The sequence below is a fragment of the Lynx rufus genome, unplaced genomic scaffold (assembly GCF_022079265.1).
Source record: "Lynx rufus isolate CCGP_SWC_20201006 ecotype Redwood Valley unplaced genomic scaffold, mLynRuf1.p SCAF_8, whole genome shotgun sequence".
NCBI classification, from domain to species: Eukaryota; Metazoa; Chordata; class Mammalia; order Carnivora; family Felidae; genus Lynx; species Lynx rufus.
Genome location: NW_025814896.1, coordinates 71,311,816 through 71,383,904, shown reverse-complemented (window position 1 = coordinate 71,383,904; position 72,089 = coordinate 71,311,816).

Sequence of the window (72,089 nt, the reverse complement as noted above, 5' to 3'; positions counted from 1 at the left end):
AAAGATTTGGGAGTGTTACTTTAAGAGATCCTTTACTTCTCTGGTTATGTTCACTTTGGCATCAAGATCTTGAATCCAAAAGGCAGGTATCTAAGATGATAATAAACAAACTTGTAAGAAACTGAATTTTTTACATATATGTTTTATTCTATGCAAATATGTGTATAATTAATTTTATAGGGAAACAATGTTTTCTGAAATTGGATTTCATTTCCTTTTCATTAAGAAATTGATAAAACTTAACCAATGGGAATGACCAGGTCCCCTCTGCTCCTCTTCTATGAGTGGAATTGTGTTCTTACTCCTTAATATCTTTATCTTGCAGTAAAATTATTACTGGTTCTTTGTTTTTTGGTTAATTTTGATCAGGGAATCTTCAAACCTCACAATTATTGAATGATGCGGGGGTTGATGATCCTGGTTCATATGCTTTGTCAGTGACTATAACGTGAGCTGCCTCTGCAGCTTTTTCTTTTCAGGTCGGAGCTCCAATGGAACATGTTCTAAGTGCTCTCAGGCACTTGTCTCGCAGCATTCTCTGACAACTGCAGCAAATAAAGGGAGTTCTATATGAGAGGACATGTGGTGCATCAGAGTGTTTATTTCCTTTTGTTTGGGAGATTTCTTGAGGAAATGAAGACAAAATGAAGACAAACTTCTTATTCATGGATGAGGATTTTTTATGCATGGGTGAAGTATGGATGGATGCCATTGTGCTTCCTGTGTACTCATTAGTTATATCATATCTAATGAAAAAATAACTACAAGTGTCACTGCTGAATCACTTCATAGTGATGACCATGTGGTTTATATGTGCAAAGCTATGGATTCAGTATAACAGTTTTAAAAGTATGTTTATATTGAAAAATAAAAAGTATGGCAAGCTGCAATTAAAATTTTATAGAAATACTATTGCATATTCTAAAAGTAAACTATCTCCCCACTGAAAGACAGACAGACAGACAGACAGAAAGAAAGAAAAAAGAAAGAAAGAAAGAAAGAAAGAAAGAAAGAAAGAAAGAAAGAAGAAAGGGAGAAAGAAAGAGAGGGAGCAAGGGAGGAAGGAAGAGAGAAAGAAACCAATGAGAGAAAGAAAACTAATGAAAGAAAGAAACTAATGAAAGAAATAAAATGAAAATAAGATTTTTGCTCTTACTTTTCTTGTGAGGAGGCCAGTTCTGGTCAACCTGTGGGTGTTTTGGTGGCAGAAAGAATTAGTCTAGGTCTTTATTTTGCCTCAGATGGAGTGATCTATACCTAATGGAAATGTGACTATTTAAAGACAACCTATCATGTATTCTTTAACAGGCTTTTTGTCTTTTGTCACATACTTTCCCCCCTCTTTGTCCCAAATGTCAAATCAATCTAGGAAGCTTATCTCAATAGTACTCAAGAATTATAAACTTGCTAGTCAAAAATAATACTGGAAAACAGATTTTAGTGAAACAATGCTGACATCCAGTGACTACTTAAGCTAATGCAAAATTTGTAGTAACAGGACTTGAGAGTGCTTGTTTATTTAAAGGTCTAGTCAATGTTATCAGCCTGACTGATCAATGTATCTAGGTCACAATCCAGGAAACACCTTGCGTAGTCAATCTCTGGAATATCAAAGACTACTATTCAATATGTCTATAAAATAATTGAAATTAAAGTTATTATGCCTACCACATATGATATATTCAAACTTCCACAATGTAGAAGTGGATATAAAAAGATATATAAATTGTTTTCATTTTAAGAAAATGGACACTATCCCCTCTTTGAGAGAAAAAGAGACAAACATTTCTATCACTACACTTATAAAATATGTATATATCAATTAATATATTTTATTAGTAAAATCATGGATAACTTACTAAAATAGATGCTTTATGTATTGAATATAGATTTATCCCTGCTAAGTTAAATGCAAAAGCTATTAGCAAAAATACTAACAAGAATATTAAATAAATAATAAATTTTAAAAACACTCATTTCTGGTGTATCCACTTCTCATAAATAATCTAAAGTTAACATAATTATTTTAAATACCTTTATAATAGTAAATTAATGGTACTGATGTTCAAATGCATATTTTAGCTGTTTTCTTTAATCATTAATTTTATGGGTACAAAAACAACTTTGTATAGAGATTCTCATTTGTTGGTTAAATGTAGAAAATGCTTATTAATTGCAACACTTGCATTCCTAGTTGATTAATGTTTGTTCTACACCTGTTAGATGCCAGGAGATGTACAGACTACCAACAAAGAAACTTGGCATTAATACTAGAAGTTAGTTCTATGATTTCTTATATTTCCCATGCAATTAAAAAAATGATTCTTTTTCATCCATGTTGATGGTTAGAAATCATTAAAGCAAGTCCTGGTACTGTTTTTAGGATATCAATTCCTATTGGACAGAGATGGGATTTTTCCAATATTTCACCCATAGTTATATCATGATTTCTGATTTTAAAGATTTATGCTTTTACATTCAACAATTACTATAAATACTTTTATCATTCAACTATCAATACTGATATACATTTTTGGGTGTGATTATATATATCATGTGATAAATATTATATGTACACATGCATATATGTATATGTATGTGTATATATAAATATATACATTGAGAAAATATCCATGTATTCCTTTTTTAGTAACAGCCTTTTAAAAATAAAAATGAATAATTTTATCTCACTTTTGATGCATAATAAAAATGGTGATATAGAATTTATTTCTTGGCATTGTTATGATTAATCTTACTATTAATAGATTTTCTACTATTGAATCATACTTCCATACATAGGTTAGTTTGCTTAGCTAGTTTGCTACTTAAAAAGCCCCCCAAAATGCAAAAAAAAAAACGTGAATAGCTAAAGATAAGGCCAAGATAGTGTGGCAATTTCTTAGAAAGCAGAACAAGATGGATTTGTAATAGGTGGTATCCTGGCTCAATCTACAGGAAATTATCTGGTATGCTCTGTGCAATGTCAGATTTTGTTTCTTGCTTAGCACCTGTTTAAAGTCAAGGAATTTTAAGAAATTCTCTGTTTTAGTAAAATACTGTTTATTTTAACCCATGGGCTGTAGGGAAAATGACTAGAAAAGTGATCAAAACAAACATTGGAAATGTCTTCATTAGTCTTACAATGGATTGTTTTTGTCTTCAATTCAATTTTTATAGTCTTAAAATACAAAATATGAAGGCTTTTATATTATTAACCTTAAATTTTGGAATGTCCTGTAAATATTTACCTTGTTTATTACATTTGCATGGATATCAATATCTCTTTCCCAGATTCTATAAAACTTACACACCATTCATTAAAAACAGTATCTAATCCATACATAGTCCACAAATCCTGTACCTTCTCAACCCTGACTTTAAAGTCATTGTTTCAAAAAAGTCATTATTTCTTTCTCGTTGTCTTGTTTTCCCTCATGCTATATGAGAAAAAGAAAAAAAAAAGTGACTTTGCAGTGAGTGCTATAATTCTCAATTAACTGAAAAACAGTAGTGAACAGTTATCAGAACCTTACTCATCAAAAAATATAATACTATTTCAAAGTTTAAAGTTCTGAGATAACTATGTAAATATGCAACTTTCAGTAGTATTTCCTTTTTTGACTACCTTTTATTCTTTCTTTCTTTCTTTCTTTCTTTCTTTCTTTCTTTCTTTCTTTCTTTCTTTCTTTCTAGTTCAGAGAGAGAGAGAGTGCCTGAGTAGGAAAGAGGGGCAGAGAGAGAGAGAATCTCAAGCAGGCTCCACTTTCTGCATGGATGTGACAGTGACCCGTGACCCTGGGATCTTGATCTGAGCCGAAAGAGAAAGAGTTGGGTACTCAACAAACTGAACCACTCAGGCACCCCTTTCCTTTTTTTTTTTTTTTGACTGGCTTTTAGAATGAAAAAAAAAGAAAGAACTCTTGTGAGTTCTTTAACTAATTAAGGTAGCATTGCAAAGGAATTGGTAAGAGTTTATAAATGAAAAAGAGAATTTTTTAGCAGTTATTTTAATTGTTTTGTCCTTATACAGTAATATATTTAAAACTAAATCATCAATAATTGCATTTTTAAGTTTTCAGATAGATACACTATTTGCATAGCACATTCTAAAGAAAAGAAAAACTTTTTAGAGGTGAAGTGAAAATAACTTCTTAGTCAATAAAACCAAACACAGTCTTTCTTCTTTATTACTTATAAAGAAATAAGAAAGACATAAAGATTCATTCTATGCCATCATTACTCACCTCTTCAGTAGAGCTGAAAAGAGTTCATGAAAATTCATGTTCACAAAAGTTAAGTCTTAATAATTAGAATAAGGAAGAATAGAAGTCTAAGACACCAACATAATTGCCTTATCTTCAGTCTATTATTACTTGCAAGATTTGACTGTCATGTTGACTGGTTATCAGCAGCTTACACTACACATGGGGATAACAGACCTAAGGGTCAGGAGGTCCCACCTTGATTATGATGGATTTGTCCAAGTGCCCGGCAGAATGCCTAAAACTAGCAACGATTCAATAAATCTGAATGAATAGATCATGTCCTGTAGAACGATATTTTTAAAAAAGAGTTTACCATGTTCTTGATTTGAGAGTTTTTTTGTGTTTGGATTTTTTTCTTAGTTGTCTTCCTAGATACATGCCCTGATTTCTCCAACTGGAAATTTGGCTTTCTAAAACTAGGCACAATGTTTTCCACCAACTTTTCACAGCAAAAGAGCACATAGAATCTGTTTGACAATGATTAGTTGGATGACCAATAATTTTTCTGACAAGAAAGAAGTTACTTTGTATGTTCCTAATGATATTTTGAATAATATCAGATAAATGATATTGTGAGTAAAAATTCATAATAGAATATTTATTTACAATTTATTATACAGCTCATATACGTGGGCAATGTAGGAAATATCCATTTTACATAACAAGTTAGATGGATTGTTTTTTTTTTTTAATTTTTTTTTTCAACGTTTATTTATTTTTGGGACAGAGAGAGACAGAGCATGAATGGGGGAGGGGCAGAGAGAGAGGGAGACACAGAATCAGAAACAGGCTCTGAGCCATCAGCCCAGAGCCTGACGCGGGGCTCGAACTCACGGAGCGCGAGATCGTGACCTGGCTGAAGTCCGACGCTTAACCGACTGCGCCACCCAGGCGCCCCTAGATGGATTGTTTTTATGCTTACTATATTCTAATTTCCAATTAACTTTTCATTATACATTTAATTATATCACAGATCATTTTAATTACTTAGGAGTAGTAATGGATTATCTATTTTTCAGGGTACTTCCCAGGGAATTTCCAAATAAAGGGTTATTCTCCTTTTGTATCCTGATAGAATTTGTCTCTAGTTATATATAATGAATATTTTCTTAACCTAAAGTAATCTTCACTTTTAAATATTTTAGAAAACATCTCTTGTCTTGACAATGGAAAATACCTAAGATGCTGAGGGTCATTAATGAAGTAATTGTGAAGACTAATCTTGCTTTGGATTAATATTAAGTTTCCAGAATCTTCAAGAGTATGTAACTATATAATTTAATTTATAATATAAGTTTAGAGCCAAAAGAAACCACTGAATTTAGAGTCTGACAAGGTGTTTTACTAAGAGAAGTTCTTATCTGAATGGCAAACAGGTGAAGCTTTGACTCTCTTAAGATTAACTTCCATACTATCCAATATTTTCATGCTGAGAAAGTATGGGCATCATCCTGATTTAGAAGGATTTAGGAATTTCCATACACAAACCCATGAAACACACAAATACCCATTTTTCCTTCAAAATGGAACTTTAGACATAGGTTTGACTTGTACTCATGCTATTTGTAAATAATAAAAGAGCTAGTTGGTTAAATACTGCCAAATCACTGAAAAATAAAATTATTCCTTAAATACTTATTTAAAATAATATACTTTAAATTTTTAGGGGATGTAAACATTTGAATTTAATTAGATGACAGTAGGAAAGAATCAGGATGAAAATCCCATAGGGATTTAAAAACTGTAGATCTTTAATGAACATTTGTTACTTGTGCAAAACATTTACATAACTTAACCGTATTTCCACAGATTCAGAAAATACATCTGGTGTCAAAAAAACCTCAGAGTATCAGACAACTTGAAATGTAGAACTTAGAAGCTGATGGAGAGTAATGGAAAGAATCTATAGATATTGGATCATTAGAAGATCCAAAATGATTAACAAAAATAAAAATAACATAGCAATAGTTATTATTTGCTAAGCATTTTTATGTTTATCTTTCCAAGAGTTTCTCATTATTAATTTATTTAATGCCAAACAACTTAATGAGGTTTGTAACACATGAACAACCTGAGTTTACAGATAAAGACTCTGAAGCAAAAGAACATTAAGATACTTGCCCAGAATCATGTAAATAATAATTTCAGGACTCTGGATTCAATATCTAATAGTGCGGCTTAACTATTTCTCAATAGTAATAAGATAATGTGAGACAAGCTAATAATTAATAAGATACTATTAATAAGGGGTGCCTGGGTGGCTCAGTCGGTTAAGCATCCAACTTAGGTGCTTGAGCCCCGCATCAGGCTCTGTGCTGACAGCTTAGAGCCTGGAACCTACCTCAAATTCTGCATCTCCCTCTCTCTCTGCTCCTCCCCTACTCATGCTGTGTCTTCCTGTCTCCTTCAAAAATAAATAAAAACATTAAAAAAATTTTTAAAAAGTTACTATGAACAAGATAATACTAATAGTTAATTTCTTAATATTAATCTGATACTAATAATAATGATATTGTTTTTCAGAAATAGGACCTTTGCTTATCTCTGAAATGGTTATAACACTAATATAGACTTGATAGGTTTGTTGTCAGATTTAATAATGATAGCACTTGTTTTAACATTTTTATATTCTACAAATGTTCACTCTTATCTTAATATATACTAATGTGCATCACTCATACAATTGTCAGTGTGCTTATGTGAATGTTTGTTTCATTACTTAGATTGGATGTTGTCAAAGTTTTTCTGTACAAGGATTTATAATATATATGGGGGCTTTACGAATCACAAATTCTCTGTCTCAAATTAGTCAACTCTAGTACTAAACAGCCATAAACATATGTTTATGTTTACTCATAGGTAAACAAATGAGTGACTGTGTTCCAATAAAACTTTATTTAGAAAAATAGACAAGGCTAATTACGTTCACAGGCAATAATTTGCCAAACCCTGGCTTAGATAATATTGGTTTAGACATGATAGAGATAGGTTAAATTTAAGTCTTGTACTTACAGACTCTATAACTAATATGTAGCTGCAGATGCACATTATATTGAATCTTACCTATAATATCTCCATTATAATATCTTTAGATAGAGCTGCATGCCAGCCTGGTAGCTTCCAAGCATGGCTTGCTTATGGGATTCTTATTATATGGTAACTATTTCAACAACTCAAATGACAAACATATATTTCCAAGGCCCCAAGTGAGCTAACAGGTTGACACCTGAATTAATGATTAGATGAACAAAAGCTGCTTTCACATATATATCCCATGCAGCTATTTTAAACTGTACATAAGACAACTAGAAGATGGAAATTTTATACACAATGTCAAGAAGCACTTTGGAAAATGTGATTCTATGTAGAAGGAAATTTCTGGGGAAGTCTCTATTATATTTAACTGGCAGCTTGACTGCTGAGCAGATGATACTAATGCAGAAGGTGCTGCATAAATTTCTCATTAAAACAGAAACATGAACTTTTTATGTGAAAGCACTTTAACTCCCTACTCCTGTATCTGCAGTTTGTTTTCTAGTGAACATCAAGTTTAAAAGAGAAACCTTATATGTGTTTTTATTGATATGAATGAAAAACTAAAATGATACATTTGGAGAAACACATAGAAAACAAATATTTTATGTTTTTATATGTAGGATGATGCTTGATGAAAATGATACTTAACTTTATTTTGTCTACCTTCAAAACATAGTTATAATTTCATTTGGTGGTTCCATCCCTTGTGTGACTTCAATTTCTATTAAGTTAATGGAAATTTCATATTTTGGACTTCTTACTTCTCAAATGCCCTCACCTGCAACTTTACAAACTTTATACGTAGACTAAATCACCTTTGTGGCATTCTGACAAAAAGACCTCACCTACAAATGTACAAATAGATGCACATATTCACTGTAAAAAATGTGCATTTCCCCCAGCCTTGCTTGCTTTTTTGTGTTCCTTAAAAGAAGAGGATGTCTTCTCATCCAGAGCTAATGCCTCTCGCATCTCCTTGTTAGTCCTTTAATCATCTCATGGCTTGATGTTCTCTTACTCTCTTCCTGAATCTGTCTCTAGCTCCAGAATCCTGAGTCTCCCTTTCATTCACTCATTCTCCTCAGTCTGAAAAAATTAAATTCTACTAGATCTCCTGTCTTAGACACTGAATCTCCCCTAGTTGTCATTTTAATTTTCTTTTTTCCTTCTTTGCTAAACATCCTAGAAAAATAGTCTCTATTTTCTTACTATCTTTAAAATATAGTCTCTATTTTCTTACTATCTTTAAAATAAGGTATCATCTGATGCTGCTTATAAACCCATAATATAGCTTCTTAGTTATTTCAGGACCTTGGATCTTTTAACAATCTCATGAAAGTTATGGGTTTTCTCCTTCAATAATGCACATACTTAGAGAATTCTTTATATAAGTTTAGGGTATTCAGACCCCTTGAAGTTCCTCTATGATAACAAGTGATACATTCATCTTAAGCTAAGAATCCCTGCACTTGTACCTGGTCCTTCTCTTTCCTTGATCTTTGTAGTCTCTGTCCTGTTTAATTTTGTTGCCACTTCCAGTGGATGTCCTCTATGTGGGTCCTGAGTTTAAAAGGAGCCCTGTTTTCCTTTTGGAGCACTCAGAGCACCTTAGTACCTACTGTGGACTCTTTATCCGACTACTGCTGTGGACAACACTCTTCCTAGATTCTCTGTTGATTTCTTTCTGTAATCAACCCCCATAGATTCCAATATCACCTACATAGTCATGAAACTTAAATCCATGTATCTTTCCTCAATTTCCTCCATGACTCCCGGGTCTTGTGCTGGACATCTCTTCTTATACATTGCACAGTGAGTATGTCAAAAATTACCTATAATATTCCCTCCAAATCTACCCCTACCCTTACTTCCTATCTGGATGAAATGAAACATCATGGTCAAAAACTGGGGGAACCATCCTTGCTACTTTTAGCCTTTATATCAGATCTATGAGGAAGTCATTTTGACTATACTCCTTATTTACTCAGATTCTTTCCATATTCTTTCAATCTGTTGTACAGTTTCTGGATGTGTCATTTTCAACCATACAACCTTAGTTCTATAACCAACCATTGTCATACATCCACACCTCCATTCTAGAGTCACTCTCTACTAACATCCACTTAGGTATCCCATACACTAAACATAATACATTCAACTTAGCTCAGTTGTCAAGGTGATTTACTGCTGCCTACACTTTCAGCCAAATGTCCTGCCAGTCATTAATATGTAGCTTGACATCTAGTCATAATGAACTACTTGTGATTCCCAAAATATAATATATAATTTCTAGATAGTTGGCCCTGCACCCATGGTTGGGAATTTTCTCCCTTTCCCTGACAGAGAAACTCACTAAACCCTTAAGAATCAATTCAATGATCAAAGCCCCAGAGAAATTTTGCCCAAACTACCTTTCCAGACTTTGATGTTACCCTTTCTCCAGATTCAACAGACCTTCAGTGAGGAAGCAAGACAATTCAAAGAGAGAAAATAAAATATTTAAGCTAAAGTTTCATTAGGGGTCATATTTTTTTAGCTAGTTTTTAGTTTTTCACATAATTATGAAGGTCAGTTTTTATATTCTGGTTTTTGATATTTTTTACTACTGTTATATGGATGTCCCAAATAGCATGTGTACTTTAATTTTTTATATCTAAGTATTAATAATTATAGTAGGCAATGCCACCCCCAGAAACGTGTCCACATCCTAACCCTCAGAACTTATGACAGGATATATGGCAATGGGGAATTAAGTTTGAAGATGAAATATTCAGTTTGCTAATTAGCTGAACTTAAAAAGCTGAACTTAAAAAAGTTGTCCTTACTCATATTCTTTGTGACAACTGAGTAAGTTGCTACAGGTCAAAGAGCTAGTAGTGTCTTGCTTCATAGATAAAAAGCATCATATAGATGTTGGCTCCTATTATTGTTCTTTCTATTATTATATTTCAGGTACCATTTTAGACACTGAACTTGAAAAGATAATTACACTGGGCTCAGTGTAATTATAGAAATCCTTATAAGTTGAAGAGAAAGTAAAAGAGTAAGAAAACAATGTGCCATGGAAAATGACCAGAGAGATACCACATTGCTGGTTTTGAAGATGAGCTATGGGGCAAGGAATACAGACAAAGTTGGAAAGGGCAAAGAAACGAACCCCTCTGAGAGCCTAGAAACGAATATAGCCTTGTATTTTAGCCAAGTGAGATCCATGTTGGACATACAACTTACAAAAATTAAGGTAATAAATTTATCTTTAAGGCACTAAGTTTGTGGTAATTTGTTGAGAATAGATACAAAAATCAACATATACCTTTCCCTATTCCTGATGTTTAAATCTCTCCCACTGGAAATGCAAAATTGTGGAAAACATACCATTAGAAAAATTAGGAGAAAACAGTAAGTAAATTAATGTTTAAAAATGTAGAAAATAATAACCCAAAGTAACCAAAAATAATCACAGCCTTAGTTTTTAATAAAATTAAAGTATTTATAATGCAACTATAAAATTTTTTTTTTCTTTTTTTAAATTTTTTTTTTTCAACGTTTATTTATTTTTGGGACAGAGAGAGACAGAGCATGAATGGGGGAGGGGCAGAGAGAGAGGGAGACACAGAATGTGAAACAGGCTCCAGGCTCTGAGCCATCAGCCCAGAGCCCGACGCGGGGCTCGAACTCACGGACCGCGAGATCGTGACCTGGCTGAAGTCTGACGCTTAACCGACTGCGCCACCCAGGCGCCCCTATAATGCAACTATAAAGGCAAAATGAAACCAGTTACTAAAACTTCAGACAAATCTTCCCAAATCTTCTAACATTTAAAACTATTTCATCTCATACATTGTTATCTAAAATCTATGAACTGTTAAAAACACAATTTTTGAAAAATTGATTAGTTGAAACGCATGAATTTGTCACTTGGAAAGTGGTAATTATAAGAAATAATTTTATGAGAATTTACCAATAACTTTATATTAAGGCAATGGTATCAAAACACTGGATGGGCTTACTAGTATACTATCAGAATATTCCTGACTAGTCCTATATTGACACGACAATACAGATTTTTTCTTTTGTGCTTATGAGCAGATGAGGTAAAATGATATCATGCTCCCTATTTATTTGACTAATATCCTATCTCTAGTTGCCTACTAATTAACTTTTAACTCTTACTAAACTTTGAATTCATAAAATGAAATTAGAGCATATAGAGTTTGTGCAAGAATTATCATTTAAAATTCTCTAGAAGGGTGGAGTTTATTTTCCAAAATGGTTTAATTTAGATATTTTTCTCTGTCTGTCTTTTCCCCCCTTTTTATCCTGCTTCAGATTTTAGCAAATATCCTGAGGGGAACAGTATGCATTTAAGGAAGGCCCCCCAACTTCCTGTGTTAAGCCACGTTTCTCTGAGCCTTAAGTATGGTGTGGCTATACACCTCAGCAGGTGTAGCCTTCTTCCTTTAAATACCCTGGAGAAACCATGGCTTCAGAAGTCATTTTATTTCTCCTGTTGTATCCTTTCTCTGAAGTCTTAACACTCCAGTTCTTCAGGATCTCTTTGAAGCTTCAAAGAAATCACTTTTGGTTTTTGTTTTATTTTGTTTTGTTTTGCTTCTCTTGTTGATTGGGTGGGGGCATGTAGTCACTTGACCCAATCCAGAAGAAAAACTCCTCTGATTAAAAAAAATTAATTATATGAAGAAAAAATTTCCTGTGCTGTTCTCTAATGAGCACTTCTATGATACTTTGGCAATAGAACTTATTTAGAAACCAGTATCATGTATACACCACGTGCCATTTTCAAAATGTTATATACAGACAGACTAAATATAATGAGATAAAAAAAAGGTCTGTTTTTTAAGCAGCCATTATTTTCCCCAATTACTTATTGTTTTATTCTTCTGTCTTGGCACTTCTAGTCACTGGCCATTTTAATTGCCTATTATATTCCCTTTTAGTTAGATGGGAAATTAGTACATCTTTTGGTTGGAGGCAACAGAAATATAAGACATTAGCACATGAAGTTCTTATTAATACAGAAAAATTAAGGTGTGAAAAATAATCCATAATCTTTGTATGCAAAGTACTTGTACAAAGTCAGAAAATATGTACAGTACATAATATAGAAGTTTATTCCCCTCATCACCTCTTATCTTCCCCTGTCCCCATTCTTCTTCCCAAAGTTTACCAGTGTTACCATTTTTTGTAATTCCTTGCAAAATAATTTAAAAAGAGAAAGAAAATATACATGTCTATATTTAATTTTATGCAAAAGAGATAATTACATACATAAAATTACTTAACAAAATCATTTGGAGATTCATTTATTAAGCAAATGTTTTCTGAGTGTCTATCATGTTTCTGGAATTGAATTTTAACTTTGTCATTTCCAGCTTAAGACTCTGACCAATTTTCCTAGTCATTCTGTCTCAATTTCTTTGTATTTATAATAGAGGAAATAGTTGTCCTTACTCATATTCTTTGTGACAACTGAGTAAGTTGCTACAGGTCAAAGAGCTAGTAGTGTATTGCTTCGTAGATAAAAAGCATCATATAAATGTTGGCTCCTATTATTGTTCTTCTTTCTATTATTATATTTCAGGTACCATTTTAGACACCAAGAATTTATTAGTAACAAAGTTGACAAAGATCTTGATTTAAAAAGCCTACATTCCCATGGTGGGAGGAGCAGATGATAAACAAGTAGACTAATAAGTAGAACAATAATATAAGCTACTGACATGTACCATGAAGATAATACAAAGTTGATGCAACAGACCAGGACCAGGTAGAGATGGGGGAGGTAATCAAGCAATTCTGGCACAGTGGTTGGGGAAGGTCTCTGACATACTGATATTTGAGTTGGGATGTAAGAAATGCTAGTACCAGGAGGATGAAAGGAGATGTATTTCAGGTAGAGAAAAGAGAAAGTAAAAAAAAAAAAAATCTCTGGTTTACATGAAAATGAGTTTGATGTTTCATGTTAAAAAAAAAAAAAAGGAAAAGTGTAGCTTTCTGAAAAGCAGTGAGCCGGGCACAGTGGGTTAAGAGAGAGGTTACATAAAACCTGGGGAGAAGGTCTTTTATTGGCCATAGTAATACAGCAACCAGTACCAGACTTGCCTTCCAACTATAAGTTGGACAAGCTCTATAAAGTGCTTCCAGTTGTTGGAAAATAGGTAATGTCAAATTGTGTCTTGTGTTGAGCTAGAATATCTGATGAGGGGCACCTTCCTCAGTGCAAGGTAGTGGAGCCCAGAGAGGGGCTCTGTCGATAAGCTGAGAAGACAGACGTCATAGCTGAAGTGGCTCCAAAGTGCAAAGGTCAAGAGAAATCTATATAGGAGGGTGAGAGGTGGAGGAATGAACTCGGAATCTGTACATGGGATTCAACAACAAATTTTTGACAGAGAGCTTGTCTTCAGATATAATGCATAAGACTCCATAAGGCCCAGAAGAGTAGTCACTATGGAGCTGAGAGCAGAACAGAGATACCAGAGGTCATACATTTTGTGAAACTTTGGGGTTCCAGCTTAGTGCCTAGAGGGATATTCCTGTGCTTCTTAGGCATTCAGATAAGACAAGGAACAGAAGACCAGGATGTTGTAGAAAGAACAATAGGGACTATGCCCTAGAACAAGGTTTGGCAAACAGTGACTGGAAAGGGACAGATAGTAAATATTTTCATTACATATTTCATCTTGTTTTTTAATAAATATTTATCAGTATAAGAATTCCTTAGCTGTGGACAAAAACAAGCCACTGGATTTTGTCACCTGGCTTTAGTTTGCCAACCTCTAGTATAATATAAATCTACATTCTAAGGCTAAAATCAACACTAAAATAGGCCTATCACAATAAAGAATAAAATCAAGTCTGCATGATCAAAATGATTCCCTCAAAGTTAAAAACTGCTTATCAGAAAAAATCAACATATATTAACATTAAGTTATGGTTTATAACTGACTATAATGTATCATAAACAGGGTGGAGCATAAACTCTAAAATATTTATAAAAGCAAGAGAATGCAATCTATAATAAAAGAAAAATGAAGGAGCCAATAGAAACAGATGCCAAAATTACCCAGATGTTGGAATCAACAGACAGGAATGTAAAACATGTGTTATAAATATGTTCATGGACTTAAGAAAAAAGATAGTCATATTGAGTGAACATATGGGGAATCTCAGCAGAGAAATGAAAACTATTTTTGAAAGAACCAAATTGAAATTTAAAAACTAAATTATAAAATACAGGAAATGAAAAATTTACTTGATGAGCTTAACATCAGATTGGAGACATCAGAGTAAAGTGTCAGTGGCCTGGAAAACAGATCAATAAAAAATATATGAATAACAGAGAAATAGAACAAAAAATAAATGAACAGAGCCACAGTGACAAGTAGGACATTACCAGGAAGTCAAATTACATGTTACTGGCATCTCAGAAGAAGAGGAATATACAGTCGAGCAGAAAAAGTATCTGAGGGGGGCGCCTGGGTGGCGCAGTCGGTTAAGCGTCCGACTTCAGCCAGGTCACGATCTCACGGTCCGTGAGTTCGAGCCCCGCGTCAGGCTCTGGGCTGATGGCTCAGAGCCTGGAGCCTGTTTCCGATTCTGTGTCTCCCTCTCTCTCTGCCCCTCCCCCGTTCATGCTCTGTCTCTCTCTGTCCCAAAAATAAATAAACGTTGAGAAAAAAATTTTTAAATAAAAAAATTAAAAAAAAGAAAAAGTATCTGAGGAACTGATGGATAAAAATATTCTCAAAATTGATGAAAAATATTTGCAACTTAGAAATGCACAAACTTTAGTGAACCTCAAGTAGGATGCATACAAAGAGAGCATGCCTAGGAAAATCATAGTTTAGTTACTGAAAAGCAAAGATGAAGAGAAACACTTTGAAGTTAGCCAGAGAAGGACACGTTGTAAAGAGGCAAACTAAGAGCATTTCCTCAAAAAAGGTTTATACAGCTTTTATTCAGCCACGATGATTCATATACCACTTTATAATGCTTCTGTCCATCTAGGCACATGAAACAATAAAAAGGATAAATTATGTGTGCACACATGTACACCCACACATACAACACATGTAGCAATGCGATTGATGCTGGAGAAGTGTTTCACTCCTTTATGTTTTGTTGAATTTATCCAAAATGTTGGATTTGCTTTAGACAAAATTTGAATGAAATATTTCCTAAAGTCTGCCTTAGCATACTTCACTGATTCTAAGGTGTGTCCATGTTCTTGCTGACTTACTAAAGGGAAATAAAATTTTATAAACAAAATGGCATTTAGTTTTTTTAAAAAGTCCTTTGTCAACTTCATATATCTACAGACAAAAAAATCATTCTCTGTTCTTTTTTTTAAGTTTGTTTGTTTGTTTATTTTTTTAAGGAGCCAGGGAGGGGCAGAGAGAGAGGGAGACAGAGACTCCCAAGTAGGCTCCACGCTGTCAGCACAGAGCCCAACATGGGGTTTGAACTCACGACCTGTGAGATCATGACCTGGAACCAAAGTCAGGTGCTTAACCAACTGAGCTACCCAGGAGTTCCCCAAATCACCCTCTATTCTAATTCTCCTAATGGAAACTTTTTAGGTAAGCTAAAGTCAAATTAAAATGATTTTAACCTGTCATTTAAAAAGTAAATGAATAATAATGCCATACTGTTATTACTTTAGTTTTTCAGATTTTATTATAAACTTCCCCTTCACATCAAACACAGCATATATGCAAAATCTATAAAATGTTTCTTTGCTTATTGTATAAAGCAAGTTAATGCCTCAAAACATATGTTATACTGAGCAATCTCCAAATGCTTTTATCAATACATCCTGTTTTGTATTAGGTTTCAAAAAGGTCATCAGTCTACAAGAAGTTGAGAAAGCGCTGCCAATTTTTATGTCTTGGCTTGGCATTAGCAGTCACACTGTCAAATGTGGCCTTTAGAGAGAATTCTGACCTACTGGAAAACAGGCAGTTCAGCTGGAGACTGTACGAAGGAAGTCACCTGACAGGCAGGTCTAAAAGAGAAAAAATAAATCCCTTCTCTGGCTACTTCTCAGAAAGATTCTTTACCTGCTAATTTTTCACTTTCATTTAGGGAAAAAAAATGAACAAAGAAGTGAATATATTCATCCAGCAATTATAGTCATTATGCAAACTCATAAATTTCAAATCTTTAGAGCTTCTCAGTTTGGTCTACTCTATTGTTCATTAATTTGAGTGTCATAAAAAAGGAAGCATTGGAATAGGAAAGGAAGACAAGCTGAACATTCGGGTTTGCATTCCAAGTGCTCTGTTCATATTAAAAATGAGACCAGCACCATTTTGAAAATCTTGACTTTGAAAAAAAATATCTAAAATAGGTAAGTGGTGAATATTATTAGGAGAATCCTCTTTGAATAAAGCCTATATTTTAATGAACACGTTTTTCTTGCTTGCCTATAGTTTTTTTTTTCAAAAATGGAATGTTTCTTTTTATTCCTAATAGGTTATTATCCTCGTTTTATATTAACATTTCATAAACATGTTTTACATTAACAATTATATTTTTTCAATTTTTTCTGTACTTCTGCAATATCTACAAAAAATAAAATTGATAATATACTGATAGGTGATGCAAGCGATGAAAAGTAGAATGCTAAGAGGAAAAGTAAATATAGACAACTCTTGAAAGTTAAAATGCCCACACTACCCAAAGTCACCTACCAATTAAATGCAATCCCCATCAAAATACCAAAGGCATTCTTAGCAGAAATAGAAGAAACAATTGTAAAGTTTCTGTGTAACCAAATAAGACCCAGATAACCAAAGCAACACTGAGGAAAAGAACAAAGCCAGAGCATATCACACTTCTGGATTTCAAATTATATTATGAAATCTTAGTAATTGAAGCAGTGTGTTACTGTTGAAAATAGACACATCAACTAATGGACAGAATAGAGAGCCCAGCATGTATGGTCAACTAGTATTTGACAAGGCAGTCAAGAATACCCATGGGGTAAAGGATAGTGTCCTCAATAAATGATGAGAAAACTGGAAAAATGCATGGAAAACACTGAAACTGGACCTCTATTTTACACCATTTGCAAAAATTAACTCAACATAGATCAAAGACCGAAACATACCTTATATATTTTGGATACCAGCCTTTTATGGGATATGTCATTTGCAAATATATTGTCCTACTTAGTAAGCTGTCTTTTAGTCTTGTTGACTATTTCCTTTGCTTTGCAGAAGCTTTTTATTTTGACGTAGTCCCAATAGTTTATTTTTGCTTTTGTTTGCCTTATCTCAGGAGACATATCTAGGAAAATGTTGCTAAAGTTGATGTCAAAGACATTATTGCTTGTGGACTCTTCTGGGATTTTTATGGTTTTTAGGTGTTACATTTAGGTCTTTAATCCATATCCAGTTCAATTTACATATAATGTAACAAAATGATCCAATTTCATCCTTGTGCACGTAGCTGTCTAGTTTTCCCAACACTATTTGTTGAAGAGACTGACATTTTCCTATTACATATTCTTTCCTCCTTTGTGAAAGATTAATTAACCATATATTGTGGGTTTATTTCTGGGGTCTCTATTCTGTTCCATTGATCTCTGTGTCTATTTTTGCACCACAACCATATTGTTTTGATTACTGCAGATTTGTAGTTTATCTTGAAATCTGAGATGTGATATCTCCAATTTTATTCTTCTTTTTCAAGACTGCTTTGGCTATTTGGGGTCTTTTGTGGTTGCACATAAATTTTAGGATTATTTGTTCTAGTACTGCAAGAAATGCTGTTGGTATTTTCATAGGGATTGCACTGAACCTGTAGATGGCTTTGGGTAGTACGGACATTTTGACAATATTTGTTTTTCCAATGCATAAGCATGGAATATCTATTTGTTTGTGTCCTCTTCAATTTCTTTAATCCATGTCCTGTAGTTCTAAAAGTATGGATATTTCACCTCCTTGGTTAAGTTGATTCCTAGGAATTTATTCTTTTTGGTGCAATTGTGAATGGTATTGTTCTCGTAATTTCTCTTTCTACAACTTCATTATTAGTGTATAGAAATGCAACAAATATCTGTATATTGATTTTGTATCTTGTGACCTTGCTGAATTCATTTATCACCTCTGTATCTCTAAGCAGAAGTCCAAAGTACATTATATTGATATATTTAGTTTTCCTTTGTTTTTGCAACAGGCTCTGCTTACCTTGAGAGTTAAAACTTAATCTTAAATCTTATTTTTACAGTTTCAGCACTGAGCATAGGATGGGTTGTATGCAGCCCTCAATAAATATTTGTTTCATCAAACTGAGGTTAAAGTAATAAAGGAATATAGCTGCTTATTTCAGGACAGTGTCTTAAACTGCTTTTAGCATTAGTCTCAATGTCCTTTGATTCTTCGACAGTATTGGACTTTATTATCATGTTTTAGAATAGTTTATATATTTTCTTTTTTCTTATTTAAAATTTTTTGTTTATTTATTTATTTTTGAGAGAGAGACTGAGAGAGCAAACAGGGGAGGGGCAGAGAGACAGGGGAAAAGAGAATCCTAAGCAGGCTCTGCACTATCAACATGGAGACTGATGGCGGGGCTTGAACTCATGAACCCTGAGATCATAATCTGAGTGGAAACCAAGGGTTGGATGCTTAACTGACTGAACCACCCAGGCGCCCCTATTCTACATATTTTCTAATCAGATTTACATACAGAATGGTAATTTAATGTTTTGATGAACGCTGCATATTATAGAAAGTCTTCTGGAAAAAGCCAAGGATAGTGAAAGGTTCTGGTAAGATGAGTTCATGTAGTCATGTTGTGTTCTGCTTTTATTATCAATGGTAGCTGTTTTCACCAATATTAGGATCACCTAGGGAACTATTAACTGTGGTTTAACTCTAACTCAGAAAAAAATTACATTAGAAACTTAGAGATTGGACAATAGTATTCTTGAAACTCTTCATGTGATTCTAACCTGTAGTTAGGAAGGATAACTATTGTACTAATTTATGTAGTAGAAATTAATATTATATATATCCTTAAGTATCACAAGTGCAGTTCTACCGAAAGACAGATTACTAAAACTTTTACCTAGATTCAAAAATTATCCCTTCAGTATGATATTTCAGTCACTGGTAAGGTATTTACCAGGGAATCTTCTATAAGCTGTCTTCAATAAATGATAATATTAGGTTAACCTATCTCAAAAAAAAAAAAAAAAAAGCAAAAGAAAAGAACAAGAAAAAGAAAAAAAGAAAACTAAATAGTTGCAAGACTTCTGGCTATATCCATATTTATTTAAAATGAAGGAGAGAAGGAACAGTCAACAAGGGTAGGTGAAATGTGAAATTAGCTTTGTAATGTCATTCTGGTATCTGATTCCCCAGAGAGGGCCTACATACTATTACCCCCCACCATCACATAGGTTCTTTAGTTCCAATGGCATTGTTTTAAGTTTCTAAGTTATGTAGGATAGGTTAATTTATCCAGTGGTAACAAACCAATCTGCTATTTCAGTGAACTAGTGCCAGTAAAACTTTTTCATTCTCACCAACCCTGCTGCGCATCTAAATGATTTTCTAGGATAAATGTTCTCCATACTTACACAGTCAAATATCCAAACTTCTGGGGTGCCATTACCCTACTGCTGAACAATTACACATGCATGGCCTATGTATTTTATATGGTAGAAAATTGTGCATGGAGTTTCCATTCCCTCAGCCCAGAGGTAGAACATATTGATTCTTTTCACTGCCCATTGTCTAGTACTGGACACAAGGCTACAAGATACTGTAGGTTACTAAAATTTCTTCCCCAAACAGTTTGGTTGTTTATTTCCAGGTTTGTCATTCAGTTCTGAGTGATTTTTTTCCCCCTTGTAATTGGGAATTTCTAAATCATCAGATTGCATTAATGCATGTAATTCTATTTATCTGATGTTTAGACTCTGTGTCTTATAAATCAAAATTTCAATTTTGATTACTGCTTCAAATAAAATGAATATTCAGTACTAAAACACAGATCCTCATATCATACTAAGATATATTAAAAGACAAATGAAATAAGCTATCAAATAAACTAGTTACCACATCCACCTTTATATATTCTAGCCCAGATCAAACCATATAAGAATGCATTGTGAACCAGTGGCCAATAATAGGATTAATTTCCAGATTCTGGTCACTAATTCTTTCCTTTTCCTACAGGTTTCCAATACAAATACTTGTAAAAGTCCTGGAAAAGCCTTGGTGGTTATCAACAACTGAGATTTTTAATTTATTTATTCATGGTGATATAATACAGATTTTAAAATTTACATTAATGTCCCCATTTCTCATGGGTGGTTATTTTTTAAAAAGTTACATTTTTAAAGAAATAAAATATTTTCTAAATAGCTTGAATTTAACAAACATCATCATCTAAAGCTTTTCAGTGTTTATATACAATATCTATTATGCCGTAAAAATTACTAAAGTATAAGATAATACCACATGACCAAAAACCAAGATAAATCTATGAAAACATACAGATAGTGGAGTTAGCTGACTAAGAATTAATATGTCACAAATATAGAATGGGAAGGTGTAGAAAATAGATTAAAAGATAGGCATTTCTACCAGAGAACTTGAATCTATATAAAATAGTCCAACAAGGACTATAGAACAGAAAAATATAATTTATGAAATTACGGAAATCTGTTAGAAGGGTTTTTAACAGTAGCTGATACACAGCAAAAGACAGGATGAGTAAACAGACATATCAATGACTGAATTGACAGATATCATATCAATTGAATAGACTGAAGCAAAATAAGAAAAAAATAAATGGGCCATATACAAAAGTCTACTAGGAATATGTGGATCAGAGTAAAACAGCCTAATGCAGATATAACTGTAGCTTGAGAAAGAAAAAATATGTTTTGCATTGACTATATTTGAGGAAATAATATAGACTAAATAAAAATATCAGCTCACAGATTCAAAAAGAACCTCAACCAGAAGCAAATAAAAAACACCGCAGATAAGCATAAGATAGCAAAACTACTGAAAGCAAAACAAAACAAAAATCAAAGCCATACTCAATATCCTCCTGAGAAAAAGACACAGACACATTGCTCTCCAAAGATATCAAAAGATTGATAAGCAAAAATTATAAAGGTCAGAAAACAATGGAATAAGAACACTGTAAAAATAACATAACTAAGCCAACTTAGAAGTTTATGCTAAGAAAAAATATCCTTTTGAAATAAGGTGAAATGAAAACTTATTCAGACCAAAAACAAAGAAACAAATTCTGAGAATACATCAGTGTCAGACCTTCACTGGTAGATATACAGTAGAAATTTCTTCAAACAAAAGGAAAATGATTGCAGAAATTTAGGAAAGGATGAAAACCAAAGAGAATGAAAATGAGTAAATGTAAATAAAGATAGTAGAAACACAATAATTAAAATGTGTATGCATAAAAATGTGTAAAATAAAAATGTTAACAATGCAAGTTGTGGTAAGAAGTAACTGGAGTATAATGTTCTAAGTTTTACCATTTTCAGAGACATTTTAAATTAATAAATCATGTATGGTTATGAGAAGTCAAGATATATTTTAATCTCTGAAATATTAAAGGATTTAACTACTCAGTGAATATCGATTCATGTAAAACTAGTAAGGAAAAAGGAAAAAAGGAATAACATTTAATTACTCTGAAAGACAGAAAGATTGGAAGAGAACAACTGTAAAACAGAAAAAAAGTAGATATAAATTAAAATATATATGTTATTACATATACTCTAAAAATACTAAATATTCATTAAAATTATGATTATGAACTGGGTAAATAATATGTGCTGCTACTCAGACACATCTTTCATGTGAGTATGTTACCTGTTTGAAAATGAAAGAACTTTTAAAGTAAATGAAAACAATAATCAAAAGAAAATTGGTTAGCCATACTAATATCAAACAATGTAGCTATTTATGTCAGAATCACAAGAGATAAAGATGGACATTTCATAATTATAAAAGGGTCAATCCACTAGGTACATATAATGATTATAAACATGTATGACTCTGGTGGCTTATTTTTATTTATTTATTTATTTATTTATTTATTTATTTGAGTAGGCTCCATGCCCAGAATGGAGCTCAATGTGGGGCTCTAACTCATAACCATGAGATCAAGACCTGAGCCAAGATCAAGAGTCAGACACTTAACCAACTGAGTCACCCAGGCACCCCAACCTCTGGTAGTTTAATATAGATAAATAATATGTGAAATAAATAAGTGAAATGAAAATAATAGTCATACCTATCGTCAATGTGGGAGATATTAAACTCCATATCTTTTAAACCTTGTATAAGCAAAAAAAAAAATGCAGTAAGGATATAGAAAATATGAAAAGCACAAATAAAAATGTGTATAAAGTTATGTGAAACACCTATCCAGAAAAGACAAAAACATTTTTTTTTCATAAGGACATTAGACATATATTTTCCATATGTCTTGGATCATTAAGCACATCTAAACAAAACTCAATAGATAAAGTCATATTTAGTATGTTTTCTGACAAAAGAAACATACATAACAAAAAGATAATTAGAAGGTCTCCAACTGTTAAAAATTAAGCAACATACCCTCAAACAACCCATGGGTAAAAGGAAAAATCACAACAGAAATTAGAAAATATTTTAAACAGATAATGACGACGTAGCTTATAAACATTTATGGGAAATAACAAAAACAATGCCTAGTGGAGAATCTATAGACTTAAATACATATATTAGAAAAGAACAAAGACTGAAAATCAATGATCTAAACTTCTATCAAGATGCTCAGAAATATATAGTAAACCAAGGAAAGTAAATACAAAAAAATAACAAAGATAAGAGAACTTAAAGAGAAAAAAATGCATGGAGGAGTATATTAGCACAAGAGTTGGTTCTTCAACAATATGAATGATCTTAATAAAATGCTAGCAAGACTAATCAAGGAAAAAATAAAAATTTGCAAGTAACTAACATTAGACATAAAGTAATACTACCTCAGAGTCTATACACATGAAAATAGAAATAAAGATATATTTTAATACTTTACATCAATACATTTGACAAGTTTTGAGAAGAAAAAAGTCCTTTAAAGTGAATTCTGAGATTGGCACAATAAGAAAAATAAATATTAATAGCCCTGTATCTATTTAAAAGACCCACATACACACTCTATTTTTTTAAAGTTTATCTATTTATTTTGAGAGAGAGAGAGAGAAAGTAGGGGAGGGGCAGAGAGAGAGAGGAATAGAGAGACTCCCAAGGAGTCTCCCCACTGTCAGTGCAGAGCCCCATGTGGGACTTGAACTCACAAAACATGAGATCATGCCCTGAGCCAAAGTTGGACACTTAACGGATTGAGTCACCCAGGCACCTAACACACATTCTATTATTAAACTACTCTTCATTTTTTTTTTAACGTTTATTTATTTTTGAGACAGAGAGAGACAGAGCATGAACGGGGGAGGGGCAGAGAGAGAGGGAGACACAGAATCGGAAGCAGGCTCCAGGCTCTGAGCCATCAGCCCAGAGCCCGACGCGGGGCTCGAACTTGCGGACCGCGAGATCGTGACCTGAGCTGAAGTCGGAAGCTCAACCGACTGAGCCACCCAGGCGCCCTTAAACTACTCTTCAGAAAGAAGATTGCTTGACCGCAAAATTATTTCAAATACTGAAGAAAGAAATCAAGCCAAACTTATAATCATAGTCCAGATTGTGGGTGTGTATGTGTATGGTATTTTATGAGATTTACATAACCTTGATACCAAAATCTAGCCAAGAAGATTCATTTAATTTTTTCCTCATGCAATTCTTCCATCTCTTTACTTGAATATTTTAATGATAATTATTTCAAAGTTCTTATCAGTCAAGTCCATTAACAAGCCATCTGTGAGTCGATCTGTAGGTACCATGTGATAATTCTCAGAATTTTCTGGATTTCATCAGTTGGTATTTCTAATGTTCTTTTTTTTTTTCCATGTATTTTCTAGCTATGCTGTATAATAATATAGAGGCTCTGTATTATGCAGTCTTCCACCAAAGGGGGCCCACTCTTTCCTTTTCAAGGTAGACAGAATATTAAGCAAATCAATTTAAACCTATCTTGGAGTCTAGTGGAGACAGGGGTTCGTTCAGTCGTTGGAAGACTCGCATTCCAGTCCTTAGGACATGGTTTCCAAAGTTTTTAATTTAGAATTTAGTGCATTCACCAGGAGTACTTCTCTGAGACACCAAGACTCTATCTATCCCATCACCACCAGGATACTTTGGAAAACTCTTCTCTGCTTTTCAGACTGTTACAGCTAAAACTGTGTCTCCCACACCACCAAGATTTGGCTAGTGTCATGAAGGACAAATTGACAGTATTTGAAACCATTTTGAAGAATGAAGCCATTCAAGTGTCCAAAGTTGTCTCTATAGCCCAGGAGTCAGCAAACAAGCCTATGGTCCTAATCTAGCCTGACTTTTTCTACAGCCTAGGGGCTATCAAAAGAACATCTTATGAAATGTAAAATTATATAAAATTAAAATGTCAATGTCCAAAAAGTTTTATTGGAACACAGATACACCCATTCATTTGTTTACTATCTAAGGCTATATTTGCTGCAAGGGATGAACTGAGCATTTACCACAGAGACTGCATAATACCACAGTTGAAAATATTTACTCTATGGTTCTTGGCCGGAAAAAAAAAAAATCCATTCCCTGCTCTAGTCAATAAGACCAATAAAAGTTCTGGCAGTTTCTGTATCCCTTAGTAGTGGTCCTCTGCCCAAAGTCAAGATTCTCATTGAAAGCCTACACAAAAAAAATATAGTTTCAGATTGTAAATTTATCACCTACAGTTCTTTCTCTCCAAAATTTTAACCCTCAAATGCTTTTTGTTTAAAACTGCTCTGATTTATTTAAACATATATATTTTTTCTATTTTATGTACGTTTTGCTATTTTATCTAGTTTTTCTTGACAGGAGCAATCATATACAACAAACTACTCCATTCTATTTGCAAGTGGAAGACAACCATTAATTTTAAGAATGACATTTTTCTTCTTGCTTATTCCTAGTAGTGTCCAGAAATTTAAAAAAGTAAAAGTTGAAAATATCTGGCTCATCAGAAAGTATCTGGTTTGAAAGGAACCAACAAAATCTAGTTAAATCCTTTATTTTGTAGATTAATAAATTGTAGTTTAGAAGGAAGTGTGAGCAGAGTGCCTGGCTGGCTCAGTTGGTGGAGCATACGACTCTTGATCTTGAGGTTTGAACCCCAAGTTTGAACCGCATGTTGGGTGTAGAGATTCCTTAAAAATAATCTTTAGAAAGAAGTGTGAGCAATTTGTCAATATCTATATCTGGATTTTGGTAGTCAGTACTTGAGTCCTAAAACTCAGATCTAGGGGATTTCTCTGTGGCCGTCTGTCCTTTGTGTGATATTCGTTGTACGTGCTCATATGTGCATATAAGTTTAGTTGGAGTGATAGGCCATGTGTGTTTGTGTGTGAACCTTCCAAGACCTATGTGTATATGTGTTACTGACATAATTGGATGATGCTCTGACACTTGAAGTTATTGAAAGTTATCTTTAAACTCTTTGGCCTATGTTCTTCCCAAGAGAGAATATTATCTTCCTGCCTTGTTTAGTACAATGAAATCACCAAGGATGTTTTCAGGTCAGTTTAAATTTATCCAAAGTGATTTAAATATTATTTTTAAAGTAAAAGTATAACATGTCATTAAAAAAAATAGGGTCAATGAGAAAAATGCTGACAGATTCATAGTGCTAGTGTCACTGCATACTAGTTTTTTATTCAAAGCACCAATTAAGTACAAATTTACATTTAACTTGTCAAAAAGAAATCTTTTAAAACATTTTATTCAGCTTTTATAATTTTAAGCAGAACTTATCCTCTAACGCCAGATCATGTATGCTTACGTTTGTTTCTGTATATCATCATATCTTGGTAGATTGGTATCCTTTATAGAAAACAGTTGAAGCCCTAAAATAAATACATTTAGTATTGTAGAAAACGACCGAAAAATTAGACCAAGACCAAAGCACATCAAGTGTGTATTATAACCTTCTCATTGGCATTAAATAGTTTTAACCAATATTATTAAGTTGAATATATTTTAGCATCTAGGAAAGACGTACCAATCTATCATTGATAACATATTTAGGAATATATCTATACTTAAAAATCCATTCAAATGTCAAGGTTTTCATGAAAACTTTTGTAATGAAATATCTTAATTCTGTTTCATATTATTATATCTGAGTATAATAGGGTACAACTAGGGACTGGGTATAATTAAAAATATTTATTATGCTGGTGTTCTCCTTCCTATTGACCTTAGTGATCTCAAACAAGTATGTATTATTTAAATATGGGTTTTCAGGCTTAGCCAAATATTTCTTGTTTTTCACGCTAATGTTAATTTGCTCTAAAGGTAGCATAATATTAGCATGGTTAAGCTTAGTTGGGAAACAACTGATGAGTCTCCATTATTTGCCACTTCCTTTATATTGACTTGTTATTTACTTTATTATTAAAACAACATCTCATTGATATTTGTATTTTTAAAAATCTGTATAACAAAAAATTTTGAGTAGATTATAATGAATTGTTTCTTCAATTCCTGGAAAAGTTTGTGAAATCTCTATGTCTCCAGTATTTGTAAGGAAAGATATCAAAATTCCTTTTTTATTATTGATCTTCCTGGAACTGGAAAAGACAGGAGAAATGAAGCAGGGTACACATGTGATTCCATATAAAATATGCACATACGATAGATATAAATGTGGAAAAAACATATATAAATTCTTAAATTTATTCAAATTTAGTTATTTTCCACAGCAAAGAGCATGTTTTAAATATTGATCAAACAATTTTCTGCTAATACACCTTTTGTGAAAGGATAACAGCAGGTATAATAGGCTCACAATAAACATTTATTGAAGGATTAACAAAATGAATGGATGCAAAATTATGAAGAACAAGATAAACATAAAGAAAACAGAAGGGATTAATAAGTAACAAAAAAAAACCACTTCCTAGTTTTGAGTTTTGTGACACATTTTAAATGACTAATACCTATATAATTCAGAAGAAGGTAGATATGCTGCAATTAAGAATAATGATATTTCAGTGGCTTAAAACAACAAAGCTTTATTTCCTAACTTATGCTATCTGCCTAATATGTACTTGCCACAAACTCACTGTTTCAGATTGATGAAAGGTTCATCTTACATGTTCCCATGATCATTGTGGAATGGGAACAATAAAGCTGTAGAATGTAGCACTTGCTGCTAAATGCTTCTATCCAAAATTTGGTCCACATCTATGTCCAGGACTGGTCACATGGTCTCATTTAAGATGCAGAAAAGTACAATTATATGTGTGTCAGGAAAAGAGAGGAACTTTTATTAGAGAGTGGTAATGTCTGCCATGGTGGGGAAATTTTCTAAATCAGGAGGGAAATGGCACAACCAAAGGCTAAGGGCTAGAATTAATTGGGACTAGGAAAGAAGGAAGGAAGGAAGGAAGGAAGGAAGGAAGGAAGGAAGGAAGGAAGGAAAGAAGGAAGGGAAGAAAGAAAGGAAAGGAAGGGAAGGGAAGAAAAGAGAAAGAAAGGGAAGGAAGGAGGGAGGAAGGAAGGAAAGAAGGAATGAAAAAACATAAAAAGAAAATACATCCAGACACCCCCATAAAAAAAAAAAAACCTCTGGGCATTTAGCCAATCAACACCACATGGACTATGATACTTTAAGAAACCTCCATTATTAATTATGGGGTTAATGGATTTGGATTTGATACAACGAATTACAGAAAATAGACTCTTAAAAATAGTGAATTACAAGCATAAAAATATCAACCACTACTATATATATATATATATATATATATATATATATATATATGTATTCAGTGCTTGATAAATCTGGCATTTTTGCTTTGGGTAATTGGAACAGGAGAAGGCAGAGTTATATAGTACAAAAAGCTAATAAATTAGTTATAATAATCCAAGTAAGGAGTAAGATTTAGAATTGGGCTTATAATTTTGCTGAGGAAATGGAAAACATACACACATACACACAGGAGAAAATCTAGACCTTTCTAAAGAGGGAGACTCCCAGAACTGATAACATATTTAATTTTAAAAGAAAAAGAATTAGAAAGTCTATGGTTATATATTTTAGGGATTGAGAAAAATGTATTAGTATGTTTATACATAAGTACAAGACAGATAAGACAAAAGAAACAATTTTTTAAACAAATCAAAGCATTTGAACAACTTCACCATAGTGAAAATTATATTAAAGTAGAAATAAGGTAAGACAAACAAGGCTCTCTCTGTCTTTGAATAGCAATATGAAATTAAGGGTGAGATAATTTCCTATTCATGGGAGCTATTCTGCTTTGAAATTTACTCATATGCTCAAATATGTTAGAAAGGTAATGCACTCTGTAATGTGGTCTTTAAAATGCACAGTGTGACGGGCATGGTTTAAATAAAACGTTTAGTTGCAATATCACCCCAAATTATCCTAGCAGGGAGAGCTGAGGCAAACCACCAATTTTGACTCCACATGTATTCCAGATACAGAAAAATGGATAAATTGGTTTCTTTTGTGCTCTCCTTGCTGCTTGTCTTTATGAGCGGTAAAATTGCTTGCATGGAGATATCAGCTTGCAGAGAGGCTTCCAGAGGAAAGCTGCAGGAGTTAGCACTCACAGGGTAGCCCAGACTGCAAATGGAACCCAGCAATCACCATGCTGAAGAGGGTGGGTGTAGATTAGAAGGTAGGAGGTAGTTATTTTAAGCAGCAAGCTCCAAGTGTCTGAACTCTGATGGGGGAAATGGAGAGCCCCTGGATAGTGGGCATTCTAGGAAAGATTAATTTGGCTCTTCAAACCGTTGTTATTCAAAAGATTATCGGGGCGCCTGGGTGGCGCAGTCGGTTAAGCGTCCGACTTCAGCCAGGTCACGATCTCGCGGTCCGTGAGTTCGAGCCCCGCGTCAGGCTCTGGGCTGATGGCTCGGAGCCTGGAGCCTGTTTCTGATTCTGTGTCTCCCTCTCTCTCTGCCCCTCCCCCGTTCATGCTCTGTCTCTCTCTGTCCCAAAAATAAATAAACGTTGAAAAAAAAAAAAAAAAAAATTTAAAAAAAAAAAAAAAAAAAAAAAAAAAAAAAAAAAACAAAAGATTATCAATAGGTTTCCAAGACTTAATAAAAAAGTGATTTTACAGTTTTCTATCACTGTGACCATATGGTCTTCAGCGAGTCACTTAATCTCTCTGCGCCTCAGATTCTTCCTCTGCAAAATGGAGATAATGTCTAGAGATCAGAGAGTAAGTCAGAAGATTACATGGGTCTCTCCTCACTTTAGGATGTATAGTTCTATGATTTGCAAAGGCCTCTACATAGTGCACAAAGGCCTCTAACTATAACGAGTTGCCACTGTAATTCTTTAACCTCTAAAATTGTGGCCACTTACCTTTCAGGATTGAATACCATTCTGGATTCTCAATTAGCTCTACTCTGACTTGAAGGTAATTTAAGAAACCTTTGATAAGTAATGGCTAAGAATTAGGTATCTATAACTTGGGGTGGTCATGGAAATCAAATGTCTTAATGGTTTAAAGTTCTTAACCTACAGCTTGACATATACCAACTATTCAGTAAATACTAGTGTTAGTGGGTGTACTGATGCTCATCATTGAAATGGCTCACTGTGCTAATGGTGCTGTCAACCTTTCTGCTGATCCACTCCAACATAATACACAAATTCCTTTATGCTAGTAATAAGTGCTGTAAGTTTCTTGTCACCAAGTTACCGCTGTCCATTATTTTTCTGTATCTTGCTTTTGTTTTGTTCCTTGGTCTCTTCTCTTGTGCTCGATCTTAAGCTTAACTAATCAGTTCTTCAAGGCACAAAAAATTCTGTGCAAGAGCTCCATGGTATGTGATGTGATTGGATTCCTCATGTCTAATTTGACCATCCTGATGCAGGTGATCATGTGGACCTCTACTGGCTGGAGTCTGCAACCTGGTGTTCTGCGATTCCCTCTGTTGCAACATCTTCCCTCCAATGTATTATCATTGTCACTATACCTGGCCAGATTTTATGGTCTCCAGTGAACCTGCTAATAGATCACACTTCCTTAATTTCTCAAACATTTACAAAATAAGGGAGACATCAGAATCCCATCTTTCATATTGGTGCTATTAGTGAGTATGGGTTTAGGTTAAGAGATCAATAAACCACCTAACAGGAACCTCAGAATTAGGCAAGACCAGATGGGAATGACTGCTGCAGGAAATTAGATTGAAAAGGAGAACAGCGTGGAGCCGAGTTCAGGATGCCCTGGTTTCTCTCCAAATGTGCCAACTGACGAAGTGAATAAATGAATGCTGACAAATTAAAAGTGTCTTCAAAGGGAAAAAGTCCCTCTCTGGGGAAACTAGAAGTGGCTCTCCCCTGACTGTTTGCATTTTCCACTATGAGTGGTGACCTCTAAGTCTTCCACATTTGGACAAAGTCCTGATAGTTATTAAGATCTGTATTTGATTTTGGGTAGCACTAAGAGACTAATATAAACCCTCCGTAAAACCTTTACTTTTTGAGGAGCTTTACATAAGAGTAAACGGAATACAAGTTTGTGTTCATAATATGAATTTAGCAAACATAATATTTGGTGTTAATTAAAAACAGACTCTGGAGAGAGATGCTAAAAGTGCAGCATCTTCCCTTAAGACAAAATAAGGGAACATTTACTTTTAAAAGATAGGCTTATTTGAGTTCATATATAAAAGCAGGAGATAAAATAATTTTCTGTGTAATGAGCATTAATTTAGGATTTGGCATTTTCCCCCATGTTACAATCACCTCCTTTTAAATATGTGAGCTAGGGTATCATTTCTGCTGGTTCTTTGTCCCAGACTAATGTCCTCTAAGAACTTCTCTTTTTCGTTGTGTAGGATAGTGCTGCTGGTCAGCATCAAGCACTTTTAGGATTTGAATTCATTAAAATACTTTAATAGGAATGAAAAAATATTTCATTTTGGAGTATATCCTAAGGGTCCCAAAGGGATCAGTAGCAACAATAAATGAACTTAACATAATGTCAAGCAGTAAAACAAGGCAAATAAATTACATGGGACTTTTCTCTAGTAATTGTGAGTTAGAAAAATAGAACAGGAAATCTGACAGCGCTTGCTTTTTGCTTTCTTCTGCTAAAATCTCAGTAGCTGTATGGTGGTGGTGGTGGAAATGGAGAAGGTCAATTCTGTTTCTGTAACTATATACTTTTATTCACATTCACAGCTGTTAACAGTGTCCCAGAGTCATTGCAGAGGCATACAGGACTCTTGCTGACCTACAGCAATAATAGGTAGCCTTCACTGAGTATTACCCTAAGCAAAGCATGTGCTGAGCGGTTTGTGTGGGACCTGTCAATCCTTCAGTTACTCAATAACATAGGTATGATTACTTTCCCTAATTTATAGAGTAATTTCTAAAGTGAAATTTAAAGACATTATATGATATTGTGCAATAACAGATTACTAGAAATAGTCAAAGATAGGATTTTAAACTCTTGACTGTCTGGCTCCTTAGCCATCTTCTAATCCAGTGACTTCCAAATTATTCACCAGGGCATGAGCCAAAAGATACATTAGGGAGTGGATAGGAAACATTAGGATATCCACTTTTAAATTTGTTCATCTTTTTAAAGTTTAGTTTTTGCAAATGTTTTAGAGCACAACTGACATATTAGTAAATTATTATTCAGGCATTTATAATGTACATAAATATAGTGTATTGGCTTGATTTTTATTATATTTTTGTTTTTTATTGATGTGGATACATGATAAACCTGAAGATGGCTCTGATTCAATTGTACTTGCAAAAGTAACAAATTGAGTTTTTGGGGTTTACCCTACCTCTTTCAGCTCTTCCACTTTTTGTCATGCTTGCTTCTGTAACCTCCAGGCAGGCTGTATCCTCATGCAATGTACCACATACATACAAATGACTTTAGTGTGCCATAAAAGTCTCCTTTAAAGTTCAGATTTTCCCTTCTTGCTCTACTTTCTGTATGTGAATCGTCTTTGATCAATGCTGCTGCCTGGATCTCAGCATAAAACAAATAAATGATCCATTAATGTGATCACACATTACATGAGTAATGGCATGACATCTTCAGGGTATCAATAATGTAAAAGTGAAGTCTTTCACATCAAAGAAAACTTTTGGAATGGAAAATAGAGGGAAAACTCATTTTTCCCCCTTACCTCTTCACTCAAAGGTATGGATTATCACTTATGTGGTATGTGTCAAGAAATTTAGGAATACATGCATGTTTTTGGTGGTGTTTTCACTTTACAAAACATTGGTGAAATTTAAAAAGAACAAGACCATTTAAATATATGTTATTAAATTTAATTTATTTCCTTTTTTAAAGTGGGGGTTATCATAAATGCTGCCTTCCGTCATTAACAGCTTTTCTCCAGTGACTATTGTTATTTTGCTTGTGATATTTGATAATTTCTATATGAAAATATAATAATGGCTTTAGCATAAAATAAAACAAACTTTGCCAAATCTCAAGGAAGAACATTCTTAGCTGTACCTTTTGCATGGCAGGAATTAACTGCTAATATCATGAAGGTCCTTAGAAAAAAAAGGTCCACAGTGTCTGAAATTTCGATGTCATGCCAGTATATACTAGTTGTGCAAATGATCAGTAGGCTAAAGTAAAAACAAGTAGATATTTGATATATTTTGTTTTCTCTGAGAACTTCTTTCTTATAATTCCATCTCTCTGGGAGGATATCAAAGCTATGCAGTGAAGGTAGAATTTTTCTACCTTGTAGAAGGTACAATGAAAGAGAAAGAGAGCAGAAGAAATCAATGAGATTTGAGTAAGTCTTTTACTTGTATGTCTTAGAGGAGATAGACAAATAAATTTAACTAACTTCAATTCCTTAGTAGAATAATAACCCCTTTTCCAGCTTGACATTATTTAGGACTAAAAGTGTGTGTGTGTGTGTGTGTGTGTGTGTGTGTGTGTGTGTGTGTGTGTGGTGTGTTACATAGTACATAGTTTAGATAGACTGGAATTGAAAAGAAAAAAATATTCTATAGCTAGTCTCTCTAACAAAAATTGATTTTTCTGTATTTGTTTCCTGAATAAGAGGTTAATTATCTTCATTTTCGTGTACTTGCAATTTAATTTATTTAATTCTGTGTTGAGCACAAGTTGTAGCCACATTATTTTATAATATCATCTTGTTTGTTGCAACCTTTTCGTGCCACTAAATAATTACATACAAAAGAATGATTCTCCTCCTAATTTATTGATGTGTTGGTACAGGACACATTAATAAAAACCAAACTTCGAAAATATGAAGACAGATGGGAAGAATAGAGAAGGACCAATTGTAAACGGAAATCATCAGTTATTTCTTGAAATGAACATTATTTATTTTGAAAAATATGCTTTTATTTTTTCAATTTCTATGTGAATAAGCTTTATAAAACCAGAATTTATATAAGGGAATAAACAGAGCACAAACAACACTATACCTTCAAAATGCCAGTTATTTCTATTTTCAGATATTGAAGTAAATTCAATTTAAACTATTTCACAAAGATTCAGATTTACATGCTATGGGCAGAAGAGTTTAATTTTTTTTCACTCCGAAAATTGAAATCATTAAAATGCATTTTCCCCAAATAAAAAACAGGGTCGATTTACAGTAGATATTTTTATGGTCACTTTTCTTTTTGTGTACTTTTGCCTTGGGAAAAAATGGAATAGTGAGAATCTAAAAGTAGTTTCTTCAATCCTTTATAAAAATTTATCTATATGAATTAAAACCAAACCTGATATTATCTCAGTGAGAGGTATTGATATATTCCATTTTATAAACCAGTATAGAATTCTGATCATTTATATAAAAATGATACATTTTTATAGTTAATAAAGGAATATTGATACATTATTATAAGTAGGTCTGCACGTTATTTAGGTTTTCTTTGTTTTTATTTTTGTTTTATTTTTTTCTGTTCAGAATCTCATTCAGGACATATTACATTTAGCTGTCATGCCTTTTTAGACTCCTCTTGGCTGTGACAATTTCTCAGACTTTTCTTCTTTTTGATGACCTTGACTGTTTTCAAGAATATTGGTTAGATAATTTGTAGAATGCCCCTCTCTTGGAAGTCGTCTGATGTTTTTCCTATGGTTAGACAAAAGCTATTGATTTTTGAGAGGAAGGCCACAAAGAGTGCCATTTTCATCACAGTATACTAAGTGTACACATTCTCACACATGATTTTCATCCTTAATATTGACCTTGACCACCGTGCTGAAATAATGTTTGTCAGTAATGTTGTCTCCGTTGTAAAGTTACTCTTTTTTATCCCCCTTTCTATACTGTTCTCTTTAGAAGGAATTTGCTATGCACAGCCCAAATTTAAGAAGTGGAAATTCATTTTCTCCTTCCTTAAGGGTAGAGCATCTATAAAAACTATTTGAAATTCTTCTGCATGGGATATTTGTCTCTTCTCAGACATTTATCTACTCAATTGTTCATTTACATCTATATAGACTTAAGAGTATTTGATTTATGCCAACTAACCCAATATTACTTTATTTATTATGTTGTTTCATTTTTTTCCAGTTATGTCCATTCAGAGCACTTTCAGATAGTTTCTGTACTCATTTGACTTTCACCCATCAATGTATTTTGATATTATAATAATATATAATAATATATAATAATATATATTATTAATTTTAATACTTCCTTACTTCCTAACACTACAGTATCTTCCATATTTATCTTAAATATTTGTATCCCAATCTTAAAATCAGTCGTTTGTCTGAGAAGTTCTTCTTTAATTACATAACGGTATTAAAAATCAAACTGTGGAAGCTAAGTGTGCTTGTTGCTACCGGGTTTCACTGCTTTTAGTCCATCTCTACTGAAAAAGCAGACAAGTATATGGTTCATGCATATATACATACCCATAAATACTTTTATATGTAACCATCTGTATCTAGATTCAGCTAATCATGAGTTCATACTGGTATCTCCAACTCTAATCCATTACCATATGCATATTCTTGCCTCCTCCCCTCTTTTATTTGTAAATTCTCATTCCTATAATGAGTAACCTGCCTCCCACTTATATGACATTCATTTATCTGATTGTTTAATTCCAGTATACATATAAATAACATAGAATTATTAACCTATACCCCCATGCTGAAAAAATTATAGACCAGGGCTTGTGTGCAATTTCTTATACCTCTAGCCTTACAGACCCCACCCATTTCCTCTCTCCCTGCTCCCTTCAGTGGAATTGTTTCCTATATTTGTAACAGAGTTACATTGTTATGCCACATTCTGAATTTCTCCTGGGAATTATCCAACTTCCTAAATATGTTTTTAATTGCATTTGTTACAGTTTACTTTGTACTGTAACTTCTGGGAATTTTGATAAATGGATAATTTCTTGTATCCACCATGACTGTATCATACAGAATAGCTTCATCATACTAAAAAATCCATTGTGCTTGACATAGTCAACTCTCATGCCATTCCTTTGATCTCTCAGCACCACAGATCGTTCTTACTCTACAGCTTTGCTTTTTCCTTCTGATATTTGGAAATATACAGTATGTATCCTTCTTCATATCGACTTCTTCTACTTAGAAATATGTGTTTTAGGTTCATCCATGCCATTTTGTGCCTTGAATGCTGATTTCTCCTTGCTGCTGAAAAATTATACATTGTATGGCTATACTACAGTTTGTTTATCCATCCTTGTTGAAGGATAGCTTGGTTCCTCCCAGTTTTTGACTCTCATAAATAAAGAAGCTATAAATGTAAGTTGCAGGGTTTTGAGTGGACATTTTAGTCAGTTCAAATATCTAGAAGTGGGATTGCTGGATCATACAAAATGATTTGCTTAGCTTTCCAAGAGACTATCAAATTCTATTCCAAAGTGGCCATACATTTTGTATTCCAACAGCAATGAATTAGTTTCTCTTGTTCCACATCCTCACCAGCATCAGATATTGCCAGTTTCTTATTTTTATTTATTTTATTTATTTTTTAAGATTTTAACCATTCCAATAGGTCTCTGGTGGTATCCTATTGGTGTTTAATTTGAAGTTCCCTGATTATGAATGATGTGGAGCTTCATTTGTCATATGATTATTGGCCATCTGTATATCTTCTTTGGTGACTTTTCTGTTTAGATTTTGCCCAATTTTTTAATTAAATTGTCTATATTCTTATTGTTTAGTTTTAACAGTTCTTTGTATGTGTTGGATACTAGCCCTATATCTGATAGGTGTTTGGCAAATATCTTTTTCCCAGTCTATGACTTATATTGCCATTTTCTTAACTGCCTTTTTCAGAGAAGAAGTTATTGTATTAGTGAAACTCAGCTTAACAATTTTTCCCTTCATGGATCATGCTTTTTGTCTTTTATTAAGAAGCTTACTGCCTCACAATGAGATGACATTTTACATGCGCTAGGTGGCTATAACAATATTAGGAAAAAAAATGGAAAATGGCAGGTGTAAATGGTGCAGCCACTGTGGAAACAGTTTGTCCATTTCTCAAAAAGTTAGAATTTCATATGACCTACCAATTTCACTTCTAAGTATAAACTCAAAATAATTGAAAATAGGTATTCAAACAAATACTTGTACGTACAAGTTCATGATAGCACTATTTATAATATATTAAGAGATGAATGGATAAGTAAAATGTTGTGTATATATATGTATATATATATATACACATATATATAATGAAATATATATATATATATAAATTGTGTGTGTGTGTATATATATATATATATACACATAATGGAAGATTATTCAGTCCTAAAAAAAAGAAGTATTAATACATGCTACAACATGGATAATTCTAGAAAACATGCTGAGCATAAAAGCAAAACACAGAAGGTCATATATTGTATAATTCCATTTATATAAAATATCCCGATAGGTAAATCAGTAGAAACGGAAAGCAAATTAGTGGTTACAGGTGAATGGAGAGGGACAGCTTAATGTGTACAGGGTTTCCTTTGGGGTGATGAAAATATTTGGGAACTAGTTATAGATGAAGGTTGCACAACATTGTGAATATACTAAGAACTGTTGAAATGTACATTGTAAAATAATTAATTTTATGCCATTTGAATTTTGCCTTAAATAAAATAAAGGGAAAAAACCCTCATTGCCCAAACTGTGGTCACCTTGTTATTCTCTTATGTTTTCTTTTAGAAATTTTATAGGTTTTTCCATTTTTATTTAGTGAGTTTTAAGTTAAAAGATATTTTAAATAATGATAAATGTTCTAATTTACATATATCTTAAAGTATATTTTTCTTAGTAAACTAATAATGTAATTTTGAGTAGTCTTTTAAAATTTTTTAACATTTACTGCACTCAGAATTTAATAAAACATTTTGTATATATTAATTTCTTTTTTATATCTCCTTTCTTTATTCTTATATATCTATGTTTGGCTTTATAATAAATAATTTCTAATTGTTTTAATAAAAGATGAGCTTATGGGGCAATATGGAATAAAAGCAACTGTGTTAACACACAGTGCCTGTTATAAATTAAAATAGACAGAAGTGGAAGTTTTCTTGATTGCCTTAAACTTGAAAGACAGTTTTGGTTAACACTTGTTGATAAAAAAAAAAGTGTTTCAATAAAAGTGTTATGTGATTTTTATACCTACCTAATTATTGGATCTGTATTACAAGCACATAAAATTTACATTCTAATAAGTTACATAAAAATTATGTTTTAAAATTTTTGTGAAAGTCTAAGCAATTCAAAATAATATTTTCCCAGCTTGATTGTTTTCTTTGGAACAGAAAAAAGTTATAAATATGCAATGCACATTCAGAGGGATAAACCTAGAATATACATTTTACTCTATAATGGGAACCTGCAAATTATTACTAGGATATTGAAGCTATCCACAGTGTGGTATGAGTAAGCCATTAAGAGTTAGTTTTAATATTTATCATCCTTTAGCAACATTTTTCATCTTTAATATAAACTCTTGAATTATCCAAAGTGTTGTATTTTATTCTTTGTTTTTTTTAATTTTTATTTAAAAAAAATTTTAAATGTTTTATTTATTTTTGAGAGAGAGAGAGAGATAGAACGTGAGTGAGGCAGGGGCAGAGAGAGAGTGAGACACAGAATCTGAAGCAGGCTCCAGGCTCTGAGCTGTCAGCACAGCTGACCTGAGAGAGCATGACCTGAGCCAGAGTCAGATGCTTAACTGACTGAGCCACCCAGGTACCCATATTCTTTGGATAAATAGCTAAGTCTATTCAAGTTAGAAAAGAAAGCAACAAGAATAGAAGTGACTAGAAACAAAGATCATGAATACATTAATAATACCAACATAGGGACCTTATCTACATTGCATTCTAGCTAGACTGGCAGTCCTTCAGTAGAATGCAACAGCTAGTTCATTGGATGACATATATTCCATTGAATATTTTATAAAATATTGGGCTATTTAGGGTAGTGTATTTGATTCAATGCCTAAATTTTCAGAAGTCACGGTGATGTTAATTTCATTAATTAACATAATTTGTGATTGGTTATAGAAGAAGAATACAATGTTCTAAAGGAGTCTATTTCATCATGTATAGAGAAAAAACATTTCAAGAATAAGGATAATTTTATTATAAATGAATATGAATGGATATAGTAGCTTCAACAATAGGAGTCATTGCATCTAGCTATATCTAAAATCCTAAGAAACAGAGATCTCAGGATACCTCAGATTTGTCATACTTATTTTTCTATATAAAGTTGCTTATTTTGAAGCACCTTCTGCCATGTTAGACCTAATGAGAGCTGCATGTACCCCATTTACTGATTCTGTGCCATGCTGCCCTTGGCACAAATCATATAGCATGACCCAGAAGAAACCTGAGTTGTGCTTGCTTCCTGCCCTCAAGCCCTGAGCTCCTAGGTCATTAAAAAAAAAAAAATAGACTGGTTTCCTTGCAAAGGTCTGAACATACATGCCTTTAGAAATGATCCACTCTGTGGGGTGCCTGGGTGGCTCGGTCAGTTAAGTGTCTGACTTCGGCTCAAGTCATGAACTCATGGTTTATGAGTTCGAGCCCCGCGTTGGGCTCTGTGCTGACAGCCCAGAACCTGGAGCCTGCTTCAGAAACTGCGTCTCCCTCTCTCTCTGCTCCTCCCCTTCTCTTGCTCTCTCTCTCAAAAATAAATTCAAATTTAAAAATAATAAAAAAAAAGAAACGATCCATTCTGATCTTAACTGTATACGAATTTTTTTCCTGCTTTTCTCCCTATATTGCTCCTTGGCCTAGTTACCTCATATCAGAGCTTGTGATTGGAAATTAAATTGTGATCAAATCTATAACGCTCAAATTTTATTTTGAACAGAATTCCATCTCTTTCTAAAATATGCCTATTCTTGCTCTAAGCTCTCAACAACTGTTACAGTTTGAGAAAGCTAACTGATATCAGTCTTTACTCCTTCCTAATTTTAGACTAATTGAAAGATAAAGTCACAAGTAGAGGCCATTTTTCTGATAAGGAAATTTCCACTCTCACCAGCACATTTTTGTAACTACTGAGATTGGACTGACTTACTTGGATTTAGTGTGATAGTTTCAATTAAGGACTGCAGCATTTCTCATGCTGAAACACTGGGGCCTTCTCTTAGACTACATAACAGTGCAGTAGTGCAGACTCACTTCTCACAAGGCTACACACGACACAAGTTTCACAAGTAGCAATACTTATCTAGACACTTAAAGGTAGGAGTGGCTATTAATCCAGGCTTGGATGAACTACCTGGAGGTAAAGTTCAGCTTTCTGAAGAAGCAGTATTGAAGAAAATAAAGATTACATACTACACATTTATGTTTTCCTGTGTTTTTTAAAAAATATATTCATTTATTTTTGAGAGAGAGCATGCCTGAGAGAGGGAGAGGGGCACAGAGAGAGTATCCAAAGTGGGTTCTGCACGGATAGCAGAGTACCCCCATGCGGGGCTCCAACTCAGGAACCATAAGGTCATGACCTGAGCTGAAGTCACAAGCTTAACCCAATGAGCCATCTAGGCACCCCTGTTCTGTGTTTTAAAGATGAGGGACAAGATAATTTAAGTTCAAGGGGGTCAATTCTCTCCTTGAAATTAAATTATCTTGTCCCTCATCTTTAAAATTGAGTAAAAATTGAGTAAATTGAGAGAATGACACAATTGTGACCCCAAATCTCACACTTTGTTCTGGGTAAGCAATGGTGTACCAAGTGCTACATGTGTCGACAGGAGGAAAGAGGTAGAGATGTTTGCAAACCAGGCATCTGTAGCAGATGTGTCAATGGAATCTACTTCCTGTTCCTAATACAGCTGCACATGTTTCTGGCAGGCAGCTTGAATTTATGCCCTCAACCTCAGTGATTCTGCCTTTCTTGGCTCTAGATTCTGGCATGTCTATGCATAAATTGTCAACTTTATTAGAGTTATAAAAGGCCCGAGTGTTAACATCAAGCATGCAGATGCAGTGCTTGCCTAGCCAAGCACACTTCCTGGACCACCAAAATAGTGCAGCTGCAACCATTGTGTGCCATTAGCAGTGACACTCTATAAATCTTAATCTGTTAAACTGTGGCACCGTCATAAGTTAATACAAGATAAACATTTGCTACTTTAATTAGGTAGATGGAAGATTTCTATACATGTGCTATTTTTCCTCATTGGAGGCTGAGTTATATATTTAAATTCAAAATAGAATTTATAAAAAATGGCTGATATATAAGTGCTTATTTAGCAATAATTTGGTGACATCATTTAGCCCGTGTCCTTTGATTCCTCAAGGTGTTTTGGAAAGTTATTTTAAGGTTAGGACTTCCATTCTATTTCTAATACATACAGATGTGTGCTGATTCACTACACGTGAGGGGAAAATTTGTGGGTCTTCTTTCATTTGGTTGCTTAAAATTGACTTACAACTTTCACATCATTCTGTTAAATAGCACCATGAAGAATAGGATCAGCCAAGATATAGTAAATTAATACCATTTAATGATACTATAAATATGATATCAGTGTCCTATTTGAGAAACAATAAGTCAAACATGAATGTTATACTAATTCATTTCAAGTATTTAGTAAAAAAAAAAACTGGTGTTAAGATGACTGAGAAAATAATATTATTGGCCTGAGGGAATAAATCTTTATAAATTTAGGAGTCACTAATAGAAATTTGGTGTATGAACTGAATATCATGAAGATCTATTATTAGAACATCTTTCACAAAACTATCTCTTTGAAACCTGGTATGTGTTATTTATGTACTATGCCCAGGGGATACAATGGTAAACAAAATATGTAGCATCTGGCCTTCCTTCTGAAACTTGTATTCAGTCTACCATGTTTACGAAATGCACTTCGAAGTTCATAGAATGTCATTTCTCTAAATATGACTATAGTCTCAATCCCCTAAATGAGCAGGAATTTATTTCTTTATAAGTTGTCTATTGCTGCTGTAATAAATTGCACAAATTTAGCAGCATAAAACAATACACATTTATCTTACAGTTCTCGAGGTCAGAAGTCCTAAAGTCAAGGTGTCAACATGCTGTGTCCATTTAGCACACTCAAGGGAAGAATCTGTTTTCTTGCCTTTTTCAGTTTCTAGAGGTAGGATACACTCCTTTTTCTTTGGTTTGTGACCTCCCTCCTCCATTTTCAGTCAGAAACACTATAGGGGCGCCTGGGTGGCGCAGTCGGTTAAGCGTCCGACTTCAGCCAGGTCACGATCTCGCGGTCCGTGAGTTCGAGCCCCGCGTCAGGCTCTGGGCTGATGGCTCAGAGCTTGGAGCCTGTTTCCGATTCTGTGTCTCCCTCTCTCTCTGCCCCTCCCCCGTTCATGCTCTGTCTCTCTCTGTCCCAAAAATAAATAAACGTTGAAAAAAAAATTTAAAAAAAGAAACACTATAGCATTTTAAAATTTCTCTCTCTCTCTCTTTCACCTCAGCTTCTATTGCCACGAATTTGTTCTGAATTTGACCCACCTGCCTCCTCTTATAAGTACCTTAATGATTACCTTGGTCCCACTTGGACAATTCAGACTAGTCTCCTGATCTCAAAAGCCTTAATTTAGTCACAACTGGAAAGTGTCTTCTGCCATGTAAGGTGGCACATTTGCAGGTTCTAGATAATGATATAGACATCTTTGACAAACTATTATTCTGCTTGTCACAATCTCTCTTTACATTAGGGTGACTCACTCACTTGTAAATTGATAATCTATTATATATTACACAGCATGCAGATGAAAAGTCCAGTCATCTAAGTATTTTTCTTAAATATTACATAATCTGAAATTATTTTGAAAAATTTGGATGGATTAAATTTAAAATTTTTTTATAACAAGTTGGTTGATGCTTTTATATTTATACATATTTATTTCCATGGAGTGTATAGCTTTGTGACCTGAAATGTTAAGAAAAACATGTTTCCAACCTTATTCTTTAATCTTCATAATCATTGCTTTGTTGTGTGATTGTACCATTTATCTGCTTATATACCTAGATTCCTTTTTTAGGTAGCTGAGTGTGAATCCAAGGAAACTGAATTACACTCAGCACGTCTTTCATTGATACTGGATGAATTCAAATTTAAAATAATCATTTTAGTTAGCCCTAACTGTGATGGTTAATTTTATGTGTCAAATTGGTTGGGTCACAGTGCCCAGATATTTGGTCTAACATTATTCTACATATTTCTGTAGGATGTTTTTGGATGAAATGTACATTTAAATGTGTAGAATTTGAATAAGGCAGATTGCAGACCATAAAATGTGGATGAGCTTGTATTTAAAGAAATCCAATCAGATGAAGCCTTGAATAGAAAAAAAGGCTGACCACCCCTCTCCTCCGGCTGAGAGAAATTCTGCCCACAGACTGCCTTTGGATTCAAACTGCAACTCCTTCCCGAGTCTTTAACCTGCTGACCTCCTTCATTAGATTTTGGACTCACCAAGTCTCCATAATTGTGTGAGCCAATTCCTTAAAATAAGTCTCTTCATATATATATTCCCTTCTGGTTCTGTTGCTCTGTATAACCTTGACTAACATAATAGCTAAGACTAAAGTTATCTGTAGTTTTATGATAACCAGGTTAAATTCTTACAAAATAACATATTATAATTACAACTTTCTAGTTCTCTATTGTTGCATAGCCACTTATGTCAAAACATAGCCATAAACATTTAATGTCCCGTGGTTTCTGTGAATTAAGACTCTGAAAGCGGCTTACCTGGCTGGTTTCTGGTTCAGAGCCTTTCATAAAACTGCAGCCAGGATGATAGTCAAGGCTGCAATCATTTGAGGATTGCCTGGCTTGGAGGTTCTGATTTTAAGTTTACTCAATTGGCTATGGCTGGGCCCTCTTCATATGATTGCTCAAGGCTTGGCAGCTGGCCTCTCCCAGGGCATGTAGTCTAAGAGACAGAAAACAAAGCCATACTGCTTTATATTGCCTAATATCCTTGTCACGTACAATTGTTGTTGCTTTATTTATTCTTTAGAAGTGAGTCACCAAATCCAGTCCATACTTAGAGGGAAGGGACTACATAAAGGTATAAACACTTAAAAGGTAGAGATCATTGGGATCATCTTAGAGGCTATCATACATAAAGAATAAAATGCGTAAAATCTTTAATAGTTATGCCCTTTAGTTTACTATATCAATAAGCAGGGGGTAGCAAACCACATCCTGGGGATTAAATCCACCTCAAGTCTTGTATTTTTATGGCCTTCAAGTTAAGATTTAAAAAAAAAATTGTAAAAGGGTAAAAAAAAGACAAAGAAGAATATATGACAGTAACCACACATGGCTAGAAAACTTAAAACATTCACTATCTGGTACTTTACAGAAAACTTTTGCCAATCCTTGCTCATCGAGAACAATATCTGAGGTAATACCAATATCTTCACAGTTCCCTGAAATAAGTTAAGCAAATACGAATTTGTTAACTACATTATTTTATTTTCATTTATATAATCCATCAACAAACTTTTGTTGCTGTTGTTGGGTTTTGTTGTTGTTATTGTTTAAAAATTTTATAATGTCAACTCCCATGAATAGTTATGGCACTGTTATCAACTCAAAAATGAAATTATTCTCTTTTAGGAAGACTTTTGGTATCAGTCACACTAACTTTCACTATTTCTTCAGCAGAGCCAACTCAAGAGGGAAATAAGCACAAAATAACTGCAATTAATATTGATCTTAAGGTTTTAGAATTCCTTGTGTACAGCTCAATCCCTCCCTTTGCCATTCTCTTTTTGGAGCTAATGTGTTCATAGAATCTTCTTGTGTTTATTTCTCAGAATGACTATTACACTGTGGATGAAAATTGTTGAAACTAGTTTTTATTCCAAAGATATTTATTCCTACATGTCCTAGACATTCCACTATACAAGATATTTCTCCTGCCCCTAACCCACTCACATTCTGTCTCTGTCTCTCTCAAAAATAAATAAAGATTAAAAAAATTTTTTAAAAAGGGGCACCTGGGTGGCTCAGTCGGTTAAGCATCCAACTTCAGCTCAGGTCATGATCTCACAACTCATGAGTTCTAGCCCCACGTTGGGCTCTGTGCTGACAGCTCAGAGCCTGGAGCCTGCTTCGGATTCTGTGTCTCCCTCTCTCTCTGCCCCTAACCCACTTGCATTCTGTCTCTGTCTCTCTCAAAAATAAAGAAACATTAAAGAAATTTTTTAAAAATATTTCTCTACTGTACAGAAACACAAAGTCAATCAACAAATATTTACTAAAAACAATATATTAAATATTTTATGTACTGTGGAGATCACAAAGAAAAGGCTGTCACAGTGAATTCATAGGATAATGTGGGAGCAAACTTTTGCAGATGTAACATTTGCTAACAACCAAACCAGTAGAGTGAAATACTAAGTCATTTCTGCAGAGAAGAAAGGTATGGAAAACTTGTTCAGTTGAGTTGTGTACATTTTAAAAGTAGACCACTGTGTGATGTTTAACCTCAAGGTCATGCTAGAACGTTTTCAAAATCCATGAAGACTGAACACATTTTTAGAAACAGAATTGGGGCAATGAAAGCTCAATTTTGTGATTTTGCCTTGTTCAACTTTAATATTTCCTTTAGCACCAATGGCCCAGGATGACTAAAAATTTAAGTGTCCCAAATATATTTCCAGCAAGTACCTAGTAATTATACATATCATAAAAAATCAAACATAGAAACCACTGCTTTGATGATGCCATGAATATTTTTATATTTTCACCATCCTTAAACAGTAGTCCAGCTAATATAATATAACTGAGTTGCTGAGAAATTAAACTCCAGATTGTTTCAGATGCAATGAATGAAGACACGAGAGACTACAGATAGAATTAAACAAGGGATTATTTAAAAATGCCTTTGTGTATGTATGTGTGTGTGTGTGTACTTAATTCAATTTTAACACCTATATACAATGATAATATTGCTTGTGTTCAATCCTTTCATAAAACAATAAATCAGACACTATTCATTCTTTTTAAAACTTTTCTTACTCTTTCTCTCTTTCTTTTCCTTTCTTTCTTTCTTTCTTGGAAGCTCATTCATTTGGTTTCCTAAGGTAAGGCTTTTCTGTAAATTTGATGCATACGCTGCTCTGAAACCAAGCATTATAAAAGAGCAAGATGGTTGTTGGAAATAAAACTTTTTCTATCCCCTCTAAAATTTAGTTAACCTCCTTTCCCACCTTATCAAAGCAATTATCTGATACATATAAAAGTTAAATTGGTAAGGTATAAATGTATATTTGCAGGTCTGCCTGAAATTTCTATCTGATTTGAACATTGGAAATGCTTGTTTAAAAGGTAGGCTTGTTTGTGGTCTTCTTAGGAGAAGATTTAATGCCATACACTTTATTTCAGGCAGAAAGAATTTTCTGAAAAGAACACTGAAGAACTAAAGGCATGATGAAGTATTCAGTTCTAAAAGTTCCTAGACAATTTGAAAATGTCAGGACACACATTATTCTGTTTATATTAAACAACCTGTCAGCCTAGCACATTTGTGAAAAATAACAGTAGTTATTTGTTTGGTATTTTCAATGTTTCTGCATTTAACTCAAAATGCAACCCCCTCTACCCAGAGCCCACATTAAAAAAAAATTCTTTAACACCATGTAGTACTTTCCAGTCACATAGCAACATTATTAATACTTAAATTAAGAGAGAGCTAGTGATAATGCGCTTGCTATAGGCTGAATGTTTCTGTTCCATAATAATTCATAAGCTAAAACCTAATCAATCCCCAATGTGATGGTATTTGTAGGTGGAAACTTTCAGGAGTGATTTGGTCATGAAAATGGAGCCCATATGAATGGGATTAGTGCCCTTATTTTTTTTGGGGGGGGGTGGTGGGAATCAGTGCCTTTATATAACAGACCCCAGAGAGCTCTCTTACCCCTATTTGCCATGTGAGGACACAGCAAGAAGATGGTAGCATGTGAACCAGGAAGCAGGCTTTCACCAGACACCAAATCTGCCAGTACCTTGTTCTTGGACTTCATAGTCTCCAGATCTATGAGAAATAAATTTCTTTTGTTTATAACACACCAGTCTTGATAATTTTTTCTATAAGCAGACTGATTAAACTAAAACAATCCTGCAATTCACAAGCAAAGAAGTGCAGAATATGGAGAGCAATATAACAAAACACAACAACAACAAAAAAAGGGGATTAATTTAAAAAGAAAACAGTCTTCATGTCACATGTAGTGTGTAGGCTATTGACAGTGTGAATGTCCACATGCTAGTTATATTAAGAATACCTAGATGCCAGGGTGTCTCAGTTAGTTAAATGTACGACTCTTGATTTCAGCTCAAATCATGATCCCAGGGTTATGGGATTGGGCCCCGGGTCAGGCTCTGTGCTGATAGCCTGGAGCCTTCTTGGGATTCTTTCTTTCACTCTCTCTCTCTTTCCCTCCCCAACTTGTGATCTCTCTGTCTGTCTCTCTCTCTTTCTAAAAACATAACAAAAAACTTAAAAAAAAAAGTAACTTATCTAGGGGTGCCTGGGTAGCTCAGTCAGTTGAGCATCCAACTCTTGGTTTTGGCTTAGGTCATGATCCCTGGGTTGTGGGATCAAGCCCTTCATTGGGGTCCATGCTGATCATGAAGCCTGCTTGAGATTCTCTCTCTTTCTCTCTCTCTCTCCCCCTCTCCCTCACTCATGCTCTCTTTCTCTTTCTCCTCCTCTCCCTCTCTCATGCTCTCTTTCTCTAAAAAACAAAAACAAAAACAAAAACAAAAAACAAATCTAATTCACCTAATGACTTTTTATAATGTAAATTGTCTTGGTTCAGCTGAACCCTTGGATGTAAATTTTCAAATCAATTAGTTAATATGTCTTGAAGATGTACTCTAGCCAAGACATTATACTAGGTACACATCATGGAGGAAACAGAAGACCCTAAGACATGCCTTGTCAATCTGAAATCTCTGGGAAATTGCAGAGACAAAATAGAAGACAAAATTAAGTCAAAATAAAGGTGGGAGAAGTTAAATCTGCAATGTTCCTGAGAACTGAAGTTATAATGAATGAGGATATAAGGTCAGCAACCAAATTTTCAGGAATATCTGTGCATCATAAACCAAAGAATATCTTCCACTACCCTCAATTGATAGTGGATATTCTAATATATCTTCAAGGTAAAAATTAACTCTAGGAAAATGAGTAAAATATAGTCAACAGGTTTTTAAGAACATAAGTTTATTCATAAGAAAGCAAGGAAAGCATTTAGGAAATGTAAATCTGGGGTGCTGTAACAAAAACACATTTTTAAAAAATTGTTTTAAATGTTTATGTATTTATTTTGAGAGAGACAGAGAGAGGGAAAGAAAGCTGGGGAGGGGCAGAGAGAGAGGGAGAGAGAGAATCCCAAGCAGGCTCTGTGCTAACAGCACAGAGCCTGTTGTAGGGCTCAAACATACAAGTTGTGAGATCATGACCTAAGCCAAGAGTTGGAGCCTTAACTGATTGAGCCACCCAGGCATGCCTAGATAAGAAAAATGCCTTAAACTTGATGGCTTATAAACAACAAATATTTATTTTTCACAGATATGGAGTCTGGAAAGTCCAAGATCATGGAGCATGTCTGATGAGACCAAATTCTTGTTGATGGCCATTTTCTGACTGTAACCTTACATGGAATAAGGGGCAAGGAGTTTCTCTGGGGCCTCTTTTATAAGGGCACTGATCCCATTCATGAGGGTTCTGCTAAATTCAAATTATAGAGTATACAAAATAATTTATACAAAAATATATATAGTATAGTGCAACGCATTTTGCAATATATACAATATATAATATGGTATTCGTCACATGCATAACAGCATATATGACATATATACTTACATATAAATTATAGTAGATACACATATTTATTTAAAAAAAATTTTTTTTTCAACTTTTTTATTTATTTTGGGACAGAGAGAGACAGAGCATGAACGGGGGAGGGGCAGAGAGAGAGGGAGACACAGAATCGGAAACAGGCTCCAGGCTCCGAGCCATCAGTCCAGAGCCTGACGTGGGGCTCGAACTCACGGACCACGAGATCGTGACCTGGCTGAAGTCGGACGCTTAACGACTGCGCCACCCAGGCGCCCCAAATACACATATTTAGAACGAATTTGACATATTAGTGAGAAGGAATGATGTAAGGGTAACCATGATGATCTGCATTAGACTAACATTGACATTAGACTAACATGACATTAAACTGTCATTGACCAAAAATAACATATTATAAGAGTATACATAAATAATGCTACTGTGAACATTTGTGCATGTCCTCTGGGGTACGTTGGCACCCATTTCTATTGCATACATATATAGGTGGTAAATTACTGGATCATATAGTATGGGTACTTACTTTTATTTATTCAAAAGAATCTGACAGGTTTTAAAAGTGATTATACCTATTCACATTCTCAACATCAAAATATAAGAATTTTAGTCACTCTGCATCCTACTAACACTAAATAGTCTCAGTTTTATAAAATGTAGTCAAATCTACCATCTGAAATATGGTCGTAATCATACCTTTTCTGTTAGTCTGAATATCACTGTGGCCATCCAACCGTCCCAAAAATTGCTACCTTCTCCCCCTCTATTTTGAAACTTTAGAAACTGAAACTAACAATAGTTACTTCTAATTTGTCCATGAATAGTCTGAATGGATAATCTTATATCTATTCACTATTCACCTATACCATTATCCCTTTAACAGTTTAATTTATGAACACAAAACACAATACATATAAGGCCTCAAGTATTCTTGATATCTAACTTATCCTCCATAAACTCTTCTTCATTCAATAATGATTTTCTAGTTTTCTGTTATCTTTCACAATAGAGACCTAATTCCTCTTCAGTAAAATTTCTCACTCTATAGCAAGCTGTCAACAAAGAGAAAGTCTATCTCCCGTATCTTACTTTGGATTTCACTCTTTCTAACGTGTTATATGTATTCAAGGACTAGGTCTGGCATATTTGGGGACTAATTTCAATCCACAAGCTTTATTAGCTATTTTGGAGTTCACGGAAATGAGCTAGCATAGAATGAGTCAATTCAGATTCTGCTGCACTGAAATATCTGGCAATTGCTTCCTGAGGCTCTCTCATTGTTGGAACTTACCCCTCAGGTTTTACCTTGTATCTCTTTTAAAAGAGATGTTTGGATCAATAATGAAATCATATCCTTTCTCAAACCTTGCCTCAGGCCTTGAAAAACATACATGATCTTTAAAAAAATAAAAAAGGCTTCACTCTTTTATACTTTGAGTTTTGCTTTGCTTATGATTGAAATAGTCTGGGTTTTAAAAAGTGATTCATTTTCTTAAATGCTTAAGGAAAAGTACTAAAGACAAAACAATTATTTAAGTCCTACACAGATAGGACTTTATTGTCCACAATAAATTCATATATCAGTTCTGTTGGGATTTCATTAAATGGCTTTTGAATGTAAAACATAAAACCACCCTCTGTTAATACCTGAAGATTTACAAAGAAATCAACTGCTATTTTTTTAAACATTCTATGTGCCAAGAAATTTCCATTGATTATCTTTTTAATCCTCTACTTAGTTATATTAGAAAAGTACTATTGTTCATATTTCCTAATGGGAAACTAAATGGGCAATATTAAAATGAATAGATTTCATAAACAGTAAGCGGCAGAGTTTACAAGTAATTTTTTAAAATTATGTGTGTTTAGGGGTGCTTGGGTGGCTCAGTCAGTTAAGCATCTGACTTCAGCTCAGGTCATGATCTCATGGTTCATGGGTTTGAGCCCTGCGTCTGGCTCTGTGCTGACAGCTGGGAGCCTGTAGCCTGCTTCAGATTCTATGACTCCCTGTCTCTCTCTGACCCTCCCCTGCTCACACTCTGTCTCTCAAAAAATAAATGTTAAAAAAATTAAAAAAAAAAACTATGTGTTTATTTATTTTAAATATTTATTTGTTTTGAAAGGGGGAGGGGCAGAGAGAGGGAGACAGAGCATCCCAAGCAGGCTCCGTGCTGTCAGCACAGAGCCCAACGCTGGGCTGCAACTCACAAACTGTGATAGCATGACCTGAGCCAAAGTCACTTAACCATCTGAGCCACCTGGGTGCCTCTTATGTGTGTTTTCTTAAATCAGGTTTACATGTTGTAACTGTTCAGACTTTAAAGGTAGCAAAACTGTTTTTCCCCCCCACCATCGTATCCTGTGTGTTTGACATAGTGCCTGAAATTTAGTAAATATTCAATAAAAGTTTTTTTTAATTAAATACATGAAATGAATAATGTAATATGATTTAAAATCTGGCAGTAGTATATAAAAATGTGAATAGAAAGGCAGGAAGAATAATTAGATCTGTAGGGTACTATTTTGAGTGTTAAAGTGTTAAGAATCTTAACCAAGGTCACTTCAGTGGGAATGGAAAAGAAAGGCCATAAATAGATAATAAAATTGGCAGCCATATAGAAACTTCATATGGCTTAAACATTTTTGAGGAAAATAACAATGTGAGCTACTAGTAATTAGATACAATGATCGCACTGCAATTATTTTGCTGTTCTTTACTTGTTTTGGCATTGTACTACAAAGAACTTATTTTATTCATCACATCTTTACTCTGAACTCCCCAAAGACTCTCTTTCTTAGGTCTCTTTTTTGGGTCTCAGTCTGGAATATTTCTGGTGGTAATGTGGATACACATTTTTTAAATAATTTACTGTGGTTATAAAAATCAGTTCCATATAACATTGAGATATAGCTTTAGTTTAATTCATGTTAGTATTTCCCTACCTAACATAAAGCCCAGACCTTCAAGGAGCACATTTATTTATTTCACTTTATATTTGTAATTCCTGGACATAGTATGTTGTTTACAAAATACGTACAGTTGTTTAAGTGAAGTAATATTTTTGGCTCTTAAGAAGTATTTTTCAAAGACAGCCAACTGATGTAAAACTTGAGTATCTAATATGAGTTAAAGGAAACCATTTTCCTAATATCTGAGGGAGTCTGCTTGGGAATTCATCATTATCATTATCACCAGGCAGTATGTTGAGCACCTGAAAAGCTGGGTATTATTCACTCTGAAAGCTTTGAGGGCATACTATACATCACCTCATTGCTTTTTAATAGACTTGAACACAGGAACTGGGTGTATGGAGAGCAAGAGTTGCAATAGTTTCCCACATATTCAGAATTTTTAACCATGAATATCACATATTAAGTAGACATTTTTTTTCCTGGTATCAGGAAGGAAATATAAATAGATCCATTTTATACCATATTGTTTAGTGTGTTGTCAAGAATATTACAGTTTTTACAGCAAACTGAAAGTTAGATTGGCTATCCTGTTTTATTGTAGAGATGAAGTTAAGATTGAAATATAAATTCCTCTCTCTGTCCACTAGTTATGGCAGAGAAATGATGTTCTCTAATCTGCTTAAATCTTCGTGACATTAAAAATTAACGTATTTTGGAAATAAGTTAATTTGGAAAACAATCTAAAGTAAATAAGCTGTTTAAACAACTTGTCATGATTTTGTTTATTTTGTTTATTGTTAAGTTATATATGCTTTGAAATAGACTCAGGGAAGACAATAGGTAAACTACAGATAACTATGGACTTGGAAATAACATATTTTACATTTTTTTCTTATTTCTAATTAGGTATTGGGGAGAACTTTACCTCACTCTTTTTCCTTTAGGCCAGTGATTTTCAAACTTTAATATAAATAAAAATCACTCAGGGAACTTATAAAACTCCTAATGCCCAGGCCACTCCTCATGTGAATTAAATAAAAAACTGGAGATAAGAGAATCAGTAGTTTTTAAAGTTTCCTAAATGATTCCAATATGCACCTAAGATGAAAAACCGATGCTCCAATTTCTGAATTTCCTCTTTACCAGTATGATGCGTGCTGTATGAGAATATTAAATGCTTAGTATAAAGCTAAAGGTCTAATTTACATATTCAAGCGAAGTGTCAAAAGCTCTGAACCTTTTATCCAGATGCTCTTGCTCTTGGATTCCTCATTTGCTTCATCCTAAAGCAGATTTCTTGCTATGCATTTTTCACTCAAGGCATCTGAGATAAAGAAGAAACACAGTCCACCTTTTTTAATAGAAAGGGATCTACCTGCTCTTTGGATTTCAATTACAGTTTTCAGGAATTGATTATATCAAAATAAATGGATGAAATGATTAGCAACTAATGTTGGCTTGAGGCTTGAAAATCTAATTCAAACTGTATTTAATTTTAAACATGTAGTGATTGAAATAAATGGCAGATATTCACCAGAGTTAAAATGTCTATATGTCAAACACCAGATTGCTGATAACTCTTCTTTCTGTGAATATTAACTTCTGTCTTAAAACTTTGAATAAAAATGTAAGCCACCACAGGAAAAAAAAAAGATGTGGAATGAAAATCAAATATGCTACATGCTATTTTTATAACCTTTATTTATATGGGCATATGTTTTCTAGTGGATTTAATAGTAGAAAAAAATAATATCTGCTTTGAATCAAGGATTTCCTAAGTGCCTGACAGTGTGCTCAGGGGCTTCATATTAATGAATAATTTTACTTTTATGACTAATTATTTCCACTTTACAGGTGAGGAAACCAATGTTTATAGACTTTAAATAGCTTGTCTCCAAGGGATCTGTGGCACATTTAAAACACAAACTTGATCATGTATAATTCTAAAAGTACTTCCTTACAATCACTATGCTACCCTAATTAAGGACATCCTAATTAAGACTGTCAACCTACCATAATAAAGTTTATAAATGAAAACTGAGGTTAATGAAAAAAAGGGAAATTATGAGATTTTTAACATTCTTTAGATTTTTATATCCTTTCATTTGTGCATTAATTAATTTATCTCACAGGCATAGTGTCAGATCCTAGGAAAACAGGGATTAAATACAGGGTCCTTTCCCTCAAGGAGCTCACAGTGAAAGCTTGAAAGAGCAATTTTTCATTTATGGATTGTTTTTTGTAGAATGAGGAGGAATACAATTCAGATGGCACAGCTGACATAAGTTAAACAAGTAAACAGTCAACTAGTTCACTGGGGCCTGGTAGAAATGGAGCATATGGATACAAATGGGGCCTCCATCAAAACTTCCCAAATATTGTTAAGTTTGTTGGTGGCTAATTATTATTTTCAAATGTAACAACAGACACAAAACTCACAAACACACATTCATATATATGGTGAAATATATTTTGAACATGAAATTGGCCATTTGTCTTAATACATACTAACATATTATAGAGTTTCTTATCTGTTTTAATTATTTTTCGTTGATGTAAAATTTAAATGTGTTACAAGTTGACCATTTTTAGAATACATTTCTATGAGTGTTGACAGATGTGTAAAATCATGTGCCACCACAATGTTTTCCCAAATTTTTATTTTAATTCTATGGGTCTTCTTCCTTATTATTAATGTTAAAACATAAGACAACAATAGAAAGTAATTATAATATGTAACCAAAGTCACAGCAAATATATATATATATATATATATATATATATATATATATGCATAATTTCAACATGAGTCAAAATTTGGTATTAAATTAGTCTTCTTTGATGGAAACTGATCACAAAGGAAGGTGTTATGACATTAAATTATCATATCATATCAACAAGTCATCATAAGCAGATATAGGTTCCTTAAATTACAAACTTCTAATAAAGAGAATAGTAATGTGAGCCAAGAATATGAAGTGTACACATGGCCTGATAAGTTAAGAACCAGTGCTAAGAATTAGAATTTGCAAGAAGAGATTTCTAAGTAATTGGAAAAATTATACTTTTCTTTAACTGGAGAAGGTCATGGCCTACATTTTAATATATGATATTGAATTAAAAATTATTTCTGTTCCTTGAGCGATATATGTAAGTGAAAGCATGAGGTATTATCAACCACTGTATAGTGGCATGTGTCCATTTCTGGTCAATCATGACTTTACTAACATCTTTTTTCCACTCATTGGGAAATGATTTGCTCTTTAGAAAATAATCAGATCACTTGTTCATTGAAAACCTCTTTTCTTGGATGTTCCATCTTTGACTTTATACAGTTTTGTCCAAAATCTCCACATTATGTATAGATATACGCTCTTACAGTAGCAGAGCATTCACAAAAATTTTCATTTGATTTCTCATTATTGATAAGTTTTCCAAATGGAGTTGAAGATCATTTTCAAATAGAGAATTGTCATTTTCTCTGACAAATAATCTAGTCAGCCTACTCAGCCTCATTATTATTACTTTTAATTCGCCAGTCACAGGACTTGGATGTAATTTGCCTCCTCCTGAAACTTTGTACTTGCTATTCTTTTGTTACAATGTTATTAAAATATAGTGAAGAATTTTTGACACTCCTCACTTTAAATGTGGCTTATATTTAGTTACTTGCTTCAGACAAATTGAGTAAAAATGTTATAAAGGATGCTATATAACTCGGAGACTAGGTCAAAAATGAGTAATTTCTGCTTGTTTCTCTTTTAAATTGCTCATTGTGGGGGAAATGGGTTGTCATATCAGAGGATAGTTAAAAAAGCCTGTGGAAAGTTTCATTTGGAGAGAACCTGAGATGTCCCACCAGTAGCCAGCTCCTACTATGTATATTGGCCATCTTGCAATCAGATCCTTCAGTGCCAGTCAAGCATTCAGATGACTGCAGCCCCGACTGATACCTTGTCTACAACTTCATGAGAAAACTGGGGACACAACTGTCTAGTGGAGATTCTTCTTAATCATTAACCCACAGAAACTATGAAAGATAATTAATAAATATTGTTTTATGAGATTAATATTTGGGATAATTAGCCAATAGCAATAGATATAATACAAATGTTGGCATCTAATAGTAGAATGCTCCTTTAACCCTAAAAATGTGAGGAATGACTTTGGAACTGAGCACTGGGAAGCAACTGGGAACACCTTGAAGAGAATGGGCATTGTCCCTGCTGTGTCCTCAGCCTGGAGTACCTTTCCCTGAGATGAGAGAAACTTTGTTTTTTCATCTCTTTTATGTCTTATTTACTTGTCACCTTAGTAAGACATTCTTTAACCATCCTATGTAAAGGTAAACAACAACAACAAACCCAGAAGTCCTATTTTTCTCACTGTATTATTATTTTCCTTAAAATTAAATATGATTCTAACATATTATGCATTTTGCTTCTTTATGACATTTTGTTTGTCTCCCTCCTATAGCATATAACCACAATCAGGGCAGGATTTTTGTCTTATTCATTAACTTTTTTATTCCAGTTCCTAGACCTGTGCCTGGGACATAGTAGCACTCAACAGATTATTGTTGAATGAATGAATGACATTAAGGAACAAAGTGATGTTGCATGCTAGTGATTTCAAGGGCAAGGGTCATCTTCTGAGACAGGTGTGGTTCTCTATATGTGTTTTCCTAGACCCTGAGAGTAAGTATGAGTGAGGAGTGAGATTAGGGATAGAGGGTGGCAGAGGATAGACACTTTCAAGATTCACTGTTTCCAAGTATAAGGGACATGACAGCTAGAAAGTTTACATAAGGGCAAAAAAAGAGGATGAAAAGTTTCTACTAACAGAAATGAATGCTTAAATTTCTGTTTCCCACTTATTTTTTAACCAACTAGTTTCTTTCTTTGTACAAATACATACGTAGTATGTATAAAGTCAAGTAAAATGTGATCTAGCCCCGTTGTCTTACTGTCCCCTCCCATCCAATCAGTAACAAATCCACACTGATTTTCTGCTAAATGTAGTAGGACCACATCCACCTCCCCCCATGTTCTTGGACGTCAGTTACTTCTTCCTTTCAAACTTTAGTCTCCTTAATCTTTACTCAAATCATGTGCAAAGAAAATTTTAAACTTACATATAATTTTATCACTCTCATGTTAGTTTTTCAATGTCATCATGCTGCTTTGAGGCTAAAGCCCACACCTTAACATCTGTACAGGAACCTGCCTCTTCTGGTAGTCAACAATTCAGCAATATAGACTTCCTTCCAGAGCTATATATTCTGACAATATTTATTAAACCCTAGTCCACGTGTTTTGTCCATTTAACTCTTGGCTTTATCATATTTCTCTTCTAATAAGCTTTTCTTTACCACACCTTATTCAATGACATCTCTCAGATTCTCCCAGTGTTTGACTGCTAGTTGAGGCCAGGTTAAATACTTTGAGTGCTCCTTCTGATCTTTTGGCACTCCAGAGAACCATTCAGCATGTTAGAGCAGTAACTAAATAACTGAATAAAGAAAGTGATTACAGGGAGAGTTTGGCTCAGTATATATTTCTGGAAGCTTCTTTTCCTCAACAGACATCTAAGGCAGTGTTTAAGGGGAAAAACTCATCAAACTGTGATAGATAAGAATGTGACTACTGCTCTTCATATCTGTATGTTTAAGAAATTTAATGGTTGTCCATAAATATAAGCCCTAACAACATACTTAGTGGTTTAAATTTTAAACAAAGATCACACACACACACACACACACACACACACACACACACACACACACATACAGAGGGGGAGAGAGAGAGAGAGAGAGAGAGAGAGAGAGAGAGAGAGAAAGAAAGCAAAATGTTGTGTATCTATTCTTTTTAATTCTTAAGTGTTCTAAAAATGTTTCCTTAACAAAAGGAAACGTAACACTTATTTTAAAAAGCTTCTGATTTCTTTTGGAGGTCTCTCCACTTTATTTTTTAAGAACTATTTAGAGCTTCTTTATTTCAAAGTTAAAAATGACTTTGAATTATATTTATTGATGTATTAGTAAATTTGTAGGAAGAGATAAAACCTCTTGTTTCACCTCTTCTGAGAGGGAAACAGTACCAAGTGACATCATAAATCTCTATGATATGACTCAACATTTCAAGGCTTAGTAAAAAAGGATGTATCTTTAAATAGTGTTGCCAAAGACATTGAGTTATAAGGGAAAATTTTTCCTTTTTTAAAACCACAGCCTGGAGAACAATGTTTCCATAAAAACACTGCTTGGGACACAGTTTGTCTCCTTCCAACAAAAACATAAGGAAATTGTTCTTGGGGCTCTCCTTGTCTTCCCTCTGGTGTTCTCTTCCCCCAGTCGTGTTTCTTCCCCTCCTAATTAGAGCATTTGAGTGCATATTCTCAACAAGTCGCTGTCTCTCCAAATCCTGAGAGGAAAGAAATCAACGAAGCTGAAAGGGAATTACAGTCACAAAGCTGGTCTTCTGTCTGTCTTATTTCTCTACCTCAATTAACCCATATTTGAGTCCAAATTCTAATTTCTCTTATATGCTTCCTGGTTGCTCTGATTATAAAGCATATTACATAATCTCTTGTAGTTATATGAAACAAAGCATATTTCTTACATCATATCTACCTGAGAATCTCCAGAAATTCTGCATGTATAACTTTGCTGACTTTCTGCTTGTTTTCTGTTTTCTGTTTTGGTTTGGTTGCTTTTTTTTAACCTTGAAAAATTGTTTTTTTAATTTTAGTTTTTAAAATAAGGCTTTATTTTTACAGCAGTTTTAGGTTCACAGCAAAAATGAGAGTGAAGGACAGATATATCCCACATACCATTCCCCACACATGCATGAATTCCCCCATTATCTTCACCCCCCACCGTAGTGTACATTTGTTACAATGATGAACCCACACTGATACACCATATTATCTGAAGTGCATATTTTACATTAGTGTGCACGATTGGTGTTGTACATTCTTTTTTTAAAATATTTTTTAATCTTTACTTATTTTTGAGAGAGAGACAGAGTGCAAGCGGGGGAGCAACAGAGAGAGAGAGGGAGACAGAGAATCCAAAGCAGGCTCCTAGCTCTGAGCTGTCAGCACAGAGCCCGACGTGGGGCTCAGACCCACAATCTATGAGTTCATGACCTGAGCTGAAGTCGGACGCTCAACCGACTGAGCCAAGGAGGCACCCCTATGTGCTGTACATTCTTTGAGTTTGGACAAATATATAAGGACATAACCATCATTACACTATCATGCAGTGTATTTTCACTGTCCTAAAATCTTTCCGTCCTTTGCCTATTTGTCCCTCCCCTACTCCCCAACTTCTAACAACCACTGATCTTTTTATTGTCTCCACAGTTTTGCCTTTTCCAAAATGTTAAATAGTTAGAATCATTCAGAATGTAGCATTTTCAGATTGGCTTATTTCATAGTAATGTAAGTTTCCTCTGTGTCTTTTCATGATCTGATAGCTTATTTCTTTTTAGTGTTTCTCTCCTTTGTTTGGGAAGAAAATATTTATTTTTAATAGAAACACATTTCTAGATATACATCTTCCAAAACTAGTCACTAGTTAAAATGTATGACACTCCATGAAACTTCATGAAAAATTCATATTCTGAGAAAAGAATTGTTAAAGTTTGAGACAAACCCACCATGTAGATGCCTACCTGCAACATTATTAAAGGAATCATCATAGTCTCAAAATTGCATGTCTGTTCATTTTCTAAAATATGAAGAAGGGAGAAGTATTTTAACTTTATGTGCTTTTCACCCTCAAGGTAAACACATATTTACCAGGAAATATTGAGTGTGCATAGCTATAAAGTTCAAAACAACTCATAAACTTCTCTAGGTGTGAACCAAATATAAAAAGGAAAAAAATCTTAGAAGCACTGTATCTCACTGACATAAATGGATGTTACTTTTTGTCTTTTCAAAAAACTGGACTAGTTCTGGCACAAAACTATCTTTCAATTTATTGAAATTTCTATTGCCACTGGTGACTAGATACTTCTATCAGAGCATTAGGAGGACACACTGTTAGATAAAGAATTTGGGGCTCATTTTTATTCCTTTAATTACTCTCCATTTTTGGTTGAGAGTAGATTTTTTTGTACTATTTTTAATACTATCCTTTATAAAAGTAGACATATTTGAACATTAAAGGACAACATTGATTTTATCCTTTACCTTCATTCCCAGTTTTTTAAATCTACCCACACTTAATATTTGTGAAAGCTTATATACATACATATATGCACACAATACAAATGTAGCACTAAGATTTAGCTCTAGTTTAAACAATTCTTAAACTAGCATATTCATGTGTGTAGGTGTGTGTGTGTGTATGTGTGTGTGTGGAGAGACAGCATGTTTATACTAACTGGGTTTGGAGACTAGCTAATAATACAGTTACAGTAAAATGGATTAAAAGTAATGAGGAAAAGAAAATAATTTGCATTTTTTGTTCCATATATATTATATATATAAAATCAGAGAAATATGTGTTCATATATATTATATAAATTATATTGATATATATTATATTTATAGTATATATTATATTTATATGTAATATATGATTCAACAACACTACTATACAACATTGGGTGTTCATCACAAATCTAATCCTTTTTTTTTCTTTCCTTTTTTTTCTTTCTTTTTTTTTTCAATATATGAAATTTATACAAGTGTAATCCTTAATCCCCATCACCTATTTAACCTATCCCCACCCACTTCTCTCTGGTAACCATCAGTTTATTCTCTATAGTTAAAGTCTGTTTCTTGGTTTGCCTCTCTCTCTCTTCTTATCCCTTTGCTTGTTTATTATTTTGATTTAATTGGTCTGGTGTAGAAAAAAAAAGAGTGTATAATACTAGTTTTTAAGAAATAAAATTTTGAAAATATTCAGAGTAAGAATTCAACAGTTTCCTATATAACCAAATTCTGTATCAGTTTAGCCCTTCAAATATATATACAATTTTCTGAGCTTTAAATTAGATGTCAAAATTTTCTAAAAACACCATTTTATCAGGTTTCTGTGTTCACATGGGCAGTTTTTATAGATTAAAAATAAGAACAACAGGGGCGCCTGGGTGGCGCAGTCGGTTAAGCGTCCGGCTTCAGCCAGGTCACGATCTCGCGGTCCGTGAGTTCGAGCCCCGCGTCGGGCTCTGGGATCATGGCTCAGAGCCTGGAGCCTGTTTCCGATTCTGTGTCTCCCTCTCTCTCTGCCCCTCCCCCATTCATGCTCTGTCTCTCTCTGTCCCAAAAATAAATAAATGTTAAAAAAAAAAATAATAAGAACAACAGACAATGTATTGAGACTATTATGAAATAATGTGAAAATGACTTCTATTTGTATGATTTAATCTATTTTACATCATGTTTACATATTCATATCATATGATCCTTTTAGTAAATTTGTAATTAGGAATCAGTTTTATTACACAGATATCCTAAATGGAGTAACTATTGCCCAGTAGAAAAAATATATCTACAAATATATATTTACCATTTTAACAATTTTTAGGTGTATTGATCAGTGGCATTAAGTACATTCACTTTGTTATACAGTTATTACCACCATCCATCCCCAGAACTTTCTCCATTTTAGCAACTGAAACTGTGTACTCATTAAACAATAACTGCCCTGACCTCTATTCCTGGCAACCACTATTCTACTTTCTGTCTCTATTAATTTGACTTCTCTAGGTACATCATATAAGTGGAATCATACAATATTTGTCCCTTTGTGTTTGACTTGCTTTGCTTAGCTCAATGTCATCTCTGGTTCATCTATGTCATAGCATGTGTCATTTTAATTACTTTTTAAAGCCTGAATTTTATCCCATTGCATGTATATACCACATTTACTGATCTGTCAATAAACACTTGGGTTACGTCCATCATTGGCTGTTATGAATAATACTACTCTGAACATGGACATACCAATATTTGTTTGAGTCCCTGCTTTTAACCATGACCATCTACCCAGAGGTTGAATTGCTAGATCCTATGGTAATTTTATATTAATTCTTTTGAGGAACTGCCATAATGTTTTCCACAGTAGCTATACCATTTTAGATTTCCATCAACAGTGCACAAGATCTGTGAGTCTTCTTTAGCATATGAAAATCCCTTTGAAAACTCCCCATTGCCTTTATCTCCTCCAACTCCCAAGTGTATAATCAGTCATTCCTCACAATCTCTGGGCAGCTCTTCTTGCTCATGGTTCCTGTCCCCATGCTTTCATAAAATCACCTTTTTGCACCATAAATAAATAGATAATTAAATCACAAGAGTTCCAATTTCTCCATATCCTTGTCAACACTTTTTAATTTCTGGGTTGTTTTTATTTATTTATTTATTTATTTATTTATTTATTTATTTATTTTTATGTTAATAGCTATCTTAATGGGTGTGAAGTGACCCTTCATTGTGGTTTTGATTGTGATAATGATTAAGGATATTGAACCATCTTCTTGTGTGCTTATTGGCTATTTGTTTATCCACCACCGAGAAATGTCTATTCAAGTCCTTTGCTCTTTTTTGGAATAGGGTTGTTTATTTATGGTTTAGTTTTGTTTTGAATTGTAGTAATTCTCTACATAATCTGGTTATTAATCCCTTACCAGTTATATGATTTGCAAATATTTTCTCCCATCATATGGGTTGCCTTTTCCCTTTGTTTAAAGTGTCTACTGAGGTTCAAATTTTTTAATGTTTTAATGTTCAATTAATCTATATTTTCTTGTCATAGACTCTGGGTCTGAAGTTCTCTCTTGTCCAGAAAGAGAGTGGATGCAGGGTTAAATAGAGAGAGGCTAATGTCCAGGAGGAGACAAGAGCCCCAAGTAAGGGTCCTTGCTCCATTTTTATTAATATCAGAAGGCTTACAAGCATGATGGGCATGCACAAAGAGACAATGAAACTGTGAACATTAACTCACTGACTGACTGTGGGGGAAGGAGGTTTTGAAGATATGCGGTGTTAGGGGTTTGGGTCAATACAAAATAAAATTCTGGTACTGGGTGGAAGGTTGTTAACAGCATGAGGCACCACCTCTGTTTATCTGAACTGGCCTAAGAGACAAGAAAGAGCATGCTACCTCAGGGTCAACAAGGCACCTTTCTTTTGATAAAATGCTTTCATCCTGAGGCTTTTCTATTCCTATACCTTTGTCTTATACTGGGGGCCTTTGCCCTGTTTATCTAATCTTTTTTTACCCAAACTTGGGTGTGTTAATCCTGTGGCTTTCTAATTCTTTATGCCTTGTTAACCCATTGGTGTAAGCTCAGGGAATGCCTATGCTTATTCCCCACATTTTCTTTTGTTGCCTGTATTTTTTGTCTGATATCCCAGAAATCATTGCCAAGTCCAGTGTTATGAAGTTTTACCACTAGGTTTTCTTTTAAGAGTTTTATAGTATTAGCTCCTAAATTTAGATCTTTGAACCATTTTGAATTAATTTTTTCTGGATGATGTAAGGTGTTTGCCCAACTTGATTTTTTTTTACATGTGAATACCTAGTTTTTTCCTAAGACCTGCTATCCTGGGGCACCTGGGTGACTCAGTTGGTTAAATGTCTGACTACAGTTCAGGTCATGATCTCACAGTTCATGGGTTTGAGCTCCGCATCAGGCTCTGTGCTGATAGCTCAGGACTTGGAGCCTGCTTCGGATTCTGTGTGTGTGTATCTCTCTGCCCTTCCCTGCTCATGTTCACTCTCTCTCTCAAAAATAAAATAAACTTTAAAAAGAAAAAAAAGACCTGCTGTCCTTTCTTCATGATTTTGACACCTTTGTTGGAAATCATTTAACTATATATGCAAGGTTTTATTTCTGAGTTTTCAAATCTAATCCATTGGTTTATATGTCTGTCTTTATAACAATATCACTCTCTCTCTTTCTTATTTATTTATTTATTTATGAGAGAGAGAGAGAGAGAGAGAGAGAGAGAGAGAGAGAGAGGGAGAGAGAGAGAGAGAGAATCTTAAGAGTCCTAACTATATACACAAGGTTTTATTTCTAAATTTTCAGTTCTATCTAATCCATTGGTTTATATGTCTGTCTTTATACCAATATAACACACACTCTCTCTCTCTCTCTCTTTTTTTTTTGAGAGAGAGAGAGAGGGAGAGGGCAGAGACAAAGAGAGAGAGAGACAGACAGACAGAATCTTAAGAATGCTAAGCATGGAGCCTGAGATGGGACTCTATCCCATGACCCTGGGATTATGACCTATGTCTAAATCAAGAGTAGAAGCTCAGCTAACTGAGCCACCAAGGCACACTTCTTTTTTTAAGTTTCTATTTTAATTTCAGTTAGCACACAATGTAATATTAGTTTCAGGTGTACATATGGTGATTCAACACTTCCATACACAACTTAGTGTTGATCACAAGTGCACTCCTAAATCCCCATCATCTATTTAACCCATCGCCCCGCTCACCTCTTCTCTGATAACCATCAGTTTGCTTTCTATAATTAAGAGTCTGTTTCTTGCATACCACAAGTTTTTGATGTTCACAGCTTTGTAATAAGTTTAGAAATGAGGAAATGTGAGACCTCCAACTTTCTTATTAATTTCCAAGATTGTTTTGGCTATTTGGGTCACTCAAGATACCACACTGATTAAAAATTTTATTTTCTGTGAAAGATTTCATAGGGATTTTGATAGAGTGAATCTGTAGATCGCTTAGGATAGTCTGACATCTTAACAATATTATGTCTTTCAATCAATGTACTTCAGATGTCTATTGGTAACTTTTAAAATTTCTTTCAGCAATGTTTGGCCGAGTCATCTTTGCATTTCAGGTATAAATCCCACTTAGTCATGATGTGTAATACTTTTAATATGCTGTTGAATTTGATTTGCTAGTAACTTGTTGAAAATACTCAACCATGTTCATCAGGGATATTGGTAGTTTTTTCTCATAGTGGTTTGGCTTTTATAACAGAGTGATTTTCCTTCTAGAATATTTTTCGTTCTAGAATATTTCCTTCTAGAATATTTAGAATATTCTAGAAATATTTTAATATTTAAGTGTTCCTTCCTCTTCAGTATTTTAAGTTGGTATCTTGTGTTTTCATTTCCAATTGTTGGAAAATGTTTTCTAATTTCCCTTCTGATAACTTACTTATCTATTAGTTATTCAGAAATGTGCTGTTTAATTTTCAAATATTTGTGACCTTTCCAGGTTTCCTTTTGCCATCAATTTCTACTGTCATTCTATTATAATCTTACAAAGTATTTTGTATAATTTAAATATTTTGAAATTTATTAACACTGGTTTTGTTGCCTAATATATACTCAATCCAGGAGATGTTCCTTATGCACTTAAGAAAAATTCTTATTCTAGGAGTGCCTGGGTGGCTTAGTCAGTTAAACATTGGACTTAAGCTCAGCTCATGATCTTGTGGTCCTTGGGTTCAAGGCCCACATCAGACTCCTTTGTGCTGACACCTCAGAGCCTCAGGTACTCCTGCTGGATCCTGCTTCATATTCTATGTCTGCCTCTCTCTCTGCTCTTTCCCCACTTGCACTCTGTCTCCCTCTCTCAAAAATAAATAAACATTAAAAAAAGAAAAATTCATATGCTATTATTATTTGGTAGTGTGTTCTATACATGTCTTCAGGTACAATTGGTCTATAGTGTTTTTATGTACTTTATTTCATTATTAATCTTCTTTTGGTCGTTCCATTCATTATTGAAATTGGAGTAGTTAAATCTCCTACTGATACTGTAGAATTGTCTATTCTCCCTCAATTTTGTCATTACTTGCTTTGTATAATTCTGGAGCTTTGATGTTTGGTGCATATATGGTTATAGTTTTTTATATCCTCTTGGGAATTTTTTTTTTCATTTTTATTTATTTATTTTGAAAGACAGAGAGAGACTGGAGGAGGGATAGAGAGAAAGGGAGAGTCCCAAGCAGGCTCCATGCTGTCAGTGCAGAGCCTGACATGGGGCTCAATCTCACAAACCATGAGATCATGACCTGAGCCAAAATCAAGAGTTGACACTTAACCAACTGAGCAACCCAGGTGTCCTGGCAAATTGATTCTTTTATCTTTATACAGTGTCCTTCTTTGAATCTTGTAACATTTTTTTTTTGACTTACAGTCTATTTTTGATGATTAGTACAGGTACTCCTGCTCTCTTTTGGATACTATTTGCATGAAACTTTTCCCCTATGCTTTCATTTTCAATCTATCCATGTTCAAAAGTACAAAATAAATCTCTTGTAAATATTGCATAGTTAAATCTTTTTTTATTATTCATTCTTCTGATCTATGACATTTGATTGGAAAGTTTAATCCATATACCTTTAAAATAACTACTAAGAGGGAAGTATATACCTTCACATTTCATTATTTGTTTTCTGTATGTATTAAAGCCTTTTTATAACGCATTTCCTCCTTTAATGCCTTCCTTCATGTTTAGTTGACTTTTTTGTAGTGACATATGTCTGCTGTTGAGTCCCTCTAGTAAGTTTATCAATTACTGTATTTTTCAGCTCTGGAATTTCTGCTGTTTTTTTTTTTAATATTTATTATATTTTTGTTGACATTCTCATTTTGTTCATGTATGGTTTTCAGGAAATTCTTTAGGTTTTCATATTGCTTTTAGCTCTTTGAGTATATTTAAGAGAGTTATTTTAAAGTATTTTTCCAGTAACTGTGATATATATGTACATTTCTTCAGATAGTGTTCTTGGAGATTTAGTTGCTTTGAATGGACCATGTTTCCCACTTTCTTTGTATCCTTATAGTCTTTTGTTGAAAATTAGACATTTGAAAAAATAGCCATCTCTTTCAGTCTTTAAAGACTGCGATGGAAGGCCTTCATGGATTAGCAAATTCCTGAGCATTAAGATCAGCCTGGAGTAGAGGCTTAAGGTCTTCTCAGGTCTTTTGGGCATTGTTTCCACTTAAGTGTGTGCTTTATATGTTTGTTTATTCATTAAGTTTTAATGTCTCCAGCTGCTTTTAAATATCTTAATTTCCTAGAATCTCACCCTATCTTTTCCCCATGGCCTTAGGTGTTCATCGTATTCCTCTTCCCATAATCTCATTCCCAGAGGTGTCCATGGTTCTGCAGCCCCCCTGCAGTTTTCACATACCTCAGTGCCCACCAATGTCTTCTGCAGTTCCCACCTTGATATCCAAATACACTTCCACTCACTGTCTGAGCTCTAGTCAAATGAAACAACATACAAACAAACAAAAAACAATCCCTGGGGAATCCCCCAGACAGGTCAGACACTTTAAATAAGTTCCATTCTGCTTCTTCCCTCCTGAGGGAGGAAACTGGGAATCCAGCTACTTCAACCAGACTAATCTACATCACACTGTGGAGGGAGTAGGGCAAAGTGTAGATACAAATGCTGTGAAATTTCCTACCATTTGAATGTGGCTTTTTCTTTTTCTTTTTTGTTTTAACCTTAAGGGCTAGATTTATTGTGGAAGGTTCATAGCCTGGAGCAAGGCAAGAAACATGTGAACAGATTTGGTGCTATAGGTCTTCACTTTCTTTTTTATTTGTTTGTTTTCTAGTTTTTATATAAATTCCAATAGTTAACTTATAGGGTAATATTAGTTTCAGGAATAGAATTTAGTGATTCAGCATGTACATATAACACTCAATGCTCATCAGAAGTGCCCTCCTTAATACCCATCACCCATTTAGCCCATCCCTTTGCCTACCTCCCCTCCAGCAACCCTCAGTTTGTTCTCTATAGTTAAGAGTGTGTTTTATGGTTTGGATTTCTTTTTTTTCCTCCCTATGTTTTGTTTCTTAAATTCCAGATATGAGTGAAATCATATGGTATTTGTCTTTTCTGACTTGACTTACTTTGCTTAGCATAATACTCTCTAGCTCTATCTACATCATTGTAAATGGCAAGATTTCATTCTTTTTTATCACTGAGTAATATTCCATTGTATATATAAATACTACAACTTCTTTAACAGTTCACCAGACAATGAATGTGTTGTTTTCTGATTGAGCATTCATCTGATTGCTATAGATCTTGATTGGTTTCCAGAGATGCTACAACATTATCTGAATTTGTTTATTTGATATTTTTGTGGGAGAACAAAGACCTGGTGCTTCTTAGTCAACCATCTTGTTGATGTCTAAGAATAAATATATTTTTAACTCACACAAATAATTAGTATGACAACTGAATAAGAGTCTTATTCCTGGACTCCTGACTTGCTACTCTGTTCTTATTATAATGTAATAGATGGCCTTAAAAATTAAATCGCCTTTGATATCCATATGAAAAATACGCAAGTATATAACTTGAGTGTCTTTTATTTCAAGGGAATACTGATTTCATGCTTTAAAATATAATTTTGTAGAGTTCCACAACAAATATTATAATCACATCTTAAGATATATAGATGCAAAATGTTAGAAAAATAAATAAATTTCACTCTATGCATACAAAGATTTGTAATTAAACATTAGAACTTCTGCACCAATTATCTATTCCCCCAAATCAGTGGCTTAATGTATTCAATATTTATGCATCCCACTAATCTGAATATCTGAAATTTGGACTACGATCAACTAGTCAGTGTTTTTGGTGTTGGCTGTGCTCATTCACATATTGTGGTCTCTTATGTTGTATGTTCACTCACAACAGCTAGACGTTGGCTGATTTATGTTGGTCTTGGCTGGGAGCTCTTTGGTGATTTGGCTGTGTTCCAAGTGTCTTTTATCTTTCAGCAGATTAGTCTGGGCATGCTCTTATGATGATGGCAAAGGTTCAAGACAGCAAAATTCAATGCACAAGGTAATATACCATTCTAAAAAACAAACTGCATGGTTGAACTCACTGTCAAGTGATGGAGCAGGCCACTCTGATCTCAGGGGTCAGAGAGTATTATATTACATGGTAAAAATGATGAATAAAGGAAGAATAAAAAATTAGGACCATCTTTGCAATCATTCACAACCTGAGAAGAGCTTTTCTACAATCTTAAGTTTCCTCACAAATGAATTTTAAAAACTTTTTAGCTACTGAAACACTTTTGGTATATCTCCTGGTTATATATTGGTAATCTAATTAACATTAATCTTCTTAATTTGAACTAATAAAGTTTAATTTCCCATCATCTTAATCCTTTAGCACATAAAAGAAAAAATTAGTTTTTACTACTAATATTATAGAAATAAGTAATAATTGGGAAGGAAAGGAGTCAGTACAATATATTTCAGCAGTGTGTCTTTTACCTTCATAATTTTCAGCTTGCTTTTGAGTTCAGGAATAACATATTGTTGATTCTTATTATTTGCATCATATTGTATTTTGCTCCCTTACATGACCTTTCCCCATCTTACTTCTTGACTCAGTGACAGACATCAATACTTTCACCAACTCTGTTCAAGCATTTAATATGATAAAATGCAGATATGGTACTTAAACATGGAGTCCTTCTCATTGAGACCACTATACATTAAGAGAAGACAGAGTAAGTTACGGTATCTCCTGAAAATATCATATATTGAAGAATAATGAATTTGAGACTAATAAAAGTGAAAAGCATGGAGAGGGTAAAAGATAATTTATTATGGATGACTGATGATTTGAAAATAAATAGCTATTTATTCTATATCTTTTCTCTGCCAACACTGTATCATATATTGCAAGGAAAAATCTTATATAACTGAATTATAAAGCTAAGAAGAATTTCACCTTTCATTTTTATTATCAGACCTTATTTTCCCCCCCAAAAAAATAATAAGCAGGAACCAAGCTACAAAAGAGATAAAAGTGAAGAGGCTTATTGAATCCCTACTCATTCAGTTTCTTATTCAGTACTTTTCCCTACCCCAGCACTCAGACCAAGTCAGCAAAACACTTAACTGTAAGTAGAATGCATTTCAAAAGACTGTTGAATCCGTTGTGTTGTAAAGAAACTGAGCAGTAGAGAAAAGATTCAAGTGACCTAAATTAGCAGGGCTATTTATTGATAGGACTGGAAATTAAAGGTAAGACATCTAACTCTTTTTTTTTTTCAACGTTTATTTATTTTTGGGACAGAGAGAGACAGAGCATGAACGGGGGAGGGGCAGAGAGAGAGGGAGACACAGAATCGGAAACAGGCTCCAGGCTCTGAGCCATCAGCCCAGAGCCTGACGCGGGGCTCGAACTCACGGAGTGCGAAATCGTGACCTGGCTGAAGTCGGCCGCTTAACCGACTGCGCCACCCAGGCGCCCCAAGACATCTAACTCTTAAGTGTTGTTTATTAAGGAATGCTGAGAAGTGCCTTCATGTTTTTGTTTAGGTTTTGTTTTATTGTCCATAACTGTGATTCCTTCAAAGTTTGTTTACTGAGATATGACTATGAGTTTATTTGGAGTAATTGAAATTATAAGCCTGTTTGAAAGGAAAGTAAAAGCATTTCATGTTTTAGATTTTTCTGTTGCTCCTTTCCCATGCAAGTTCTCCCTCAGCTTAGAGATCTTTAGTTAGTTGACAACACTGACTGCCACACACCTTCCCCTTGAAATTGCCCAACTCTATATTTGATTGCTGACAGAGCTGAATAAGTGGAAAAACAGAAAACCCTTGTCCTTTCTGCAGCTGTCATTTCTAATTTGTATTGCAAATACATTTTAATTTCCTTTTAGTAGGTTTGTTTTACTTTAACTCTGATATTTGTAATTCTGAAAATCATGATGTAGCTAGAGATGGACTAAAAGTATTGAGTTCAACTACTTTTTTTAGAGCCTGAAAATTACCTAATATTGTTCTGTTTGTTATGAATAAATTCTCTTTTTGAAAAGTAACTGCTTGTTTATCAAAAAAAAAATTCTACATAAGAGAAGAGAAAATAAGGCAGGTTTTTTTTTACTCAACACAACATGCAAGGCTAGATAAAAATATTATCACCAAAGTTGTAGAAAAAATAAATTATGATCAGAGGTTATAATACCGGCAAGTTGTGAATCAAGTGAATAGGAAGATATTTTCATAGAATTCTTGAGGAAAAAAAGGTGGCTTATCATTAAATTATTTGCAATTCACCAATTCTTTTAGTTCACTTTATTTTTCTTCCTTTAAATTCAATACAATATTTACTTAATATATTACACCCTTAGACTACATATACAGAATAACCTAAATAAGAACAATCTCTCCCCATTCATTTTTCTAGCTTTCTCAATACAATGATAAAGAAAGACACATTGATAGATTTCTGAAATCAGGTATGCCACATGTTATAACTGCTATCCCTCAGTAGTCATTTTGGGGTTCATTTTCTTCTTTTTTTTTCCTGTAGTGTTTTACATATTAAACAACTGTCATGAAATACTTTCATTAACAGAATTAAAGCACATTCCTAAATCACAAAATTTCCTTTAGTTAGAGCTTATCTTAAGTTAGCTACACTGCAGTCTGTAGGCACAGTCACTTAAGACTTTGGACACAATCCTTAAGGACTTAGGGTCTAATTGCAAGGTTAAAAGGAAGAGTCCACAGAAGAAACCCTCACCTCAGAAACCAACTGCAAACTCAGTGTGCAGGATAGGGAAGGGAGAAGACCAAAATCACACTCAGTTTAAAAGTTTCCACCTTCTGGAATTAATGTGTGACAATATGCATAAAGTATTATCAATCATAGGAAGCTCATACAAGCACCAGTGTCTAGAATTCTTTTGAGGCTTCATTCCATATGAATGATTGAATGATTGCTCACATGGTTGAACTTCAGATCAACTGATAACACGTGACTTAAAGTCCCCAAAAGTCTAAATCACCCTAAATCACATGGTTGGTTTTTCTGACATGGTCAGCCCCACCCTAAGACTGTAAGAGTGTTCAGCCCTCATCCTAAGTCACATTGTTACTATGTGGCTACCTCAAAATTCCCATGAAAATAAACATTACCTCTAAGGAAATGAGGGCAAAGATGGATCTCTGTTTAGGGAAGGTCAAATTCTTTACTGCACAGAGCCCTATCTTATGCATCACTTTAAAAATTTACTCCTCAAAAGAATTACCTATACTTATTATCTTTACTTACTCACCTCCCTTTGACTTATGAAACCTATAATAGATAGCTTGTCATTCTTCATCATCATCGCCATAATTTTCATCATCACAACAACACATACTGTACACATAGTGTACGCCAGATAGCAAATTACTATTACCAACTCACTTAATAATTTCAACTTCTGGGTTGTCGAGGTGTTATTATTATACCATTCTACAGATGAAGACACACAGATGTTATATTACAACGCTTAGGTCAAATAGCTGCTAGATGACAAAACTAGGATTCAAACCCAAAATGTT